At 34.0% G+C, this 72089-nt stretch overlaps 1 protein-coding gene across 1 annotated transcript; it reads right to left on the bottom strand.

The window, feature by feature from the left end:
- Window positions 1–29648: 29648 nt before the first annotated feature.
- On the bottom strand, window positions 29649–71635 carry LOC106707928 (hemicentin-2). Its single transcript, XM_014499376.2, has 17 exons — window positions 71451–71635; window positions 54905–55279; window positions 40092–40215; window positions 36932–37140; window positions 36617–36730; window positions 35985–36170; window positions 35374–35522; window positions 35036–35180; window positions 34779–34915; window positions 33771–33930; window positions 33262–33419; window positions 32928–33084; window positions 32494–32657; window positions 30546–30741; window positions 30175–30352; window positions 29915–30090; window positions 29649–29744 (listed from the first exon to the last, which is right to left on the bottom strand). Exons 2-17 carry the CDS (start codon window positions 54990–54992, stop codon window positions 29653–29655), a joined length of 2433 nt encoding a protein of 810 aa, XP_014354862.2. The 5' UTR covers window positions 54993–55279; window positions 71451–71635; the 3' UTR covers window positions 29649–29652.
- Window positions 71636–72089: the final 454 nt, after the last annotated feature.

The raw sequence follows: 72089 nt of genomic DNA, 5'->3' as shown, positions 1-72089 counted from the left end.
GTTAATTTTATACAGTACATTAAAATATATCTGTTACAATAAAGTACACTTTTAGATTACAATATTTAATCTTTGTCGTTGTTTACAAAAAGGCATAGAATATCAAATTAATATTTGCATAATTTTGTTTTCTGCACTACTAGCATTTACCCGTGGTTTCATCAGCGCGAAATAAAAAAATCTCTAGGAATAAAATTAGCCTATGTCACCAGTCAGTGGCTAAGGGGTTAAGAACTTGACTTGTAAACTGCAGGTCCTGGGTTCGAATCCCGCCATGTATCAATGTGTTTTTAAAGTATCGATTTACATATGTACATTTATCCCAAGTTCTTACGTTGAAGAAAAATATTGTCATGCGATATTGTGAAGTCAACTAACCCGCACTCTGCCAGCATGGTTGATTTGTCACCCCTGTTTTAGGTTAGGCTTCGAACCCCTCAGTGGGGACATATAGTGAGCTGATAATATCACCCGTGGAAAGGGTAGCTTCCCAACAGTGAAAGCTGCTTCTGAGCCTATTCAATGCAAAAAAACAATCAAATCTATCAAAATATAATATTAGTATAGATACGTATTACTAAAGGTTATTAAACTACGTTAAGTTAAGCAATTAGTAACTTATTTGCTATGCAGAGTAAAGTATTAGGTCCTTACATATGAAATTGGCGTTTTTCGTACTGGCCACTTTAATCACGAATTTCTCCTCTTTGGTAAGGAATTCCAAATTCAAATTTGTACAGCTATAGACTCATGTATTTGTGGTTCGATGACCGTCATTCATTTGTTTTTTTTCTTCTGTTTTTTTCTGTTTGCGTCACTCATTTTACAAAATGGAAAACTTAAAATATCGCATTATTTACGAGTACGAGTTCCGCCGTGGCACTAGTGCTGCGGAAACGACTCGAAGGGTGAATGATGTGTATGGCGGTCGTGTTGCAAAAGAAAACACAGTTCGTTTTTGGTTCCAACGTTTTCGTTCTGGAAATTTCGATCTGCAGAACGAGCCCCGTGGACGGCCTGAGACTCAAGTTGATAATGAAGAGTTGAAGGCTATTGTGGAAGCGGATCCATCGCAAACCACGTCCGAGTTAGCTGCAGGCTGCGATGTTAGTGATAAAACTGTTTTAATTCACTTGAAGCAAATTGGGAAGATTAAAAAGCTTGAAAGGTGGGTACCTCACGAATTGACTGAAGCAAACCGGCAAACGCGCGTCGACTGTTGCGTTACATTACTAAACCGGCACAATAATGAAGGTATTGTAAACCGAATTATTACCTGTGATGAAGAATGGGTTCTTTACGATAATCGGAAGCGCTCAGCGTAATGGTTGGATCCTGGCCAGCCAGCCAAATCCTGCCCCAAGCGAAAATTAACCCCAAAAAAGTTACTTGTAAGCGTTTGGTGGACTAGTGCCGGTATTGTTCATTACAGTTTTCTCAAATCTGGCCAGACTATTACGGCTGATGTCTATTGTCAGCAATTGCAAACCATGATGGAAAAGCTAGCGGCTAAACAACCTAGGCTGGTCAATCGCTCCACGCCACTGCTGCTTCACGACAACGCTAGACCACACACTGCGCAACAGACGGCTACTAAATTAGAAGAGCTTCAATTGGAAAGTCTAAGACATCCTCCGTACTCCCCGGACCTTGCTACAACAGATTACCATTTTTTTCGAAATTTGGATAACTTCTTGCAAGGGAAAAAATTCAACTCCGATGGGGCAGTCCAAATCGCCTTCAAAGATTTTATTGATTCCCGTCCGACTGGTTTTTTTTAGTAAAGGGATCAATGAACTACCTATGAGATGGCAAAAGTGCATAGAAAATAATGGTTCATACTTTGATTAATTAAATATATTATATTAAAAAATATTCGACTTTTTGTTCCTCCCATACAAAACGCCAATTTCATATGTAAGGACCTAATATAATTTTCGGTGCAGTGGCGTGAAGTCTTTGCAACATAGGACAGAGTAGTATTGCAAAAGTTGCGTGACAATTTCTTAAACAAACACTTCACGCAATTTGTAACTTAGTCACCTTAATGTAACTTAATTTAATCGCGTGTTTAATTCGCATGTAGTGTACACTTGACTAATAACTTAAGATTTCAAATGATTTACTTGAAGTGAACTTAATTAAGAAATTTTATTTTGAAATTAATCGTACGTAATGTTTGACTTCTTATAAAAATTAAATCCTTTAGATTTTAGTTCATTTGTTATAATTTTTATTACTATCACTGATGCTAGATCAAAAATCAATGCTTAGTGCTAGAAAACTTTTTTTTGATCTAGAAACCGTTACGGATGTCTTCAAAACACGTCACAAAAGATTCATAATTATCAAACCAATAATTTAAGAACAAATATAGACACAAACATTGACTTTTATAGCAGTAAATTATCATTTTTATTTAAAACGGTATATGAAACTTTCTTATTTACTTGAAAGCGAATACTACGAGCACTAAAGATGAAATTCTTATTACGTGCTCCATACTGTCTCCTAATTCCGTCATAAAAGTATGGCGCACTCGGCTTTATTGCAATTTAAAGTTAATAACTTTGAAGATAGTTTACGCAAGCCTTTTATAGTTCATAACCTTATATAAACTAAGTGCTTTATTGTTACAAACGCGTCTTGAAACTTAAAATATTGGTTAACTTTATAGTTTTCACATACGAAACTTTTACAGGCTATGCTTTGGATGAGGTATTTTATAAAAAGATTCATAATTTTATCTCATACTAGCGGTCGCCCGTTGCTTCGTCTCAGCAAAAAAATAAAAAAACGAATAGAAAGTAACTTATAATATGTCCACGTGCATCAACTATCCTGTCAAAATGTCTTAAATTTTGATTGATTCCTTCTTAGATATTTCGAAATATAAACAAGTTATATGTGTTTAATAAAACATTCATACTTAAGTTAAAGTATTAAACATGTAAAACAAGATAAGTTAGTTTCTCCGTACATTATGCGTACATTATTGACTCGAGTAACTTGCTAAGTTTCTTACACAGCGAATAACTTCAGCAAACCAGCTGCAAAGATAAAGCTCTCGCGATTAATTAATAAAAGTTAAGACGTAGATTCGCAATTAGGTATTAAATTAAGTCTACACAGGATTTATATTGAAATTGATCTTTGAAACTGCAATTAACAACCACTATGATTATAATTGGAGAAAATCGCGGTACAGTATAAAATTACACTAACCACAATCTCTACTTACCCTAGTAAGTTTTAAGCGTGAGTGTACTCATAACTTTGGGTTGCATTGACATTTTCATTGAAGCATACAGCGGACCTAGCACGAATATTTTTGATAATTACCATCGTATCGTCATCGACAAAATTGTTAAAATTTATGCAGCGCCCTCTATCGGGCGTAAAGTATACCAAAAATCACAAACTAATTTTGATAAAATTTACGATGACGACACGAAGGCGATTGTCACAATTATTCGTGTTCGGTCCAACTATTGCCTTTGTCTTTTTAAAGGGAATTTGAAGGATGACATGTCGATCCCACCGAATAACCCCGTAATAGGAAAAATCAAATTTTTCAGGAGAAGCAAAAATCCGCATTTCTTTAATAACTTCATCAATAATTATTGTACAAGAATATTTTAGATACCAAAACAAAGCTATTTTTTATAGCTTCATTGCATTTGATTTTCATTCATGTATTCCGGGCGTATTCTGTACTATGAAGGAAAAATGATAATACCGGAAATAAAAAAAAAATCAGTTTCAATAATGACTTTTCATCTCCGTAATTAACATTAAGAAAAATATAAAAAAAAATCACAACGTGTAATAGGACCTTCAGATGCCGAATTCGACGGAAAAGCATGAATCCGGTAACCCGGTATTACAGGATTATTCGATGTCATTAAAAGTGTGTCAGTACAAGCCACAGTTACGTACACTCGCTTAATACACGTCATTCGCATTAACGTAACGTCGATAACAAAATATCCAAGATCGATTCTGTATTGTCATGACAATTTGTCTGCTTAATCATTAACTGAATCAATCATTAGTCCCAACTATCATTAACACGTTCATCAATCATTAGTATTAAAATAATGACAATTTTCCAAGGGCGCGATTTGACGAAACGATGTATGATAATTTCTATATACTCGTATTTAATATATATTTAATTTTCCTACGTAGTAAATATAATTTTCCTTCGTTGAGCTGGCTTCTTTTTGTCACATTATTGTACTAAGTTTGTGCCTGTTGTGTGTTTTTAATAAATGACAACAAAACATAAGCGATAATGTAGTAATTTAATGAGTGCCGATTTTCTTTTTAAATCAGGCAGTTCCAGCCAGTTTTTATGCTTTAAATTTTATAATAACCTTTATTACTCGGGGATAATGTAGCGTTCTAACTGTGAAAGAAATTTGGTATTGGTCGAGTAGTTTTTTTTTTTTTTTAAAGACAAACATTTTCCTTTGTAATACTCGTAGTATAAATACCTCTATAGAGGTAATTAGCTGTTAGTAACATTCATCATCAATGAACTAACAATTTAATTTAGAAATCTCGGAAAGTTACGTTACCCATGAATTAAAATATGTAATTAGTGAAAGACGAATTCAGTTCATATGAGTTATATATTCTGATCACACTATTTATATAATGTTGTTACAAGAAGTTATTACTCTCAACTAAATCGAAAGTCGTGTAAAAAGTTTGAGAGTAACAGTTCAGTTCTGAACAGCTGTTGAAAGTTTTTTTTTTTATAAAAAGGCACAAACATCAATTTGTACGTAAAGAGAGAAGTTATGCGAATTGCAAAGTTCATAACAACGAGTCGAGTGTGCCCTCTACAGACCTAGTGTAACAACTTCTAGCTGTTTCTCTTACGTCTTAAAATTTCTGATATTATAAATGCGAATCTTGATGAAATTTGGAACATAAATAGATAATAACACTTTGAAATAACGCTTAAGCTTTTTACACAGTATTTTTAATTTCTCGCAGGCAAAATCGTGGACGACAGCTAGTTGGAAATAAGATGTTGAGAAAACGTCGGGCGTGCATGTGTAGATGAAGAAGAAGCGAGAGAGATGTGTCAGGAACGCGCCAAATGAATGTCTATAGTCTCTGCCTACCCCTCTGGCTTACGGGCGTGAGTTGTGTCGTTGTTGTTGCACATCACAGATATTTTATATTCAACATTAATTAAATATGTTGAAGTTAAATGGAAATTCTGTCTAAAACTAATATAATACAAATGACTTCAACATTTCAGGACATCAATTTCGTCGTTAATCGGTACTTCGGTTTGCATTTCGCAGAAACTAAATTTATTAACAACGTATGACCCACATAGCACGTGAACTGCAGAATTAGCTCGTCTAATATCTCCGACCTAGGTTCAAATAAACTTTTCTTGCGCGCACTTTTGTATATGATGTTTTCATTTATGGCAGACCTCGTTATAAGTTCGTAGTTTAAATTAAAAGTCTAGCAAGATTGGCTTCGCTCCAGCGGTCGGATAGCGTGGGTATTTTCACTACATTTTTAGTTCGTTCCCTTTTTAAGTTGCGGAGTTAATAACAGTATTATATCATGAGAGTAGAAATAAGTTACAAGGCCAGGCAAGAATGAAAAAGCGTGAACGTAAAAGTGAACGGATAACATTTTTATATTCATATCCGTCCATCGGTTTCAAGAAAAACAAACACACATCAAAAACAAACGACAATCACTGGAAAAAATTTATTATTTTTTTAAATATTTATGTATCGAAAACAACATTTTAAACCTTTATTGTTTAAAAAGGTGTGATTTTATTTCCTTAAATTTGTAACATCAAATCTTTTACTTGAATTCGCAAATTATTTTTGGTTTGTGTATAGACAATGATACTGAAGATACTTAAAAAACAGAGACATCAATGGTTTTATAAAGGTATTTTGGTAGTTTAAGGCCACGGTTAAAAAGATACAGTTATATTTAAAGTCTGTGCTTGAAAAATTTAAAGTAGTTCATTACTGTAAATAATATTTGTTATTTATCACTGTGGGTGCTAGTTAGTAATCAAAATTATAGTAGGACATTTTGTTTGTTTATATAGTGTGTAGAATGCTGCTACAGTTACAATGTGAGTTAAAGGCTTTGGAAACGTCGTAATTTATTTGCAAACGCAACTAACGATGACCATTGCAGTTTACTACTGGGTCATTAAGCTCCAATAACTATTGATGTATAGACAGTCTGCAATACAAATACTAGTAATTATGTAGGTATAAATACTAATCATCATCAGCTCACTATACGTCCCCACCGAGTCGTTCGGAGCCTACCCTAACTTAGGGGTGACTAGGACATAGTCAACCATGCTGGTCCGGTGCGGTTGACTTCACACATATCTTTGAATTTCTTCTCGGATATGTGCAGGTTGCATCACGATGTTTTCATTCGCCGTAAGAACATCGGATAAATACTAATATAAAATACAATTACAAGAAAATTCAAATTAAAAATAAGAAAATTCAAATCATTATAACTATGTTAAAAAATAAAACAACTGAATATTTAATTGAATGAAAAAATAATTTAATAAACAAAAAAGAAATACGCTTTGCTTAACAACAATGATATAGAGTGGGCGTGGTTTACAGAGTACATAAGTTCCGGCTTATATTGTTGCTACCACTTTACGAGTTCACATGTGATGTTGGTTAAACCTACCTAGTTTTATTAAACAAGACCTCACTTATAGTTCCTTTTCATTAATGCCTTTAATACTTGTAAGTAGGTACTGTAAAGTAATTTGAAAAAATCACGAAAAAATACATGAAAACAGTGGTAGACGTTAGCAACAACATCTGCACGAGTGGGCCGGTATGATCGGTGAAGCCCACGTGAGTGGGATAAGGCAAGGGAGATAATCCTATACAAATACAGATTTCTTATCAAGCATAATAATTATCTAAGTGTAATCCTTAATCATATTTGAAATATTCGATGGAAAATTGTTCGATGAAAATTTCAATAAACCAACAAAGGCTAAAATACCAAAACAACAAAGGCTAAAATAAATAAAACTTCGATAAGCCGTTAATCAAGTTTATGTATGCAATGACGGCTGTACTAAAAAATGCTATCTCAAATATTTAAAATCTGCATGTAGGAGAAAGCATTGTAGTAATAAAATCAATGTAACTTGTTAAGAAGTAAAGTAGAAATTGAAAACAGCAGCACAGGAGCCCAAAAATGCTTTTATTTATTTGTTTAATCCTTAAACTAAAACTATTTACATATTTTCAAACATAATTCCATCTTACTCTATTCACTCCTACATTACTTTTTCTAATACAAAAAGGCAAAGGTCTTGGTCGTGTGCCACCTCTTTGGCAGAATGTTTAATTTTACACTAAACAAAGATTGTTCTTTTATGTTACTTCTAATGAAAATAAAACATATACTAGAGATGATATGAGCTACAAAATAATAAAAAAAACTTTCTTCAAGTCTTTAGTATTGTTACCTGTCTTCATTACTTTTAATACGAACCAATACCTGGATCTCACCTATATCCAAGACTTCCTCACTAATACGGTATCTGGCATTTCTCCAAACAACTTAAGTGTTCCAATTCTCAAAGGATTGAGTTCGGTTACACCTTAAATGGAAATATTAGGTCCTTACATATGAAATTGGCGTTTTGTATGGGAGGAACAAAAAGTCGAATATTTTTTAATATAATATATTTAATTAATCAAAGTATGAACCATTATTTTCTATGCACTTTTGCCATCTCATAGGTAGTTCATTGATCCCTTTACTAAAAAAACCAGTCGGACGGGAATCAATAAAATCTTTGGAGGCGATTTGGACTACCCCATCGGAGTTGAATTTTTTCCCTTGCAAGAAGTTATCCAAATTTCGAAAAAAATGGTAATCTGTTGGAGCAAGGTCCGGGGAGTACGGAGGATGTCTTAGACTTTCCAATTGAAGCTCTTCTAATTTAGTAGCCGTCTGTTGCGCAGTGTGTGGTCTAGCGTTGTCGTGAAGCAGCAGTGGCGTGGAGCGATTGACTAGCCTAGGTTGTTTAGCCGCTAGCTTTTCCATCATGGTTTGTAATTGCTGACAATAGACATCAGCCGTAATAGTCTGGCCAGATTTGAGAAAACTGTAATGAACAATACCGGCACTAGTCCAACAAACGCTTACAAGTAACTTTTTTGGGGTTAATTTTCGCTTGGGGCAGGATTTGGCTGGCTTGCCAGGATCCAACCATTGCGCTGAGCGCTTCCGATTATCGTAAAGAACCCATTTTTCATCACAGGTAATGATTCGGTTTAAAATACCTTCATTATTGTGCCGGTTTAGTAATGTAACGCAACAGTCGACGCGCGTTTGCCGGTTTGCTTCAGTCAATTCGTGAGGTACCCACCTTTCAAGCTTTTTAATCTTCCCAATTTGCTTCAAGTGAATTAAAACAGTTTTATCACTAACATCGCAGCCTGCAGCTAACTCGGACGTGGTTTGCGATGGATCCGCTTCCACAATAGCCTTCAACTCTTCATTAGCAACTTGAGTCTCAGGCCGTCCACGGGGCTTGTGCTGCAGATCGAAATTTCCAGAACGAAAACGTTGGCACCAAAAACGAACTGTGTTTTCTTTTGCAACACGACCGCCATACACATCATTCACCCTTCGAGTCGTTTCCGCAGCACCAGTGCCACGGAGGAACTCGTACTCGTAAATAATGCGATATTTTAAGTTTTCCATTTTGTAAAATGAGTGACGCAAACAGAAAAAAACAGAAGAAAAAAAACAAATGAATGACGGTCATCGAACCACAAATACATGAGTCTATAGCTGTACAAATTTGAATTTGGAATTCCTTACCAAAGAGGAGAAATTCGTGATTAAAGTGCCCAGTACGAAAAACGCCAATTTCATATGTAAGGACCTAATATTATATATCCGAATGTTCTATTTTCAATGTTTTATATTTGGTACACCTTTAGATATCCATGTACCATCATACGCGAACACTCCCGATGCTAACTTGTATGACGAAACTATTTATAACATGTACTCTTTCTTTGATATTAATAACAATTTTAAGTAATAAATCAAAGTAGAAGTAGTCCTTTTTAAATTTAAACTAGAATTTAATCTAGCGAAATTGTAAATTGAATAGTTTATTAAAGTTCAATAAATCAATATTAAAATAGGAAGGAAAAGTCGGTTTCATTGCAAATTTATGAAAACACTTACGAAAATTAGCAACATTCTTCGTTAAAATTATACCATACTGAAAGTCTTTATTTTTAATTCCGAATTAACGAAACGTCGATTGCAATGTTCAGAACATTAAATACAACTTTAAAGGAAAGCCAAAAGGAAAAAGTTGTTTAAAAAAGCCGAACACATTTGTTATTCCGTAACAAAAAGGCTGGCGGTGTTCCAGTTCTGTAAACCGGTGGAATTCTAAGATTCTAACGTAAGTACTGCACTACATTGCAACATTCTATTTTACACTGCATTTGTTACCTGTAATCTTGTATTTATAAATACCTCAGCTTCGCAGTTTCATCTTCTGTACCTGTTATAAGAAATTTGATCATCATCATCATCATCATCATCATCAGCTCACTATACGTCCCCACCGAGGGGCTCAGAGCCTACCCCAAGTTAGGGGTGACTAGGCCATAGTCAACCACGCTGGCCAAGTGCGGGTTGGTTGACTTCACACATATCATTGAATTTCTTCTCAGATATGTGCAGGTAGCATCACGATGTTTTCCTTCACCGTAAGAACGTCGGATAAATGTATATATGTAAATCGAAAATCGAAAAACACATTGGTACATGGCGGGATTCGAACCCAGGACCTGCAGATTGCAAGTCAAGTGCTTAACCCCTAAGCCACCGACGCTCCTTTTTGATCACCTATTCCTAAATTACTTTGCACTTTTTCTTTAAGCAATCTTTCCTTTTCTGCCTTTCTCTTTTAAGATACAATTATTCATGAAATGTAAACACTTTTTCTTTTTTAATACGAAAAAGATAATGTACTTTATGTCTTAGTTGAATGTATATTTAAATGAAACAATTTTCGTCAGCTGAGCTCATTGGATACTGGCCAATAGCTGACATAGAAAGATTCTTTCTTCTAGAGTTTCTTCTCTACCAATATTAAAAAAAAACATTCAATTTCTTAAAATTATTTAGGTGTTTTCAGTTGATCGGATCAATAGGATTTTTTCCATTGGGTGGTTGAGCTGTAGGCATATCGGCCCAATGGTAAACTTCCTTTTATATTAATAAAAAAATGCATAAGTGTTATGGTTTATGTATGCAGGTAGAAGAGGCCAAGTTCAGAAAATTGATAAGTTAATCTTCTTACTAATTTTACGAAATATATACTAGCGTTAATTTTTGACTCATTTATGTAGTCACGATAAAACTTCAGTGGAGCGGCACTCATTAATTTGTTAATGTTACACTTGGGTGCTATAAGTAAATGTGTACGGTAAAATTTATGTGTTACAACTCCAAAAAATTGTACACGAAACTTTCATGCTGAGAAATAAATACTGGATTCGTTTTTTATGCTGTGCAACTTACTCGTATGCAGATATTAGGATAAATTATTATAAAAACGTTTATGTTTTGAGAGTATTAACAAATTGTTGAAATTTATTTGATTGAAATTACAACAAACATATAAATAAAAGATCCGAAGGTTTTAGTGCGAAGAATTATTTAAAACGTTGAGTTTTATTTAGGCAAACCTACTTACTCGATATCATGGCGGTGCATAGCTAGCTTGGAACAATAAATGAGTAGAGTAGATTAAATGAAATTTAAATTTATTATTACTTCAGTGTACGAATTGTTGAATACTGTTTAACGGGTTTGGTAATTTTTGTGGATCATTTTGAAGTCACTTCTATCTTTCTTAGAACTATATAATTACTCCCTTGTTAAAAAAAGGCCCTAAGCAAATAAGGCATATAATGGCTTTGTATTGGATAAATTAGCTATTATTCTTTTACAAAGGCTATTCGTTAGATTTCATTCATCTCGTTTACACATAAAATGCCCACAAAAATGTTGCCAATTAACACCGAAGATCTTATTAAAATAAAAAGGTAGAATACATCAAACTTTTACATGTTTTTTTTTATTTAATCGTGGGTATACTTACTTCTCACGGTTAATTTATTGAATGAATTATACGACCTAAAGTATTAAAAGAAACTTAGTAATGAAACTCTAAATAATTCAGAGCGAAATTAAACTCAAGATAGTACGTTACTCTTTATTTTAAAATATAATCATTTTTAAAAGAATAGTTTTTTATTTACCAGATTGAGTTAAACGATTGTAGCTATAATCGTAAAACATACATTGCTATTGGAAAACTCGACGACGTGAAATGGAATTTCATGTATATACGGGGTGTTCTATTCAGTGACAACCGTGGACCACAAAGATCTGTAGCAACTGTGATTGTCAACAAATCGACAGCTCTATTCATTAGTATTTAAGGATAATAGCATGTCTGCAGTTGCATTTATAAAAACAATGTACATCTCTCCGTTTAAATAAAGCAACCACACCTGTCATAAGGTGAACCAATGTACATATAAAGTCTGACAGTCTTCAAAAGATAATCGTCAAGGGTTTCTCTGACATAGACTACGATGTATGGTTTTATACTTAGTAATTAATATGTATACTCTGTAATTAATATGTATCCTTAGTAATTAATATGTATACTGAGTGATTAATATGGATACTCAGTAATTAATATGTATCCATAGTAATTAATGTGTATCCTTAGTAATTAATATGTATACTCAGTAATTAATATGTATCCTTAGTAATTAATATGTATCCTTAGTAATTGATATGTATACTCAGTAATTAATTTGTATCCTTGGTAATTAATATGTATACTTAACGCTTAATGTTTAATATAAATGGTTTTACAAGATATAATTTAGTAGCGGCAGGTATAAATTATTGAAATAATTAAAGCAAGGAAAGCGCAGTCATCTCTCAAAGGTCCCAAGGATGCTAAGTTAAGTTAATTACAAATTTGAATTAATTTCCCAACTAAACTGAACTCTCTTAAGGTCCCACAGTAAATCACAATGTAAATAGAAGCAATGTGTAATTTATTAAGATTAGTTTATAGTTCAGAACATTATTTTATAATTATAAGAAAGAATTCAGAAATGGAGCCCAACATCATTGGACAGATAAAAACACACAGACTCCGCTGGCTTGGTCAGTTAGAAAGAATAGATGATGTTGGGAGTGTTAAAAATGCATACTTGTAACGGCCGAGTCCTCGACGCCAAGTTGGCGTTTCAGGTATCGCTGGATAGTTGAGGTAGAAAAATATCTTAGGGGGATCCAAGTCCTGGACTGACTCGAAACGGCACATTCGTGGAAAGTAGAGATTTTTATTATCGGAGAACAAGGGCTTATTCGAGTCGCTACGTTACCATAGCTACTTTATAGTTAGTACTTTTATAGCATTACTAAATATCGCCAGCGACTTCGTCCGCGCGGAATAAAAAAAAGACTTAAGTAGTAACCTATGTGTTCTTCCAGATCTGTGGAGCCGTTCCGGAGATACCTTCAAATATCCATCCATCTAAACATTCGCATTTATAATATTAGTAAGAATATGTGAATTAAAAAAGTAAGTCAGATTTTAATTGAAGTAAGATTAAATGTATATATTATAAGTCCGTTATCAGAGTTTACATCTAAACAGAACAAAATCCTCCATAGTTCAATGATTAGAAACTTTACTTATTATATAAAAAAAAAAAACTTAATTCCCGAGTAAGGTACAATTATAGTATCTAACTTGGTCAATTTCTTCATACAATAATCTTAAGAATGTTATAAAGTTCCAACAAATAACAATAACATTTATATCGTTATAAGAACTTGTACTAAATGTTGATTACACAGTTATTTTACACGTTCCTTTTGATAGAGATCCTAGACCGCAGTCTAGACATTCTAATTGTAGAAAATTATATAATAATATTAAGCTTTAGAGTATCTACTAGATAAGACTGCTTAAATGAAGTTCATTAAAATTTACCTTAGTTTGTTTTCTTTATTAAATAACGCAAATAATTAACAAAAAATCAAATTTCATAGTCGAGTGTAGCAACTCAACTATGTCTGATGTTAACTGTGATATAAAAAGGTTTCTGTTATTTAAGACAAGAGATAACTGTAGATAAATAAATATAGATGAGACAAACTTGAATTTCAATTTAACGTAAGATGTAATCTATATATATAAAAGAAAGTAGTGTTAGTTACACTATTTATAACTCAAGAACGGCTGAATCGATTTGACTGAAAATTAGTGAGCAGGTAGCTTAGAACCAGGAATAGGACATAGGATAATTTTTATCCCGTTTTCTTTTTTTTTTTTTTATTCCGCGCGGACGGAGTCGCGGGTAAAAGCTAGTATGAGATAAAATATATAACTTATTAACAGTTCTAATTGGGCCAGCATGGTCAAGTATGAATGAATCACCTCTAATTTAGGTAAGAATTGATCCTCTTGTTAGGGACATGAGCCAACGACAAGCTTTCGACACTTATCTTAATTAACATATTACTAGGACTAATACTAGAACTACAAATGTATATAATCCTTTAATAGTTGTTTAATCAAAAAGTTCTCTTAATTTTCAACTAACTGCAACATTTATGCCTAAAATAAATAGTGTAAGTATTATATTTAGTGTTGGATATGAGGCAGGCAGTTTATCACCGGTTAATACGAAAAGGATGGGTTGGCGGCGCTCCAGCGAACTTTATCGTCATCAATCAGTCGACAAACAAGTGCCTGCTTACTCTATTCAGTTGTTGTGATGCAATGCTGCTTGTGTTGTCTACCGCATTTTAATGATAGTTTCATGATTTGCTAGCTGTCGCCCGCTATTAAATAAAAAAACTTATTTGGTATCCTATATATTCTTCCAGACTATGTTATACATCTATGCCAAATTTCAGTGAGATCCGTCAAAAGGATTTAAATGTACCTTTAAGAACAAAATTCTTTTCTATCATACACAGAAATTTGCATGTTCTTGAGAGAAAAGTTCTTTAAGTTTTCCTTTTGTGACCAAAGATTTTTCTTTTGCATATTACTTTTATGTTGAATAAAATAATCGAAATTGATTTTGGGATAAATTATTTTTCATTAAGAATTTGTCTTAAGAAATAAATGACAGTGTGTCAGCAAACAATGTTCTAGTACGTTATTATTTGCGGGCTTTGGCCGTACTCAAATCAATTAGGGCACGAGGCATGAGCGTTCAGTTTACACAACCGTCAATCAATCCTCTAATACTAACGCTCCACCACTTACTAAACGACCAATTAGTTAAACGATTTGATCACAAGTTAATGTTTTCATATTATTTTCTCTACATACATAGAAACATCCTAAGCATTATTGATGTATAAATCGATAAAAAATGCGGAATTATATTACGCATCACTCATGTAAAAACTAATCAATATATTGTTCTTAAATATAACATGGCAAAAGAGCAAGCTGTCACTTGAATTCGCTAAAATAACGAAGTTTCCGTTGTCCATAGAAAATCACAATTGCAGATACGTTACCTACCTTTAATCGATTTACTTTTGTTTACTACAAAAACCTCAGAAATAACATGTAAGTACTTGGTTCAATTTGACAATTTTAAAGTAGTACTTTTAATTTTCATCAGCCCACTGTACGTACCCACTGAGGGGCTCGGGGCCTACCCTAAGTTAGGGGTGACTAGGCCATAGTCAACCACGCTGGCCAAGTATGGGTTGGTTGACTTCACATATCATTGAATTTCTTCTCAGATATATGCAGGTTGCATCACGATGTTTTCCTTCACAGTAAGAATGTCGGATAAATGTACATATGTAAATCGAAAATCGAAAAACACACTGGTACATGGCGGGACTCGAACCCTGGACCTGCAGATTGCAAGTCAAGTGCTTAACCCCTGAGCCACCGACGCTACTGACGTACTTTTAATATGATTAACAAATAATAAAAGCACACACTTTACGAATGCAGGTAAATGAGTAGACAAGTATTCTTTGTTTGAGTATTAAACAATGCACAATGACCAAGCTTAATATGTAATTAAAGCCATAACTTGGTCATTTCATACACTCATTTTAACATTCACATATAGTTGCTCATAGCGACGATTAATTCTCTGGAATACAAATAGAGAGATGTTTGACTAACAAGCTAGGTAATGATTTGTCATAATATTTGCACAGAATTAAACTATTAATTAACGCACAATCGTAGTAAATTAGACAAATACTGAATTCAGCAATAATTTATACGTGAATCAAAATCGTGTTACTAAAATTAAGCAAAATTTTCCTTTGTATTTCATAAGATTAACTATTGTTAAAGTAATTTAGACTATTTAAGTCTAAATTACTTTTGCTGTACAATTCTTCATTCATTGATCATTCTTCAGTTCATTCGTTCTTTCGTTCGTCTTTCAAGTAAACTATTGTTTACTTCACTAGCTGTATGGTGATAATATTTTTTTGTTTGTCAAATAGGTACTTTGTTAAACGTAGAAAGGTATTGTTATTCTAGTGATGGACATATTTCAAAAAGTACTTATTAATCCTTTCTAATGAGATAAAAAGGTATTTAGAAAAATCTGGATTCAAATCCGACTGTGCGCCGTAAAAACGGCTCTTAATTAGGTTAAGATAAGCGAGCGATTCCAGGATTCCTAGACAAAGCTACGCTATCTCTTCCCTTTACAAAGAGCCGGATTGGCTCGATTCCAAGTGGCTATGGCAGTAGTAATTCGCAAGATCGAGTCCGGTCGCAGCTTAAATTCGTACAAGCCACTCTATCCTGTTAAAACTTTATTGTTTTTTATATTTCAATATAGTGTAAATGGTTTATTGCATAAACGTGTCCACTTCTTTAATTCGTAATCTTATTTCAGCTAAGAATTTATTTACATAAAATTGTCACCTATTTCAAAAAATAAATTTGATTATACATTTTCTGTATAACTACAAAGTTTTAGTTAGACACTGTTTAATTAAACACGTTTTTCTCTTTGACCCTAGCTAACTAATATTATGGACGTCAACGCGGTTATATGTTTCACGACAAACATGTATTTTCACTCTGCTTTCGATATAAATATTTTGTTATTTATTAATCAAGAGCACATTTCGCAAGCCTACACATAAAATGTTTCAATAATAATGATTCGTCAAAAATCCGCTCCGGACGCAGGCGCTAGTGTTTATTTATTACGTATTTGTGTAAGTTTAAGCTAACATATATTTGAAACACTGTCTCAGTTTTTTTTTTTATGGTAAGGCATTATGTCGTAATATTAACAGTACTTAAAATACAATAAATAATAGGTAGATATTCTTAAAAATATAACAAGGTTTCTTTCAGATTTAACCCAAAATTTTATATTGGTTTTCACTATAGAATAACCTGAATTTATTTTGTTATGACTTAATTATTTTGGTGCATGTATGCGTGATGTATGAATGTAGAAGAAGCAAGAGAGATGTGTTAGGATCACGTCAAATGTCTGTCTACCCCACTGGGTTACAGGCGTGAGTTATAATAAAAAATAGTTTGATTAGTAATAGTTAAAAATTAAACATTCATTTTTTGTTTTCGTAGTTTAGATTGTTGAAATAAAATTCATAGAACATTGTTGTTCAATAGCTGATGGACGAGTACAAAAAGCGTGTTTATCCGATAAACTAATCCATCAAAAAAATCGCTGTAACAGTGGATTATTTAACTATTACAGTTTATTTTAGTTTAAATTTTCAAATCTTTGTATCAAAATGTAGCCGCAGTAACTTAAGTTTTTTTTTATCAAGGTTAAGTTAATACAATACTTCATATTTATTTAATGGTTTCTTAATATTATCTTTTAAAAATTTCATCAAATATTGTGTGAGTTATTTATTTAAAGAAAAAAAAAAGATTTTCTCTATTCCTTTTCTTGTTTCACTTTAAGCAATAAATGTTTTGATATATATGGTACACAAGTAACCATCCAAAACGCGCTGCATTTACTACATCACATTAAATGGTGCCTCATGACGTATAATTATCATGACGGAATAGATTACAACCTTTTATTTTTATTAAAACAAAATATAAAAAAAATATCACAAGTATACACATAAGGTTTTATTGTAAAATTCTTCAACTTATAGAATAGTAAGTTCACTTAACAACTTACTTTTTTAACTTCAAATAAGTTGCCAGTATCGTTACGGAGGTTGCGATTGAAGCGACCTCGGCGTGAAACCAGTGCACTAAAGAAAGTTGCACACCGGATTAAAGTTTTTCTTTTAAGTTTGCGCTGCTGTAAAGTAATATATTACCAACGAAATACGTAATACTCAAGTATTTAAGTACCACAATACTGTGTCGGATTTTTCCTTAATACTGATACTTATGTTGTTCAATCATAAGAAATTCAAAAATATTGATAATCTCTTGTTATTTAATTGTAAGAAATTTGGAATATTTTTAACTAGAACTAGAATATTATTAATATCATAATATTTAAAGAAACATGTGACAGATTTTACATTTATTTAGTTTTAAGATTTGCTACTTTCTATTAAAATTCATAATGTAATAAAATTTATTTCCACCATCTGCTCTCACTCGTGTAATCTCGTCTCTAGTCCGCACACAAAGCGTTAGCTTCAATTTCAAAAATAATTTACGACGATATCGAAAACTATGGAGCGGACTAATTGCATTCGTGAGCTGAATATGTATGAGCTATATTGACTCCCGCTATCAGTCCCACGAATAAACTGGCCGTCCATTAAAGTTCAAACTTTTTGCACCTTCCTCTATTCCAATTTAGCTTTTAAAACTTGAGGAGGCGTTGACTTCATTGAATAGAGTTTGATTTTGAATTTCATGCGAATAATTTAAATAGCTACTGAGTTTATTTTATTTTTATATTTAAGTATTCTATGAATATCTCAGTCTCTATGTCTCTATGTCAGTTCAGTAGCCTTATTTATGAAGATCTTAGTAGAAGGCCCTACGGCTATGGTTTTTACCGCACTACTGGGTGCGTATTTTGTGCGAATTCGTAATCACTTTCGCGTTTTCGTTATAAGTCATCTTATTGCATTCATCCTATATATCTATCGAACCACCTAACAAAATGTAATTTAATTATTTTATTGACTAGCATTGTATTCGTAATTAAAGCAAATAATCTATTTATATAAAAGAAAGTCGTGTTAGTTACACTATTTATAACTCAAGAACGGCTGAATCGATTTGACTGAAAATTGGTGGGCAGGTAGCTTAGAACCAGGAAACGGACATAGGATAATTTTTACCCCGTTTTCTATTTTTTTTTATTCCGCGCGGACGGAGTCGCGGGTAAAAGCTAGTATTTTATAATGACTCCTTTATTTGGACAGTCACAAGTAGCGCCATCTGTTTTTCTCTAACATATACGTTTTCCGATAGCTAAATAGTCATGAAATCTAGGCCAAAGTTAAGTACTTTTCTAATGGTTTTCTGATCTCCCGACTTTCAGATTAAATCAAACTTGATTCCATTTTGTATCTAAAATGTAGGGGATCGTAAATTCAAATTTAAATATGGAACGTGTAAGGATTCGTTTATAATTACTCCGCTCTGCTGCTCTTTAAATCTAACAAAAAAAACTGTCGTTAGTAAAGCAGGGAGTCCATTTTGTTCAACAAAACATAAACAAAAAAGAATTTTATTAATCTTGAAATCAATTGAAGTGTAGCCAGATTTGTTGCCAGTTATAACAAAAAAACAAAAGATGCGAACAAAAAAAAACAATCAGATGTTAGAGGAAGTTTTCCTGCAAAAATTATATCAAAGGAAATTAATAAATAACCAATATAAAATTTACAGTTTAATTTTTAAAAATACTTATCTTCCTAAATAGTAATTTAGTAATAGTAAATTGGAATTGTTTGCAGACGAACGTATTTGTAGAGTCAGTAAGGTCAGTTTGTTAGCTCCGTGCGCTGGTGTGGTTAACCCAACACGACGCAGATGCGGTATTGATTGAAATCAAACTGAAGCGTGTCACTGACGGAACAATACAATACATTTCAATGTACTAATATTATCACTTACATAATGATATTAGTAATAGATAGTCACGTAGAGCTTATATGAGTTATATGGAATTAAGGATAATGAAAAATTACAGAAAAAAGAAATACAAAACGACAAGTAATAATTAAAAGCAAAATATACGTTCTTAAAAGAATGAAAAACTACAACTACGAGTCAAAACGATTCAATCAAGCCCAACTCGATGTGCCGTTTCATTGCGAAGTTCCTATTCCCGCCTTTCAGCTCCATCATAAAATTAGCACCATGTCATATTAATATTGCATTGTCGTCCGATTTAAACATGTATACAAAATTTTAACTCAATCAGTAACCGATAAGTGGAACAAATTTAATTCGCATTTGATGACAAACTTTGGGACAGGTAACACTTAATAAAAGCTTGTAAAATTGACAATACTATCAATGCTGGTTTAGAGATAATGTCCAAATACTACCTATCTTAATATAAGTAAATAAATTAGTAAAAATCGGTTGACAAATTGGTAGAACGAGTAATAAATCGGAGATATAACAAAGTAAACGGTATACGTAACAAATTGTTCGATAAATGACACGAATCTTTCATAACAGTTGCTAATTTATAAGGATCTAGTTTTAAATCTTTCCATCCTGTTATTGGGGAAATTGTTATTGCTGGCCGGCTGCCAGCGGACCTCTGCAGCCAAGAATTCCGGCAATTTATAAGACTTCCACCCCAGACAGCATTATTTAAGTTTTACTGTGTCATGAATATAAAACGAGTTAGGTGTAGTCCACTGTAGAATCGTTTTTATAATTCTGACACATCTTTGAATAAATTGAAAATGAGTTCATGCAACACTCTACGTAAGGTCATAATAATATAAGAAAAATATAGCACACTAGTTTTTCGATAATCTGACAGTCAATTTTTTTATATATAAGGTGGCAAACGAGAGAACGACCACACGAATTCGCCGATAAAGCGAAGCGACTGCTGCTTATGGATATCGGCAATTGCAGATGCATTGCCTAACTGTAATCGACGGAGATTGGGACACACAGAAATATGATATTTCCCCATCCAATGCGTCCTCCGCCAAATCCACTTCCCCTTCCCATCATTAAAAAAGTAAAAGAACGTGGACTAAAATTAGGCCTCCGGCATTTCGGAAACATGGAACTGCTTCCACTTCACGCCTGTGTGATCGTGATCGGTATTTCACCCGGTCGATCTTGCTCATTCGTGCACAAAAATCACACAAAAATATTTTTTGGGATTCACCACTGTTAAACTAGTGGAATAATGTTGTGCATAATCTATAAATGAAGATAAATAATTCACAATAACAATTTTAATCAGGTACGAGTTGAAATATCAAATCAACAAAAATTATATGAATAGATTAGGCCGGCATACAATCTGACAACGTCTGTTGTGATCTATATTAGAAACTATAGAGGTTAAATCAAAATACTGTTAAAGCACCTACAGCTTAAAGGTACTGGAACAAATCGCATATTTCCAATAACCTATAAATGTGCATCTTAAATAACAACAGAATTATCAAAGTTTCAGTTTATGTAGAACGTTATCACAATGAACAGCTTCTTAATACTAGTACGTAGATGTTGAAATATTGCTGGGATCCCGCTCACAGTTGGCCAATGTCCAGGAATGACAATTCGTTCAATACAAATACAGAAAGGTTCAAATAACGAACTTCAGTTACTTAGTTTAATTTAAACGATATTCAAAACAGAAAAAAACACATAGAAAAGCTCTTATTCACATGTTCTCGTTTCATATTTAGGTTTAATTTTTCGTTAACAAAACTGTACTTTTTTGCAATCTCTATGTGATTTTGCTGGCGTAAAACAGCGTTAAAACATAACCTCCATTTATAAATTGGTACATATGTAAACTACAAATCTTACTAATATTATTAATGCGAATGTTTAGATGGATGGACATTTGTTTGAAGGTATTGCCGGAACGGCTCAAAAGATTTTGATGAAATTTGGCGCATATCTAGAACATAGTGTAAGAACACATAGGCTGTAGTTATTAATTAAATGTCAAATAATTCACAGTTTACGTAGCATGGTTTAACAGATATTAAACAATCCTGGTCGGCTGAACTGATGAGATCGGGCTTGGTAACCGCATCACAATATGGCGCCCGTCGTCCCCGGCGCAATTTCCTTCTCAGCACATGTCGACGACTAGAGGAAACGTCTATTTTATACAGTCTGTGGCACACGATTCAAAATATACATTATTGATTTTTTTGACATCTTAGGTTTAGTATCTATTATTAATGTGAATGTTTAGATGGATGGATTGTTCTTAGAAGGTATCTCGAGATCGGCTCAACGGTTCCCGATGTAATTTGATATTGTCTGGAAGAACACATAGGCTACTAATTAAGTTATTTTTTTATCTGCGCGAACGGAGTCGCTGGTGATAGCTAGTTTAAATATATTTGCGAACGATATATTGAAGTGGATGTAAAAGATGATTGAAGATAGATATGCGATGGCAAAAACTATTTATATGACATGTTAATAATTGATAAGGCGTTATTCAATAAATTAGATTTAAAAGAAAGGACGACAACATCACTCACGCCCGTAACCCAGAGGGGTAGGCAGCGACCACGAAGCTTTATTTGGCGCGGTATTCAAATTAAACAAAAATGGGTTGCCATCCCTCTCATTGTTCAGGAAAAAAGTGTGATGACAATATGTTTTCAAACAGGTGTTGCGGCAGTGAAAACTTACAATTACAATCTGGATATACGACGCGTTGAAGGGTGACGCGTTACATAGGATTTCAATGCACTCGTCACCCCAATAGCAGTCGTAATTACGTTCGTTGTAAAGTTACGTCAGTCGAGTGCCGCGACCCCTTTCTAATTTCCTGTACAACTCAAATAACATGACGAACCTAATCCACAAACTCAGGGGTCGTATACAAATCAAAATTGTTGAGGACTGCTCAAAAGTACGCTGTGAAATGAAAATTTTAATTATAATGGCGATAGACATGTTATTTAAGTTTTGTATTTATTTACTATCAAATAATATAAAAATTAAACAACAATAAATATTAATTTGACGTTAAACTTATTTACAAGGAACTTTATCATAGTATCATGGTATTTATTTAAAACTAGCTGTCGAACGCGACTCCGTCCGCGCGGAATTAAAAAAAAAAACCTAATAAGTAGCCTATGTGTTCGTCTAGTCTATGACCTACATCTATGCCAAATTTGATGGATATCCGTTGAGCCATTCCGGAGATACCATCAAACAAATATCCATCCAAACATTAGCATTTTTAATATTAGTAAGATTAGTAAGAAGTGAGATAGAATTCTTGTCAATAAACAAGAACAGGGAAGAAAAAGCTTTGATTAAGTAACGCTACAATTGAATTCCAGTGTCAAATATTTTCCATTCTCTGTACTGAAGACGAATATAAATTGAGTTAATTTAGAGTGTTATTTTGAAGGTAAAAGCATACATGTCTATAATCCTGAAAGTATGACTACCTCTGCTCACTTTGTTCCCTTCTTTTTACTTACAATTACGACAAGCATAATAACTTTAACTTATAAAGTACTTAGAAAGCCACTCTGTCTAAATCATACCTAAATTTATCCCACAAACTTAGTACAAGTTGTTTTTTTTTTTTTAATTTTTACTTCAGTGATATCCCTGCATAAAACTATGCATTAAAAGCAATAACTTTCATGTACAAAAAATGAATTTCAGTGTTTTAAAAGATCGACATCAATTCTATAAAAATCATTTTTTTAAAAAAATATAAATTGGACATCCAATTAAAAAATGCCTAAGAGGTCCTTAAAACTCTTGGAAAATATGATCGCTTTCATAGAATCTTGGAGCACAAAAGCACACAAATGCGGCGAAATATTCAATTTAATGAAGTCTCAAACGCTTTTGTCCGACTCCTTATGTCCACGTGGGGCGTCCTTATGTCAACTAATTCAGTTGAAACGTTTCAAGGTCATTCATTTATGATATTTGCTGTTATTTAATTGGACATTAAATTTAATGTTTTATTTAAAACGTGTTTTTGATATATCAATGAATTATAATCGATAATGTTGAGATGGAATCTTAAAGCAAATTATAGTTCTCGCCAGTACAAACTATTTGGGTGACTCAATTCTATATTTCTGAACCTTTTTGAAATTCATCCATTTAATATACCTATTATAGGTAAATAAAAATATACTGAAACATGTTTAGCAATAAAAATCAAAATCTGAGCAATTAATAATATATGTACATATACTGCTAACGTTTAGAACAAAAATATATACAATTCTAAACCGCTGCAATAGAAGTAAAAAAATATAAATTCACGGAAACGGTTCACTCTGCCGTCGACATTTGCACAAATTGGATGTTGCGGTGACGTATAAAAATGGCCGCTGGATTGTGGCGTCTTTTCATATTTCAATGTCATCAGCCCCCAGATATGATAGAGTGTTGCGGACTAACTTCATTGCCTACCATTGTTCTGTGTAAAATTATTTTAACAGATGCCATACGAGAAATTTTTAGACTAAGAATCTTTAAGTTTAGGACAAAGACTGTGCTGGGGAAAGGAGTTCTGGAAAACTTATATGTGAGTCAGAATATAAACTGAAAATAAGGAACTTCGTTCCAATAAAACTTCACTACAATTATGTCTTGGTTGTCTCAAGCGCCAACGTCAAGTGTCAATCGGAACAGTTCGTCATTTGATAGGCGAGCGAAGCGGTTGTGTAGTAGGGTTGTATACGTGGTGTGGAACACGAACAGGTGAGCTGTAAAATTCTCCAGAGACTGAGACGTTACAACTGGGATGATACGAGTAATTTGGGTTGCTAGCCTTTTTAAGGCGTCAGAAGGAAGGCATTGATGATGATGGTTGGACAGAGAGAGGCTTGGCGCTTTGTTTATCAGATCAAAAGTGGTGCTAAAAACTTTTACTTCATCTCACTACACATTATTTCTTGAGGTATCAATACTTGTTGCAAAAGATCTCTAGGATACCTCTCCGACTGTGACTGTGAGTTTTCCATTTATGTGATCATATTGACTGGAACAATAAAACACTGTCTGGGATTTTCCTTTTAGATATTTACAAAAAAAGAATGGATTCGCTCTCAAAATTAATTGACGGTCGACATAACATTGTAGAGGGAGTTAATTGCTTCCCAGGGTTGAATATGTATAAGATGTATCGATTTCAGGCATTTACATAACGAATGTTTTAGTGTTTTGTATTTTACACTGATATTTAACAATTATTATGCAGGAATATATATTTAAAGTAAAATACAAATCGTAAAGTCGATTCAAAAGTAAAAAGAAAGCTCTCTATAAAAATGGAAATTCAGAAAAACATAAGCAATGTTTTGCTCAACTGAAATTTTCCTGTCTTTATTTTTTAAAGATAAACGACATTGGGATTCTGCAGTGATAAAATACACACACTTGAAAGTGCTTCTTCACTCAATTAATTTGTATTATATCAATATCACCAGTTCTCTATTGCATTGTCTGTCAGCCTCGTATAATGCCATTGTTACCAAGATAATTCTGAATAGCTCCTTCACTGCACAATATTGAAATGATCTACTCAATATCGATACTTGGGAATCAATTGGACAATACGCTGTTCACAATAATATAAATTACTAGCTGTCGCCCGCGACTCCGTCCGCGAGCAGTTAAAAAAAAATTAATAGAGGTATGAAAAATAGATGTTCGCCGATTCTCAGACCTACTCAATATGCTCACAAAATTTCATGAGAATCGGTCAAGCCGTTTCGGAGGAGTACGGGAACGAAAACTTTGACACGAGAATTTTATATATATAGATAATAGTTCAGAAAATAAAGCCAAAGACACGAAAACATGACATTTTTAAAGTTACTAATTGATCAAGGAATAAAAAATTTATCAGTTTATAGTATCACTAGCGATATTATAAACTAATCGCCTACCCTGTACTACCCCAACATGGAAACGATAAGGTTTAATTAAATTTACTGCATAAGTAACATTGTTTCATTTCAGATCGTAAGTCAATGTTGCATTAGTTCTTCATCATCTCTCATTTAGAATTTAATGCAGGCAGTGGTAAATGTTAGCGTAGAGACATACACATATTTTAGTTTCTTTATTACCACATCATCGTAATTTTTAATATCGTTATCTACCTGTCTTAGTCCATAAGGGAGGTTGACACTGTCTGTGCTATTTCGTGCATCTCTATCAGCTGTCATATCTGAATTCACTCTCTTCTTAAGTATATCTTCTTTCAAACAATCTATCCATACTTTCTACTGTCTACCTCTACCTTTGTAGTCATTTAATTTCAAGACATTGTTATTTATGTGAGCATCATCTCTCTACAAAATATGTCCATACCACGCTAACCTTTTGTTTCTCAATTTCTCCATAACTGGCGTTATTTTCAAACATCCTCTAATATACTCTTTTATACCTTCTTGTCACACATTACATCTGTCTTGACATAAACATATCAGCCACATGCTATTTCCTTTCATCCTTATATTTGGCCCAACATTCAGATTGGATAAAGTAATGTTTGTTTAAGCTGAAACCTTCGATAGCAATGTTTTTATTTACATAAAAAAAGAACTGTTTTACAAAACTGTTTTTTATTGATGAAGAAAAATTAATAAACGTTAGAAGAAAAAAGAAAGAAAGAGAAATGTACAAAAAAGGTTGCGCGGTGCGCACTGGCCATTCAACCCCGGGGCCGGTGTTGTCGCAACAATGTTTAATGTCTAATGAAATATATAGAGAAAACTAAAAATACGCTTCCAAATAACCATGAGATAATATTAAGACAGAATGATTCCAAAATAAAACAACAATTTAAAAATATAAAGGGCAATTTTATTAAATGGTTTATTACAGAGGTATACTAAAACGTATACATTTCAGATGACAAAAAAAACCTATTTAAATTACATATACTGATTTGATATGGCATTTATCTAATATCAATAAAAATAATTTTCGAATTTATTGAGTTAAAAATGTATAGAGTAAAATTTGTTTATGTAATCATATAATTTTTTTTATAGTGTTTAGATTGTTGTAAATGCCATTTCAAATTATTTGCTACATACCTAAAGCTTTCTTCGGTGAGATAAACACTATTTAGTGTGTCAACACTTACTAATTGTACTGGAATAAAAACATCGTAATATAAAAATAGTACCCGTATTATAAAAATATTACATGATTATATGTTAATATTATCTATGATCGTTAGAATGAAACTGAATACAATGTTTATAACATTGTACATTATGTATTTACATAGCAATATTACATAATACAATGATGTCTAATGTCGCACTCAAAAAGTATGAAGGGGCAGGAGGGCCTTCATCAGAAATCATCTTGTGCGAGTATAAAAGCGGGTATGTCGGCAGGTGGGCGTGAGCAGATCACAAGTCCTTGTTGCAATCGCAGCTGTTTAATAAGGGTTAGGTAACCAAAAATACACAGTGGTATGAACACTGTAGTGTCTAACCAATGCTACACCAACTTAATTAAGCGCTAGATTTAATCGTTAATTAGATGCTAAGCGATTCGTCGCAAGCGTGGTGCGCGGGCGCCGTCTCGAACAAGACTGTTCAATGGCCGCCCTCACAACCATCGACAGTGACGCTTCGCTTGGCTGAAAAAGTCAACCAGTCATTTGACTTTGGCGGATACGCCGACACGGCCGGACTGACATTCGACCGTCCTCGGGCGATTCTCTGAAACAATGAACTGCAGTTGTACCTATTCCGTTCGGCATCCTGACGGACTACTCATTACAATCCACATATGATACTTAAGACTTAAGGCGAGCGTCTCGTAACAATTAAGTCAGATGACACCGCCTTGTCACTAAACAACATGTAGGTTAACTGTTCACAATCGGTACTATTGGACAGGTCAATCCTTTGGTGGATGTGACCCGGACGACAATATTCGTCTTACCACAATCTGCAAGGCATCCAGAACAAGTCAGCCAACACAAAGGGCTCTGACTCGGACGACAATATTCGTCTTACCACAATCTGCAAGGCATCCAGAACAAGTCATCCAACATAAATGGCTCTGACTCGGACGACAATATTCGTCTTACCGCAATCTGCAAGGCATCCAGAACAAGTCGACCAACTTAAAGGGCTCTAACTCGGACGACAATAATCGTCTTACCACAATCTGCAAGGGATCCAGAACAAGTCATCCAACATAAATGGCTCTAACTCGGACGACAATAATCGTCTTACCACAACCAAAACATCTCTTATCTGAACTAGAACTTTGCGGTTCATTCTTAATTGTCATGAATGGTTTACGATTATCAGGTTTAACATTAAATTAGGTTTAGTATAGTTGGCTAAGAACGAAACTACACGACGGCGGCGCTGCGAAGAACGGTTACGAGCACGATCACGACCTCGCGTTCTATTACTACCTAGTCTCGGATAATGTTTTCGACTATGCACCGAAGATCGTTCACTATCACTATCACTAGACGTAGACGTATCCCTATTACGACCGGCACAACGCCTCCTCATGCGAGACTCGTTTGTTCGCAGAGGTGGAGTACCTTTCGATCTGTTACGCGATCTAAACCGGTTACGCATCCCGAGCAAATTTTAATTAAAAACGCAAGAGATTTGATTAACGGCCGTTTTTTCTTTTTCACCCTCTTATGAAGTAATTTGGAAAGCAGATAGTGGGCTGAAAGGCCTATCCCACTTCTGATGAAGGGGCAGGAGGGCCTTCATCAGAAATCATCTTGTGCGAGTATAAAAGCGGGTATGTCGGCAGGTGGGCGTGAGCAGATCACAAGTCCTTGTTGCAATCGCAGCTGTTTAATAAGGGTTAGGTAACCAAAAATACACAGTGGTATGAACACTGTAGTGTCTAACCAATGCTACACCAACTTAATTAAGCGCTAGATTTAATCGTTAATTAGATGCTAAGCGATTCGTCGCAAGCGTGGTGCGCGGGCGCCGTCTCGAACAAGACTGTTCAATGGCCGCCCTCACAACCATCGACAGTGACGCTTCGCTTGGCTGAAAAAGTCAACCAGTCATTTGACTTTGGCGGATACGCCGACAAGTATTATATATAGTTTATATTGATTCGAAACAAACACTATTATTAGGTAAAATTTTGTTATCTTCTCCGACTCTTAAATGCTGATTAATGTTATTTCTCATTACGTATGAATTTTATCTAAGTTTTGATCACAACAAAATTAATACTGTCTGCAAGCTATACATCTAAAACTTACTGTTTCTTCTCACTATAACTTAATAAATATTATTTATTTGGTAAACTTATAACAAATATTCAAATATTCACAATTAAAAAATAAATACATAAACGTTGATAATAAGATAGTATTCTATGCTTAAAATACAATTATTAGCTTTAATAGGTTGGTATATTGTTCATCAAAATATGCAACTAAGAAAAGAACGTTTTGAAATATAAATATAAAGATTATTGCTAAAGGTTAAATATACAGAAATAGGATTCATGTAACTACTTAAGATTCTACCCATTGTAGAATCCATGGTATCTTATTGAGACTCGAAATAAATTAAATCTGGCACTTTTTTGCATCGTAATATTGTAAACAAATATTTAAGTAACAAGAACTTGATTAAATAATTGTCCTTGGACGTTTATTATTAAAAAAAACATAGAGTAAAGGTAAAGGAAATGCAATGCTATATCCCTGTATGAGGCAAAGGGTATGATGTGTAGATGATTGTTGCGGCCTCGGGGTTTCATCGCGCGTCCTGGGACTTTTATATTTATTAACTTTTCATATTAAAAAAAAATGACATTCGCGTTCGCATTTTCATATTGTGCCTTTTTATATTAAATTTATTGTAAAATTCATAGGGAAAGTTGAATCATTCCGCATCATTCACAATGATAAAATGTAAAAGTCCAAGGAGGCCCGACGAAAAACCCCGAAGCCGGAACAATGATATTTTAATGTTAGAACCATACATACCGAATGGAACGACCTAATGTACTCTTAAAAGGGAGTTATAAAATCCTTCAAAACTTATATGATCAGAGTACAACAGTTTGAGCTCGATTCCCATTTGTTCTTTTCTCCAAACGAGCTACTGAATTTTTCATGAAGTTAAACCTACTTCTAGCGCAATGCAATGCATTTACAGTTTTTTTTTATAAGAGGAGGAGGCAAACGACTAGCGGGAACACTAAGGTTTTTATCGACGCCCATGGACATCTGCAATACCAGAGGAATCGCAAATGCGTTGCCTGCCTTTGAGATGGTGATACGCTCGCTTCTTGAAGGACCCTAAGTCGTAGCGGTTTGGAAATACCGCCGAGGACAGACCATTACACTTTGTTCATTGGTCTGTCTGTGTTTCCATGTCACCAACGTTACTGGTCAGGTCTGTTTCTTGATGCTCCATGTCACTACGGCACGAATCAGTATCGACTGCAAAAAAATTTGCTATTCAATGCACATAACGCTAAACGTTTTCTCAAATGTTAGCTTCATTTGGTCTTCTGGTATTGTAACTGTTTATTAGAGACACATTAGACTATTAAAAACCTTAGCATCAGACTGCTTAGATCCTTAATTTAGACTTGTTTAAAACTACTTACCATGTGCCCTAGTATCTAGAGCTAGCACGGCTAACGGTGTGTCATCCAGTACGCCGGACCACCGCGCCGCCAGTACCCGCGAGCCGCGATGTCCACGGACCACAACTGTCGGCATCACGCTTTGTGTCATAGACCCGCCGTACATCGACACGCCGACACTGCGCCGTAACACCGTGCTAGACCATTTACAACATATATAAAGTAAATAATTTTCTCGTCGTCTACTACAACTCATACGTTATAAATTAATCAAAGATTACCTTTCATCGTTCTCTCGTCGTGGCCTCGTTTTCTTCTTGCACATAACAACTAATGTGACACAGAGAGTAGTCAGTATCGTTAGTAGAACCAGTGCGAGCGCCGCTCCTATGAGCAGCGCCACGCTGTTGTCACTCGGCGTCTGCTGCGGCGGCCCCGGTGTCATTGTTTGTAGAGATCCTGTTGTTAAATTATTGTTTAGTACTTTTCGTTACTTAGGTTAAACAGTTCAATAGATAATTTTCTTTTTACTACTTCGATTTTTCTTATAATAAAAAACGTACTTATTTCAATCTGACTAAGGTTGGACAGCATATTATGTTCATGACGAGATGGAATGCTCTTAGAGCATAGAAATCTTTGAAGCACTTACCCGGTCTATCCAGATCATCAATGGTTCGTATAGGTACGCTGTGCAGTGCGGCCGGCCGCTGCGACCTGCCGCGGGGCGTCTCGGAGTACACCAAGAACGTGTACCGACCGGGACTTAGCGCGTCCAGAGGGAACTGCGGTATGACATCATTGCTCGCACGGTACACTGTCTCGCTAAGACCACGACCAGAAATTCCCTATAACGCAAAATTATTTGTGTAAACTGTTATAAATACTTACGACTCCCTAACTTGAAATATGTGAGAAAGACAAAATTTACAAGGTTACAATATTTATTTATTTACTTGATATACTCGTATTCCTTAAAACAAAGTCATGCAATGAGATGTTACAGTGAACCAAACATATTGTATCAGTAATCATGTGCAACATAGGATTTAACCAGGTCAAGAACAACAAAATGTATGAATGTATGTTAAAAAAGCGCTAGAACAGTGTCAGGATATTACATAAATGAGGTGTGCTATAGTATTGTTTCCTTTCCGGGTTAGAGGTACAACGCTTATCTCCAGTAAATCAGTTATTTCTTAATAGACTTATATTAGGTCCTTACATATGAAATTGGCGTTTTTCGTACTGGCCACTTTAATCACGAATTTCTCCTCTTTGGTAAGGAATTCCAAATTCAAATTTGTACAGCTATAGACTCATGTATTTGTGGTTCGATGACCGTCATTCATTTGTTTTTTTTCTTCTGTTTTTTTTCTGTTTGCGTCACTCATTTTACAAAATGGAAAACTTAAAATATCGCATTATTTACGAGTACGAGTTCCGCCGTGGCACTAGTGCTGCGGAAACGACTTGAAGGGTGAATGATGTGTATGGCGGTCGTGTTGCAAAAGAAAACACAGTTCGTTTTTGGTTCCAACGTTTTCGTTCTGGAAATTTCGATCTGCAGAACAAGCCCCGTGGACGGCCTGAGACTCAAGTTGATAATGAAGAGTTGAAGGCTATTGTGGAAGCGGATCCATCGCAAACCACGTCCGAGTTAGCTGCAGGCTGCGATGTTAGTGATAAAACTGTTTTAATTCACTTGAAGCAAATTGGGAAGATTAAAAAGCTTGAAAGGTGGGTACCTCACGAATTGACTGAAGCAAACCGGAAAACGCGCGTCGACTGTTGCGTTACATTACTAAACCGGCACAATAATGAAGGTATTTAAAACCGAATCATTACCTGTGATGAAAAATGGGTTCTTTACGATAATCGGAAGCGCTCAGCGCAATGGTTGGATCCTGGCCAGCCAGCCAAATCCTGCCCCAAGCGAAAATTAACCCCAAAAAAGTTACTTGTAAGCGTTTGGTGGACTAGTGCCGGTATTGTTCATTACAGTTTTCTCAAATCTGGCCATACTATTACGGCTGATGTCTATTGTCAGCAATTGCAAACCAAGATGGAAAAGCTAGCGGCTAAACAACCTAGGCTGGTCAATCGCTCCACGCCACTGCTGCTTCACGACAACGCTAGACCACACACTGCGCAACAGACGGCTACTAAATTAGACGAGCTTCAATTGGAAAGTCTAAGACATCCTCCGTACTCCCCGGACCTTGCTCCAACAGATTACCATTTTTTTCGAAATTTGGATAACTTCTTGCAAGGGAAAAAATTCAACTCCGATGGGGCAGTCCAAATCACCTTCAAAGATTTTATTGATTCCCGTCCGACTGGTTTTTTTAGTAAAGGGATCAATGAACTACCTATGAGATGGCAAAAGTGCATAGAAAATAATGTTTCATACTTTGATTAATTAAATATATTATATTAAAAAATATTCGACTTTTTGTTCCTCCCATACAAAACGCCAATTTCATATGTAAGGACCTAATATAAAGGATTTATATTTACAAGGATCAACAAAAATGCTAGCGACAACAGAAAAAGGAACATTCAGGCCACAAAGCACGGCAACAGTGAACCGCGCTCACCTGGTCGCTCATGGAGTCGCCGTCGAGTTCCCGGGGGTCCGGGTCGCGGAGCCGTACCTCCAGCGCCTCCAGGATGAACCGCTGCGGCAGGCCGCCGTCGTGCCCCGCCTCGCAGCGTAGGATCTCGTCCTCGATCTCGCAATTCGAAGGTGGTTCCGGGTACGCTAATGAAGTTTGATGACGTTAAGAGAATAAAATATTTTGTTTGTTACTGTGTTTCAATAAAGAAACGTATTAATGAAATGTACTCATAATATATTCTAAGAGACCAGTTTAAAGAAGATTTACTATAAATCCTGGCAATATCAATACATATGCTCCCAGTGGAGAGAAACCGTTGGTTGAGAATAAAGTATCCACCACAGAGATGACATACTCTAATGGATTGAAGAAAAGAAATTCAAAAGAGGATTACATTACACCTACAAACGTACCAGCAGGCATAATTCTAAAGAGACAGGGATCCCGCTGGTTGCCGATGTCGTTGCTGGCCCAGCATGCCAACCAGCCGAGGTCATCGGAGCTACTGTCTGGCAGACCATGTATCACTGTGCTACTTGAGCCTGACACTGTTATGTTGGCAGCTGGTATCTGTCAGTGAAATCACAAGTTTTCAAATATGTGACCAATTTCTAAAGAAGTAAAACGAAATAATTTATTTGTTCTGATAATCGGAATTCAATTTTATTTAAATACGGAACAGTAAAATTATGAAATATCCTATTTAGTATTAAAAGAAAAAACAAAAGTCAACAGATCATTACACACCGGCAGAACATCCTTGGTACCATTGTACGTCCAGTAAAACCTCAAAGGACCAGCATCACGAGAAGAAGGTGCGGTGACGGAACAGCGCGCGCGCACCTCGCCTCCGGGAGCGCCAGCCAGCTGCTGCACGATGCTCCCCGCCGAACATTCTGGTCTCGCTGGCAATATACGTAAAGAGATAAATATAAGAGAACAGATGACATAGGTGCAGGAATGATACCTGAAGGGTCATGATTATGTATTTCATATTGTGTCGTATCTTTCTAAGCTAATAAAGGTCCTTCCTCTGTCCAACATCATGGGTGGTAATTAGTAACGAACACAATCATCTGAATATTGCATATAATTGGGAATTCCATGAAACGTTCATAAGAAAGAATACTAGTTTAAAGACCAAAAAATTTAATTCTCTAATTTCATAACAAAATAGCTTCTAAAAATGAAACATCTGAAAACATTTCTTTGATAGGTAAATCTATTTCCGCTGGAAATGTAAACGGCATACTTACAGAGCACATTTAAAGTAAGCGGTTCACTCAATCCACTGCCTTCGGAGTTGCGAGCTCGGCAGCGATATCTCTCAGAGTGGTGTCGCCGCAGACCGCGCAGTATCAGTCTGTTACCTTCCACTGAGATGCCGCCAATCGGATCGTCGTGGATTAAGTGGTCCTAGCGATTAAATAGGAAAAATAAAATAAACAAAACAAAAAACTCCAACACAACTCACACCCGTAAAACAGAGGGCTGGGCAAATAAAACGGATTTCATTAGGCACAGACTTGGAATAATTCAAAGTAAATATTAGATGGGGGGAAGTATGTGAAAGAGGTACAGATTCTGATGAACACATAATTTGATTGGATTACATAGTTTTGTGTGTATTCTTTTTAATTAAGTATCTCTCAGAAACTTGTTTTTTTTATTTGATGAGGAGAATATTTTCCAAATTCATCAGAAACGGTATATCGCCGTGGGGTTGACAGTCATATCAAAGATTATTTTCACTATATGACGTCACACAAAGCATCATGCGGAAACATGATGTGGGAACATTTTTTGTGGAGTCAAAAATACGAGCGGGTTCACGGGAGCGTGCTAATGATGGTAAATATTGGTTCCTTGTGTATCCACGGTCATCTGTCGACAAATTATGTTAAAAGAGCTATCTTGTTTAGACAACATATTATTTTTATAATTTCTTTGGGTGTTTGAAAAAAATACGAAAATAAATATTGCTTATGCCGAAAATTTTATCAGATACAGTACAATTACTGCGCTAAAGAAAACAGCAGCCTTAATATTTTATGCCAATTAAGAATTTAAAGCCAGTAAACGCCTTCGCCAAGCCGATTAGATCTCCCAGGAGCCAGTTAGAGTGTAAGCTTGTGCAATTAGCGCCACAATTTTAAGCAAGTATTTTTCGCTATTTTGTCTAATTTTCTTACTTTGTTTTAATTAAAAAAAAAAACTGTGGATTACAACTGATCTGACGCAATTAATAACAGTATTATTTATACCTGTAGACCTTTGTAAAAGGTGAAATTAGTCGCAGGCGGGGATGCGTCGGAGGAACACATTAGGACAGCATCGCCGTCTTCCCGCAATAAATGCGATTCTTTCGGCGATGCTACTGATATTTGTGCGACAGGAGGATCTGAATTTAAAAGAGTAATATTTTAATGTTGTTGAAAATAATGAGATAGTTTGCGATGAATTCAAATTTATAATTTTCAGTTTATTTTGCAAGTTATACATTATACGTTATACGACTTACAAAATACATCTAACGTGACAGAGTCTTCTAACGTGTAAGCAGGAAACCAGGGGTTCGACACTCGGCAGACTAGTTGCCTCCCGCTGTCCTCTCTCCTCACTCGCCAAGTCAGCACACTTCGCGTTACTTCTCCTTCTACATCCATCTGTTGAGGAATATTGGATGCCTGATGTTTTATTTCGAAGGTAAGAAAAAGGTACGCCAAAACACCATAACTAGGTTTGACAATTCGAATAAAAATTTGATGATAGCAATTTAGAAGACTATGGTTATTCTAATGTAGAATAAGTTGTCTAATATAAGGAAAATAAAACTGTGCAGTGGATTGAGTCAGTTACCTCAGTCATAGCAGAGTCGATGCGCTGCGAGTTTATAAACCAGTCGATGTTAGGTGCGGGCTTGGAGCCGCGCGTAGTGCACACGAAAGACCGCTCGTGTCCGGCGCGCGTAGTGCCCGACCCCGTCACACGGACGAATTGAGGCTTTACTGTATTCAAATGATAAATTGTAAAAGTGAATTGTATTTTAAAGACCATTAAATTGTTTTTATAAAAACATAGAAATAGAGACTAGATAATAAATATATGTAACAAAAATAATTTGCATTTTCTTTCAATTACTAACTATACGATGTTTAAAGTATATATTCGTTTTATTTTATTTTCTTTTTAAATGAATCATACAGATTTCACGGTAAAATTTAATACTTCAATTAAGCACTACTTACAACGAAAAACGCTTTTCGTTTCATTTTAATTTATTATCACGAAGCGACATAAAAATATCACGATTAAAATTGATAGATTAAATTATTATTTATTGCCTGAATTTAATAAACGTATCATATGGAAGCTCATCAACTAGAACATTTTTTTCTTTAATTAAAGAAATGGTCTACTTTAAAGTATTCTTCGACATTGGTATTTTTCAGAGTAAAATATCAGCTTACAAAAGAGTTTAATGGTAACATCTCTGTACTGAGCCTTCAAAAGCGGAGGCTCCACCCGACACTGTAGCGTCGTGCCGGAAAATTCCCGAGACAACCTTTGCAGGTGCAACTGACACACGGAGCCTCCTTTTGTAATGGCCAAGCGTTCCTGTCCTCGGTACCAAGAGACATCCGGTGACGGCTTGCCTGTCAATATAAAGTGCTTAAGCTATTGATGACATCATTCCGTAAAAAAAAAAATAGATGAGATGAAATGTGACTAGAATGAATTAATTTAGAACGATAGATTGTAGTCAGGACTAATTCCTTCATTCTAGCACTTTTCATTCTCATTTAAATCCGTATGTTAGTCCATACAGATGTAAATTATATATTATAAATTATTTCTAGGGAATTTCTAATTAAATTTTGTCCAAAAAATTAATGTAAGGGGTGTATAATCCTTATCACTTGGGGCTATAGAAAATAGATAGTAGCCGATTCTTAGATCTACTGAATATGTATATAAAATTTCGTAAAACTTGGTTAAGCCGTTTCGGTCGAGTATGGTAACATATTGTGACATGAGAATTTTAAATAACATTTTATAAGATAATAATAACAATATTATGTTTGCTTCAAGGTAAAGTTACCTCCAGCTGCCTGACAAGAGAGAAGCAGATTGGATCCCTCTCGAAAAGGCCCAGCAATCGAGCCTGTGATTTCCTGACCATCAGAGTCGTATATTCGAGGTGACTCCGGTGGCACTGTAACATTGAAAAATTATTAACTGGCTGCTACAAGCTCTGACGCGACTGCCGAGCGTTGATCATACAATTCCGGCTTATGTCTTATTGAAGCTTAAGAAATTTCTGACACGTTTACAATTAAACTAGCACTCAGAGAAGTCGTATTGAAGCCTGGGCTTAGTGATCTACATAAAGAATAAAAAAAAAACTAATACATACCTACAACAGTCAGATTGACCCTGTAATTTCTAGTCGGTGAGTCGACATAATCGACCCTACAGCGATATATGCCCTCGTCGTAGCGAGCCACCTTGTCGACCGCAAGGTGAGCTGACGACGGATCCGATTCGTTGAGGACGAAGTGACTTCGAGCACCGAACTCTCCGGCTACTGCCCAGTGAACTGGCGGACCGTTTCTGAAGTCTACCCTGGAATTTAAGAAACGATTACCTACAAAGAAATAAACAAACCTATTAAAATGGCATGGAGTAAAAATATCTGTATTATTTGTAATTAAATTAAGCTGATAAAATCCGAGTAGTTTCCTTGTCTTTATTTATTTAATTTTTTCAAGTAGTCTTCTTTGTAGTAACATAACACGATCACAAGTAGTTAAAATATGCCATTTAATCTCTTTATCAGTATAAATAAATTCCTTTTAAATTATGATACCGCTTGTAACGATTCATTTTAAGACTCCACGACAATATTTCTTGCTAATGATTTCACGTATTCATGTATAAGATTAAGATATTCAACACCGAAATGTCATGGATTCGTTATTAATAGCAAGTAGCGCTGCAGCGGACGGCCGTCATGATGGATGGATTCGTGAAGCTCGCGCTCTCAATTATTGTTAATTGAGACGCTACTTGTAATATATATAGTATCTCTTTCAACAAAAAAATGTTCATCACACAATAAGACACCAGTATCAAGAAACTTTCTTTCACAAATATGCATAAACAGAGTACCTATTAAAGATTAAATCCATGAAAAATCAAGTTTTTAAGCAATAAACAATTTTTATCTTTTTTCTGGCGTAGATCCATCAAACTTAGTTTTGTAACTGAATACGGGCTTTGCAACATTCTCGTAATATATAAATCAAAATGCATCTGTCTTATAAATACCATTAAATTCTCATATAATATGTTCATTTTTCTAATAGACATTTTAATATCATTTAGCTTTTACGATCGTTTTCTGTTCCTTAAATCAACATAACGTTTGTAAACATTTGCAAATTCTTGATCCCGAGCAAAGTCACGACTTGAGTATTGTAAATACATTAACTTCATGAAAGCCGTTTGTTGTTCTCTCAATCCGTTTCCCTAATATTTTTACCTTAAAGCAAGCACACTGCGGATGTTATCGACCCGATGAGAACACTCCGAGGCAGATCTAAACAAATATTTCTCTTTTGATTCAACGCTCAGAGGCTGGAGTGCTTCCAAAACGGAAGATCGGCGGAATCTTTTACGGAATTTCTTCCTTCCTTTTACGTAAAGAGTTGTTTTAAATTGTGTAAGTCAATTTAACGGAAGTTGCTACGTACAGACTACAATTCTTGCGAATATTGAGAAGAATATATTTAACAAAAGGAACTTGATTAATGTTTCTTATTTTAACGTATTCCTTTTCCTTTAGAGTTTGTATCCTATTACTTATATTGATTAACATATTATTTTTTTCTTAAAGTTTATAACTTTTTTTCCCAATTTACTTTAGTCTGATTACACTTATTTCAGTCTGGATGATAGTGTGTCTAGTGCTGTAATACTTTTTTAAATTTATATAAATACCTAGTTATTCTAATATAGTCTGGTGTTGGTTGTCTGTTCATTTGAATATTATTAGAGCATGTTAATATAAGCTTGCGATATATTCACATTAGGTATCCACTGTATTGTGATCGTGGGGTCTTTATCAGTGCTACAGTATCAGTTAATAAGGCTATTGTTTCGTGTGTGAATGGCTTAATCATTTCATGATTACGTATCCGCTACGTGGGCGTTATTGATCTTGTTTGTCAAATTAGATTGGATTTACAACAATCTGATAATTATTTGATATTTCTAATTATATTTTTAATATTAAAACTTCTAATTAGATAACTGAATCGAGATATGTTAGTTATCAAACCTGTACATGACTGGCCAGAGCCAGTCAAAGAGGTTTTATATATATACTCTTTTTTATTCATTAATATTGTAAAATGTCATCGAGTTTCAATTGTTATTTTTCTCTTCTTCCTAGTACTGACTTTGTGTGTTACTGTTACGGAATTATACATGTTTTTCGTACATTCTTTTATTATTTAACACCACAATACAGTTCACTAATTAACAAAACCGTTTCAATCCAATTAATTTAGGAAAATACACATGAAATTCCGTTATATTTGCTAATAGTTTATTTACATTCATTTCGTTGGAGTGTTTGAAAATTAGTTTTTTTTTTTTAAATTGAGTTATAGGCTTTTATAAATTTATAAGTTCGTTAGTGCACTAAAAGCTTTTATATTTTTATAAATAAATATTTAACTTTGCTCTCCTGCACTTTGAGATATAAAATAATATAAGATTCAATCTTTACTTTATACTAAAAAGTTTCAATAAAGACAAGAAACTAAGATGTTTTTCCAATTCCTAAAATAATAAAAAACATAAAAATAACGAACTGGCATATAAAGAATTTCTTAATTAATTTAAAAACAAATTTATTTTTAATTGGCATATCCTAAATAACTTATACAGTACGAATGGATTGGATGTTAAAAATTGCTTCAATATTGTTTTTGTTTAGCGCTGTAAATGCTTTCGCTTCGCACAACATGTACCTCTACAAAGGAGGAAAAATGATAGCCATCAAGCGGATTAATCGCTTAAATTAATATAATCGCTTCATCAATATATAAATTGTTTTTCAATCAGATTACAGAAATATTATTGTTGAAATTTATGCTGTTTTATTAATAGCACCGCACATACGAATGATAATTATTTCAAAAATGTTTAAATACGATAAATATGTTAATTCAAGTATGTAACCTGGCTGCCATGAGCTAGTAACAATATAATAATAAAAAAAATATATCAAGTTGTCATTTATTATAGCCAGCTGTTAGCGTTTAACTAAAACGCATTCGCGGACATGGGTGAACATGTGAGTTAAGACGGCTAGTTAGGTGCTATGATTGACCTTTAAGTTCGTAGAGACGTAGACTTGCTCGATTAGTTGACATTAGTTCCTTTGATAGCACCATCCAAAAAAGCGTCCGTAGATCTTGAGCCATTTCGAGTAGCTACCGTCTACCTACGTGGACGACATTTTAGCAGTTATTCTTAGCAAGTAGAATGAGATAATAAAGACTCACGTGTATATAGGCATCCTGTCTCCATCTTTGAACCAAAGCGTCATGGCGACGTCCCGCGCGGGGGCGGCGAGGTCGCACGGCAGCCGCGTGGTGCCCCCTGGCGGAGACCACACTTGGATTACATCTGCGAACAGTTGACAGCATTACATCATATATTTTATGATGATCATATTAAATTGCTTTTTTAAAATACTGATTTTCATCCAGTAGTTATCAACATTTTCTATATTATTTATGGCACTAGACCTGTCGTATTTTTTGGATCCGAGTGTTGAGCTACCAGTTTCGAATGAAAGGACTTTGCACGTGGCTGAGAAGCGTATTTTAGGATGAATGTATGGTCTGACTTAAAGTGATGAAGCATATTATCTAAGACTACTACTACTCTGCACTTTTCTTACTGATGTGGTTGAATTTTCCTTTTACTAAGTATTGTCGAAGGAACATCAGCCCTGATATAACATTTCTTACTTATTTACCAAAGTAAAATTACAAAATACAAGTTCTTAGGATACATACAATATTGAATAAAAAATGTATAAAAAAGCTCTTAATATACGTGGGAATAAACAAATGAAATTGTATAACAAGATTAAATGAACACATTAGTCTAAATTTATAAGCCTGGGTCATATGACTGCACAACAATCCCTCTAAGCAAACACATCGAGCAATTTAATTCGCGTATCTAATTGTCGGGCGTAAACAAAACCCACTAGACTGGATACATTATGGAGATGACCAATTAAAAGTTAATCAAAAACGATGCGTGTTCATTAGCCATGGTATGTGGCAGTCATCGTCCGTCATCTGTCAAAAATGTTGAAATATTAAACAGTAGTAGGGCTCGCCTTGTTATGGAGCGAGAGATAAAACGTCAAAAATGATAACTTCATATTTAAATAAGTTTTTAATCAAAAATTATCGTATTTATAAGTTCTTGTTAATAATCGAAGTATTATTAGTACAATAAAATCGAAACTACTTGAATCCTGACAAAGGTTTTAATCAAATAACAGCAGCAACTGAAAGTGAGCTTTTGTTAATCAAAAAATGAAACCAATATATGTGCATTCATTTTTCTTTTTCCTATAGCTCTCCAATTGGCTTGATCCAGTAATTTCTTACATGTCTATTCGTGGTTTACAGTATATAAAACCAAATATTAAAAATTTATCCAGGCGTTTACAATATCTATAAAATGCGAATCACCAAAGCATTTCTATTCGTATCGAATGCAACATTCATTTCCCTGAACTTAAGTAGAACGTTTCAATGAAATGACGCTAGAATATTTGCATCGATTTGTTTTGTTTGTGGCAGCGTTTTGTTTACGCTTGACGCTTCGTGCTCAGCCCCTATAGAAAACTTTGAAAAGGCTTTCACAATACACGGTTATTTGTTGTTCCAATAAAAAAAAGCTGAAACTGGGTTCGTAGAAAGAAAGTATTACCTATTTTTAAATGGTAACTGAAACCCACTGCTAAGATCACATTTTACTCGTAAAATATTTTAATTTTACTATTGAATTAAAACGCACTTTTGTATAATTTATTTTCACTAGAGTTGAAATCAACACTTTAACGGAAAATGTTTAAAACACCTGTAACTTATTATTTTAATGGACATAACCTCCTTCATTTTGAAGTCGGCTAAAAAGTACATATTATTAATATTATAAATGCGCATGTTCAGATGGATGGATGGATTTTTTTTTAATTTATCTTCGGGAAGGCTCCATAGATCACGATGAAATTTGGCAAACATGTAGTGTAGAACATTCGAATAAACTGGGAGAACACAAAGGCTACTTATTAAGTTTTTTATTAATTCCACGCGGACAGAGTCATGGGCAAAAGCTGTTTGAAAAAACTAAGACATGAAGGATCATTCTGTCGCAAGTCAACTATTAAATACCTTTGATTGTAGAAAACTGCAATATAAATCTTGACTCATACCACAAGTAAACTCAACAACATAAATGTTCTCAGAATAGTGACTCCAAAATTGAGCAATCAGTAACAATTAGTAACGTCACCCAAATTCAAAAGTATCCGAATTACAAGGAACAATGACGAATCAAAAAAAAAACTATCTCAAACAAAATGCGCTCAAAAGTAACTTAAAAAAAAACAATTTCAAACAAAATGCACTCAAAAGTAACGTAAAAAAACAATTTCAAACAAAATGCACTCAAAAGTAACGTAAAAAAACAATTTCATACAAAATTCACTCAAAAGTAACATAAAAAAACAATTTCAAACAAAATGCATTCAAAAGTACCATAAAAAACAATCTCATACAAAATACACTAAAAAGAGACAAAATAATGTCATGAAAACTTCTTTCTTTCTTTCTTCTCTCTTTCAAAAACCCTCTAAACTCTAAAGAAAGTTCTCTTCTTTCTTGTAACATGTCTATATTGTATAATTATTGTTATTTCGCAGTCGGTGTCGGCCGAAGTAAATAGATGAAATTTTATATTTGAGATGTATTAGACATACTTACGTTTATGTCCCTACTTAGGCCGAAACCGACTCCAAAATAACAATAATTATACAATATAGACATGTTACAAGAAAGAAGAGAACTTTCTTTAGAGTTTAGAGGGTTTTTGAAAGAGAGAAGAAAGAAAGAAAGAAGTTTTCATGACATTATTTTGTCTCTTTTTAGTGTATTTTGTATGAGATTGTTTTTTATGGTACTTTTGAATGCATTTTGTTTGAAATTGTTTTTTTATGTTACTTTTGAGTGAATTTTGTATGAAATTGTTTTTTTACGTTACTTTTGAGTGCATTTTGTTTGAAATTGTTTTTTTACGTTACTTTTGAGTGCATTTTGTTTGAAATTGTTTTTTTTTAAGTTACTTTTGAGCGCATTTTGTTTGAGATAGTTTTTTTTGTTTTGAAGTCGGCTATTTTTTTTTCTTAAAATGTTTGTTTTATTTCTCAATTTTTAGTGAATTTGAAGTTTAATTACAAATTTCCTTAATACGTATAAGGACATAAATAAGACAAATAAAGAAAAGGACTTTCCTATTTAATATGTGTGTACTTCAATTCAAAAACTAATTTAGAATACACCAGATAACCACTTATCCTTTAAACAATGAAATAATTATCAAAATCGGTATACAAATTGAAAATTAACGAACTAATACATCGTAGCGTGCCTTTGTACTCTTTCAGAGTGCCGGCGGGCGCGGGTGCTAGCGCGGGCGCGTGTAAATCAAAATGTATGCAGACGCCATTTGCGTTCACAGTGCTCCCGCGAGCTGCGCGTCTTCATGAGGCGGGCGCGGGCGCGGGTTGCGCGGGAGTTTCTAATGGCTCAGTCCGCCCGTATCGTTCACAGTGATATAGCGTCTGTTAGGCGACTACGCGTGTGATTCTAAACCATTTTGATTCACCCGCCGAAGCGTCGTCAATCGTCATGGATATCAATACTGAAGAATTTATATCTGCAGTACAACATCGCACTGCTATTTGGCAAAGCAAACATCTGCAACATTTAATAGTAATAAATCAGCGTAAAATACATAAAATTCTCCAAAATTTTCTCTTCCTTTATTTAAATCGTGTGTGCCAAACTTCATATATTGAAATTTCCATTTCAAGTATGAATTTTCCATTAATAAAAGCAAATCTTCATCCATGTCTTCTAAATACGTAGCAAAGTTTGAGAACGACCTATCACATGTGCAATGACACTCCTAGCTCGATCGCCACTGTGAATACGCAGACGCCAAGACCCGAGCGCCCGCGCCCCCCGCCGCACCCGCTAGTGCAGTCTGAAGAGTATCTTTAATTTTGTCCAGCCGCGCGCTGCAGTAGCATTTTTCGAATGCGCGTAGTTTTTAATAATTTAATATCTTCCAAACTATTGATCAGAATTACATAGTTTAAAGGCTAATGTAATCTGCATTTAATACTCTAGCCATCAAACATATTTATTTGGATAAGGATTCATATCGAATATAATATAATAGCGCCGTAAGCTTACGACGCTGTTTTTCGTGTGCAATTTAATCGAAGTTTGTTCATAATAACATGGTTTTTGTGAGACATCCATAGATGATAGATATATGCCACCTGAGACTTTTATTTAGCAAATTTAAGGATCTATAATTACTCGATACATCATTTTAATGTAGGTCATATAGTTTGACCTACGTAAGCCCAGAAAGCAAATTTGTGCTATTCATTGTAACGCGATGTAGCATTTTTCGTTTCCGCGTAATTTTATTCTTACGATATCTCCTAAACTATTAGACAGAATGATATAGTTTCAATTGCAAATATAATCTACATTAAATTCTCTTGATAATGAACATATTTATTTACATAAGGGTTAATACTGAACTTGAATAATAGCGTCGGAAATAGGGCATGAATTTAATTAATGTTTCTAAAGAAAAAAATGGTTATTGTGAGAAAACTATAAAAGATAGATATATGCTATCGCGGACTTTTATGTAGCACATTTAAAGAGCTACAATTCGCCATACATCATTTTTATGTAGGTCCTATAGTTTAGCCTACGTAAGCGCTGAAAGCAAAAATGTCCCTAATTTCCGCAACAAATTTTGAAGCTATATTCAAAATCTACTAGTCTTCTAGTTATTTAAAAAAAAAAACAAAAAAATGGGACCCACCTGCAAGCACTTCCTTTCGATTAAAATAATTTTTATCAAAATCGGACCACCAGGGGCCGAGTTTCGCGGTAACACACATAAAAAAAAAAAAAAAAAAAAAAAATACAGTCGAATTGATAACCTCCTTCTTTTTGAAGTCGGCTAAAAAGCAGTCACACGTTTATTTTTGTACGGAACGCAGACCACGTTAACTTGATAACAATCAAACCTATTTAATGGTTCACATATCGAGTTTAAACGATTCAAATATGAATAAAATTTGTGAATCATAAAATGATTCATCATCATCATCATCATCAGCTCACTATACGTCCCCACCGAGGGGCTCGGAGCCTACCCCAATTTAGGGGTGACTAGGCCATAGTCAACCACGCTGGCCAAGTGCGGGTTGGTTGACTTCACACATATCATTGAATTTCTTCTCAGATATGTGCAGGTTGCATCACAATGTTTTCCTTCACCGTAAGAACGTCGGATAAATGTACATATGTAAATCGAAAATCGAAAAACACATTGGTACATGGCGGGATTCGAACCCAAGACCTGCAGATTGCAAGTCAAGTGCTTAACCCCTGAGCCACCGACGCTCCATAAAATGATTAGTACAATATTAATAATTACACATAAACAAAGAATAACTTAGATAAGTCCTTTCTGGTCATTTTATTTCATACTAGCTGTCGACCACGACTCCGCTTGCGCGAAGTTAAAAATAAAACTTAAATAGTAGCATATGTGTTCTTTCACACTATGTTCTACATCCAAACATTCGCATTTTTAGTAAGAAGTAAGATAGCAGAATCCTCTCTTCTTGAAACTTAAATCTAAGGTTTTTGTAGAAGCATTAACTTTTATAACAATGTAATTACCAATTTGAGTTGACACATAATATTGACACATGCTGTAATCACGTCATATTAATAACAAGTACGTATGTGTCAAGTTACGCTGGTATAACTATCGTGTATATGATAGCATAAAGGAATGTATATTATTATTGCATTTAAAAGCACTTCTCTAGATTCAGTAACAATTTAAATGTGCTTAATAACAAATATTTGTTTAGATCAAAGCGCCGGCGCCTAGCTCGGCATCCAGATGTTAGGTTATGGCTTCCGAGAATTCCCGGCATCATAACATTATGCTTTTGGACTAGCAGGTTAACAGTGCTCACTTACTGGAATATATGTTTACAAAGAGAAGCATTTCCTACCGTGAAACGTTAGCAAATAAACTATTTGGAATATGGAAATTAATTAATACTTATGAAGCAAGTGTAATTAAAATGAAGGTTTTAGAAGGAATTTAACATGAATTCGAGAAAAATTCGTAGCCAACTTTTGTAGTAAATAAGATCGAAACACATAAAAAACATAATTAGATTATACTTGGTTTTAAGAAGTTTTGCTAGTCATGATTTCGAAGAAATATCTGTATTTAAAAAAATGCCGAAGAAAGTATATTTAATTTTCTTCATGAAACATAATATAATTTCAACAAAGACTATGCACATACGAAAACTAAATTTTAATAAAATACTGCACAGATATAGAAATTCAAGTAAGAAGCGACTGTCGTAGGTAACGACTACATCCCCTTCTCGCACGGGCTCACTAATTCATGCATGCACGAATATGCGGGCTGCATATAATATTCGTGCATGCATGACATATGCACACATTTACTTTGCATTTAAGTGCGAGGATTGTCTCTGTTACTTGGAAATGAATAGAGTTTCGTTGAATTTCGCATACACAATGGCAAACGAAACACTCAAACTTAATATATGTTTTGTTAAAGTAGTTACCGCGGCTCGAAGTGGCGCCCGCGATAGAAGCTTCTGGAAATATGAAGATAAAGTAATTGAAACAAAGTTGTTAATTTCATTCGATCTTGATCCTCTAATACAGAGTATTGAATGACTAGAGAGTATTTTTCAAATGAAAACTCTCTCTTAAAAGTTACTCTATACAATCAAAGTCAACGTAGCTTTTGAAGAGATTCTTTTATGATTGCTAATCCCTTAGCCTTTCCACGAGACTAACAAAATCACACATTTTGGAACTACAAGCAATACGAGACTGATACACATGTATAATTAAATTTAGAAATTGCCTCTTTCATTGTTCAGAATAAAAGTAATTAAAGGTAGATTTTCATTACATTAAAAAAACGTATTACAGTGTTCAATACAAAAATTGCGTAATCTACTTTATTAAGAAGAAAATAATTTCATTCAATAATATGTTAACGCATTTGGAATTCCTTTAATTTAAATGATGCCAAAAATGACAAACTAAAATCAACATAAGTACATGAAACAGTTTCCGTGTTTAGTTGCAAACATTTATTTAAAGTAACTGTGCGGGGAAAATTTACATTACAATTTAGATAAGAACATTTAGAGGTAATACAAAATACAGACAAACATTGCTCTGTAGAGAATCTTGTACATCAATCGCGAACCTTCTCACCTAAACGGTCTAGATTTTAGATTGTCGACAAACGACACATCGGGCTCGCAATTTAGAAGTAACACGCGATGAAACTTTGACCGTAGAGAAATGGACTAAGCAAAGAGCTTGCGTTGTACCAAGTAAATTCTGGGGTGAGGTAAAGATGACAATCACACAAGTGAGTGTCATGCTGACACGTAAAATTAAAACTTCTTTCTGTCTCAAAATCAAAACACTCAGGCAAGTTAAGAAATTGTTGTTCGTTTTATTTGACAGAAGAGAATGCTCGCGTTTGATATATCCTGTCTGTTAAAAGTCAAAGCGACGAAATAACGTTTCTCTTATTTGCCCTCGGTTGAAAAAAGCCAAGCTAATATCGGGGAGCGGTCGTTATTGTAGGGTGGTCGCGGTACGCCGCATACATAAAACATGGACGCTCTTTGCCGCATCGCGCTCACTATGATCTAATAACGCGCTGCGTAGTTTGAGCCGCGTTGCCACGGTTCGTGACGTTACGGCGCGGATGGGCCCAGTCCCTAGTTGAAACAAAATACTTTACAGGCGATGTGCTTCCTTGAATTGTAACATGAGTCAAGTTATTCTTGTTGATTGTATGTTACAATTTCTAATGATACAAAATGCGTATATTCTTTCCCCATGTCATATGACTGACGTCTTCTTAGCGCAGCAACCTAGGAGACCTCTTTCATTTTTTTTATATCAAACGGTGGCAAACGAGCAAACGGCCACCGAAATTCGCCGAAATAACGAGGTGACCGTTGCCTACCTTTAATCAACTGAGAAGGGACGCACAGAAAGAGAATATTTCCCCTTCCTTTTGCGTCCCCTCTTCCTATATTCCATCTATACCCGATACTAGTCTTTTACTTTTCACAATGGCTCATTAACTGTTTTAAACTAAACATTTTGTTAACGGGAACCTTTGTTGATATAACAATGGAAACCTGCTAACTAACCGAATTCCCAGAGCTCTTGTGTTTTGATACAACGTTGTCTTGAGCCTCGTTCTTTTGAAGGAAGCTTTGTAATACTTCCTCTATTGGATAGATTACACCTGTTTTTATTGACCAACGTTCATCGTCCATACAAAATTATTTAGGAAACATTGCTGTTGTTTGTATTCATTGGTTTGGAGATATATTTTTTTGATCTTCTATAGTTAGTTCGTTGAATATAAAGCACTTTTTATGTTGTAAAATTAAAGATTGTCCGAAATAATGAACATAAATTGAAGTCTTGTTTCTTTTGTCTTTCACGATAACTACATTCTGCCTTATTTAAAGTTTGCTGATTTTGTTTACAAATATTTTCATTGTTCGGAAAACTTCATTTACATTGAAACGTAGCAGATTTTGATAGATCTATTTTGATTTATGCCTGCTATAGATCCTTTGTAGTTAGCAAGGTTTCTAAACCAGCGCTTAGGGCGACGTCTAATTTGATCACGGTGATCCCTGGCGTGACGCCAACGAATGCCGATCCCTAAATATCTGATGTCACATAGTAGTCCTGCATTTGGGACAGTTTTGATGGGGGAGAAGTGTAAATATAGAAAGCTTGTCCGAGATGCAGAAATATTGACTGTTTTTTAAACAAATGTAACATAGAAAGTCGGAACAGGTTACGTATAGTAAGATAGGAATTATATTGATAAGAAAGTGTTCAATTCTTATGAGAGAAGTATAAAAACAATCAAAGCATATTACAGTAACATTTCAACAAGTTACAGCAATAAGGCTTGGAAAAAAGACATTCTCAAAGCATCATAATATTCTTAGCCGACTTCAAAAAGAAGGAGGTTATCAATTCGACTGTATTTTTTTATGTGTGTTACCGCAAAACTCCGCCCCTGGTGGTCCGATTTTGATAAAAATTATTTTAATCGAAAGAAAGCGCTTGCAGATGGGTCCTAATTTTTTTTAAATAACTAGAAGACTAGTAGATTTAGAATTTAGCTTCAAAATGTGTGCGAAAATTAGGGACCTTTTTGCTTTCAGCGCTTATGCATAATTCTGATGTCTTTTCTTCAATTTGCATTTCTAGGTGTTTTTATTAATAAAACTATGTTCGTAAATTCACCAAGTATCCATCATTCGTGAAGTTTATTGCAAAGATATAAGACCGACCGGATTCCAAGACGAGATATATTTGATCAATATTAAAATAGCCATCGTAAAAATATGATTTATTCCCACAATAAAGAACTAACGGAACTAATGAAACATTTTTACATTCAGCAGTCGGAAAGCGCGGGGAAGCTGTGTAATAGTTTAATATCTACCGCATATTTTTATCCACTGTGTAATAGAAACTCGGCGTAAAATGTTACTTGACCTATATTCCCGATTTTTTATTTTCAAAGTTTGGTTAAATATCGAAATTGTAGAAAAATAGCAATAAATTTTTATCCTGTTCCTTACTATTAAAATTCTGTTGTTTAAATTATTTCGTAATTTTAAATCTAGTCTGTATTACCGTCTATAAAATGTCAAACTTTAAACTTTAGCAAAATTGGTATGGAGGTATATAAATTTTATACGAATACTAGCTTTTACCCGCGACTCCGTCCGCGCGGAATAAAAAATAGAAAACGGGGTAAAAATTATCCTATGTTCTTTTCCTGGTTCTAAGCTACCTGCCCACCAATTTTCAGTCAAATCGATTCAGCCGTTTTTGAGTTATAAATAGTGTAACTAACACGACTTTCTTTTATATATATAGATTTTTACGACTTTTGTTATATTTAACCTCAGCTTAATGGTTCTAAAAGTTCACAATAATGAATATATGAATATAGCCGTGCAGTATAATGAATGTTGATGATTAGGCTATAGAATTCTTCCTAGTCTCGTAGTTTGAAACCAAATTCTCAATACAAAAAAAATGTATATTATAAATGATTATGTTTTTAACAATAAGAAACACTTCGTAGAAATCTTGTTCTTGTTGATATCATTAAAAGTAACTTATAATTCAATAAGACCCTTCATATACGAGTAGTTCAATGCAAATTGATAAAACGAGAATATTATCCTCGGCGATGGTATTAAAAATTCATTCGCCTGTTACGAACACTCAGAATGAATCTTATTAAATTTTTGCGTAAAACTGACATGAACTTTCACTTTAACGTGTTCTTTCGAACTTCTGAAAACTAATTGTAATTAAATAACTATAATTAAAATATGAATAAATCTTAGTTAAATGAACGCTGACTTAACCAATTGTAAATGCTACATAATATTAAATACTGACCAACTTTTGTCCACGACTTCATACACGATTTATGAAAAAAAAAACTTAGTAAGTAGCCTATGCGTTCTTCCAGATAATTTTTTCATCTATGTAAAGTTTTATCAAGATATGTTGAAGCATACAAACAAACATCCATCCAAACATCCAAACGTAAGATAAGATGAGTATACCCTAATCATTTTTCTTCTTGAGCCTAACTTGAATTTTATGTTACGATCCCTTTTCATCTTCTTCTTCTGTTACAGTTTATAAAATAATAGCCGACATAATTTTTCTCAAATCGAATTGTATTGTAGTATTGTATTATTATATTATATTAGTATTAGTATTATTGTATTATATTATATTAGTATTGTATTGTAGTGGTTCGAATTGTATTTTATGAAATCGAATTATATTTATGACAAGTATATTTCACCAACCACCACTAACTGTTGGTTTCTGAGTCTAAAATCTTTATCGTAAAAACATCTAGTCATCCATAAGTCATAACAAAGCAAAGGTAATAATATATTTTAAACATAGATTTTAGTCTTAGAAACCCACAGCAAGACTTCTTAATTATACCACCCTTAAAATTCCTAGTCGCAAGTAGTCCTTAAAATCTGTGGTTGAGGTAAACCTTTTGGGTGCAATGACTAATACTTATTTGGATATTTTTAAACGTCCCAATAAAAACCTGAAATTCCAGAAAAATGTAAAAAATATCACCGAACGTATGGTAGCACAGATCCCTAATAAAATTAGCAAAAAGCAATCCACATTTGAAATCTACGGACGTCGAAAAAGGAAAACGTTTTGGTAAACATCTGGCGCTGGGCCAAACTCGGGCACACGGGAACGAGTGACGACTGACGTGTTAAGTTTGTATGTCATATTCCGTATTATTAAATAGATGAAATAGTTCAAAAGAAGTGGGCGTTACGCGCCACTGACAAAAATAAACCTTTGAACGAACACAGCTGCGTTTACTTAAAGAAATTGAACTATACGCTAATACGCTAAACACGAGAATACATATAGAAGGAAATATAACCAGAATGTGGAACTTTATCAGTTTAGTTTTATTTGAAACAATTTGACATATCAGTACGGGCACAATTTAATATACTAGGTACTGCATTAACTGTTCCATTGTAGGATTCGACTTTACATATCCCGAGATCTTAGTACTTCGTTGCTTCTAAACTATAACTTTCTTATTTAATGTTCCTTTCTATACTCGGAAATTCTTCTGATTTTTTAATGTCTACGAATTTCATCTTTCATCTTTATTTTTTATTTTTTGTATATCATAAGGTGGCAAACGAGCAAACGGCCACCTGGATTCGCCGCAATAGCGAGGCGACCGTTGCCCATAATCATCCGCAAATGCAGATACGTTGCCCACCTTTAATCAACGGAGAAGGGGACGCACAGAAAGAGGATATTTCTCCTTCCTATGCGTCCCCTCTTCCGCCAAATCCACTTCCACTTCCCATCCTTCCTATTTTCCTTATTTTAAAAGACGTTAGCTGATTTACTTTATTTCTTATTCTTGTTCCTTGTAGTACAAACTGTAGTATATTTACAAGTACACATGTCAACGTTGCCATTTGCTAGTGATAATCTGCTTGTACGCCATTTGCAAATAGAGCGCGATGACAAATTAGGTATCGGCAACCAGTCTGCCATTTCGCTCAGCCGGGCTAACGACCTTTGTAGGCGATCCATAATAATATATTACACCTGTTTGTATGTGTGTACTATTTTGATGAGTATATTTAAACATCAGAACTAGAATTAGATGGATAGTAAAATTTAGTGCCTGTTCTGTTTTGTAAACAATAAAAATACCGTCGCTCTGGTGATCTTTTTTTTTAGAATAGGTTGATAGAGTTCGTAATCATATTCCTCTACTATTAGTATTTCTATTCAGGAAACGATGAGAAGGTAAAGAATGGATTTTGTTAAGTATGGGGCTGTAGAGAGAGGGAAAATATAATTGATCAGTACATCTATATATATAAAAGAAAGTCGTGCTAGTTACACTATTTATAACTCAAGAACGGCTGAATCGATTTGACTGAAAATTGGTGGGCAGGTAGCTTAGAACCAGGAAACGGATATAGGATAATTTTTACCCCGTTTTCTATTTTTTATTCCGCGCGGACGGAGTCGCGGGTAAAAGCTAGTTTTGAATAATTAAAAAACCAAGGGGTGTAAATTAAAAACTTTATAACATCAAAGCATAATCTCTTCAATATTCAAGTCGAATCGAAACAATTAGAAACACCCTTTTTAAACATGTTTATATTATTAATGATCAAATTGGGATAACATGCGGTCAGTCGGCCATTCGGCTTTTCGATACACGTAACGTTTTATAGACGTATCGGAGTTTGTATTGGTCAAAATTGGTATCGCCGTCGAAAAAGTTACAGAATGGAAGGGCCGCGTCGGATCTAAAAGCAATTTCGTGCGAAACGAAGGTCGTATCGTACTGTATTGAAACAATAAAAATCAACAATGCTATAGAAAATCTTCATTTCGAAATGCAAAACGGAAACGAAACAAAATTTCCTTAATTGACATTTCTTTTTTAATTTTATTTAATACCAATTTTCCATTTGTTTATAAAAGGACTTGTTTAATGGCAATATTTGCCGAATCCTAGATTAAAATTATTTCTTTTAGTAACAATTAAATTATTTGTAATATGCTCTAATAATCCAAGACTTATCGTATGAAATATGCTAAGTGCTGGAAATGGCGGTGACCATAAAGTATTTTAATGTTCAGGATAAACGGGACACCCGATTTTATACGAGGGAATACTGCATCGGTTAATCCCGATAAATAAAATATGCACGACTTGCTCAGTAACTCTGCTAATTTAGTTGTTACTTAGTTTCAGATCTTAATTAAGTCATACACGATGTATCCTTTTAAAAATTAAACACCAAATCTATATTTGTGTGTTCTCTTTTACGTTTTTAATCCACTAGTTACTTACCACTAAAAAAACAGGTTTAATGAAACTATTTGCTTGCTTTATGATTTCTTCTTTGTTTATTGCGTTTTATGTGTGTAAAGAAATTGTATTTCTTTAAGGAAAATATTAATTTATTAATAACATTTATTTTTTCTGTAAAGAAGTTATATCTCGCCCGCATTTCTTCATTTTATTATCTGGCATCATTGACGTTGACAGTTTTATATGTGTTTGTAAATATTTTCAAGTCACAGATTAAAACCATTTGAAAAAGCCTTATTTTACAGCTAGACTTATTATGTCATTGAAAGTAGGTTCTATCTTTAATATTGTTCATCTGCGATGACTAAAAATATTTATCTTAACTGATCTGTTGATCAAACTAACGATCCGTCATGTAGGAGTATGACAGACTCATGTGTCGGGGAACGTCCAACTTTCATCCATTCAATTTGGCCGGAAGCCAGGGGAGAAAAAATTCGAGTAAAGGCAAACGCAGTTCAGTTAAATTTGTTAAAGTTTACTGGTGATATACAAGGGACAATATTTAAAAAAAATTGTGAAAATCTAACTTGATCTGTTTTCGTTAGCTTTTAATGATACTTGGTAAATTATGCAATAATTGTAAATGGTTAGTTAGCAATACAGGTCTTTGATTATAATACTTAATATTGTAATCTTAATATATATAAATCTCGTGTCACAATGTTTGTCCTCAATGGACTCCTAAACCACTTAACCGATTATAATAAAATTCGCACACCATGTGCAGTTCGATCCAACTTGAGAGATAGGATAGTTTAAATCTCAAATTATAGTCGCAATTTTAATTTATTGCTAGTTATTTGTCTGTTATTATTTGACAGTCACAATTATCTGTTAACTCCAAATGATTCTAACAGATGTCGATACCTTTCGACTGGGTTGAGTAAGTAATCAATAGATGGCGATGCTATGGTAAATCTACGAACGTGTCATATAAGCTTATTAATTGCGCGCGGACGGAGTCGCGGGCGACAGCTAGTAACGTATAAATAAATTTGTACCTATAAAAAGTCAAAGCATACCACAGCGGATGTGTCAGTTTATTCAAGGAGTAATTTAAAATGTTTGTCTGAAGCGTTTCCGTGCTTTTTAATATATTATCTAGGACTATCCTATGCATACACTAACTATTGATTTCTACTGATAAAACACAAATGTTTTTTACAGAACGGAGATATAAACTGGCAGATTTTATAACACCAACATTTGCAAATATCAAAAGATATGCATAAAAGTGTTTAGTCAAATAATTTAATTCATTTCCCATCTACAATTATAGTATGGCAAACATTCGCCATAAGAGCAATACGACAAATGTTTGACTTGGTTGCATTGTCACATTTAATTAAATGAGTAGGAAATTAACTCGACTGTTAAAAGTAAAGTACTTACTAAAGCAAATACTTACTGGCCTCGATGATCTCTAAGCTGGTTCCGATCAACGTTTGTATAACAATCAACTTCATCAAAACACATAAATTCATATCTCGCGTCATCTCCAGCACGTCCACGCGACGTCCGCGCCACTGTCACAACCCCATCGATCTCGTTCCTTTCAAATTCATTCCATATGGCACACATTGATGTCGACTTCTATTAGACAGATGATTTATTCTCTTTTACTTTATCTTTACGTATTTTCGGTATTTCCTAATATGCTTTACGTAAACACATTTCTATTTTTATACGATTCAAAGTGTCATAACGTTTGGAATTGGTCCAAGTTAGTTTTTTCTGTCGCAGTGAAAATTTTGCGGGCAGCAGGCCGTGGCGAACTGGATATCTGGAAAGAGGTAATAATATTAACATAGGATTAACTGGATTATTGGCATGGCGTAATGTCGAGGTTGGTATTTAAAGATTTTGTTTATAACGTAAACGCTAATTTTACTAGGTAGTATTATAAACTACCCGTCACCCGCGACTCCGTCCGCGCGGAATTTAAAAAAAACTAATAAGTAGCATATGTGTTCTTCCAGACTATGTTCTACATCTGTGCCAAATTTCATCAAGATCCGTTTGATTCCCAAGATTCCCTTTAACAGACATCCAATCATCCATCCATCCATCCATCTAAACTTTCGATGGATAGATGTTTGTTTGAAGGTATCTGCGGAACGGTTCTACAGATCTTGATTAAATTCGGCACAGATGTAGATCATAGTCTGGAAAAACACATGGGTTATTTACTTTGTTTCTTTTTAAATTCCTCGGGGACAGAATCGCGGGTTAATGCTAGTATTATATAACCATGCAGTGAAACTAGAGGAACTTCAGATGCGTTGTGGGCCATTAACAGAGGTGTATGCTCTTTTCTTGAAGACTCCTATTTCGTACCAGTTAATCAGTTAATCTATTTCGTACCAGAACAATCTGTTATCATAGGAAAAATAAATAACAAATAACATGAATTAAAATTTAATCCACATACCAAAAAGTTTATCTCCCTTAAATAAATTAGACCTCAAACAACACACGACTAATTTTCACCTTTCTCTGTAGACGCCGGTCAATGCGGGCGGTGAGTTTGGGTCTTTCGGTCGCTTCCTTTCCGTTCTAATAATAATCGAGTAGTCCCGCGGATGTGTAACTTCCTCTGCCTTGAAAATTTTAATCAACTGATTCAATTAACCTTAGTTCGTTTAATGAAGGAATAAAATTAAATGAGTTTTGTCAACAACTGTTTGATGGTATTAACTGGGCAAAGGGCCCACTAATTAGGGTGTTCAGTTTATGAATAATTCCTATTTTTAATCATGTTTAAATGTGTAAAATGATAAAGGAGGTCCGTCTAGGGTTACGTTATAATAATAAATTCAACGTCGACACTTAAGCTTACTTCTAATTTAATAAAGTGGTAATTAACTGTTAATAGTACATAGTTAAGCATCTCGTTAATGTACAGATAAGGAAAAAAATAAAGGATTAAGTTCTCTATTGATTATTGCATTTAAGCTTTAAAAATTTAAATATGATTTAAACAAAAGTTAGCTAATAAACAAGGTGGCAAACGAGCAAGCGGACACATGAATTCGCCGAAATGGCGAAGCGACCGCTGCCCATAGACATTCTAATTGCAGATGCGTTGTCTACCCTCAATCGACGAAAGAGGAGACGCACAAAAAGAGAATATAAAACCTTCTTATGCATCTCCTCCTCCATCAAATCCACCTTCCCTTCCCATCCTTCCCTTATAAGAAAATTGTAGGAAGGGAAAGAAGAATAAAATTAGGCGTCCGGCACCACACTCATTAAACGAAACGCGTATTAAATTTAATATAACTTTGTATTAATTTTAATTTCACAAAATAATAATATAAAAACCAAAACACAACAAAATGTTTTCCTTAGTTATAATGAAATAGCAGTGAAACCTTGTTGCATAATTCAGGCTTTTCAAATTCTAATTCAGGCGCTAGTTTCCAGCACAGCGTTTGAGTGCAACAATTGTTTGCAGCATTGCCATCCAGCCGGGGTAACAAAGGACGACATAATTACGACAGCCGACGTGTCGGTACCCGCCAGAGCCGCTCAAATTATACACTGCTGCTATATTCCGGTGAATGTTCCTACTTTACCTAGCTCTCCTTAACGCAGCGAATGTTGCTCTGATGATCTTGTTCCTATTTATTCAAAGATATTTTGATATAATTGTTTCCTTTGTAGGCTAATTACTTGTTCTGCTTTATATTAAATGATAAAAATATAAATAACATTATGAGCTTGCTTAATGTCTTTGGCTGGCCAGCGGTCCCTCAAAACTTGGTGAAGTTCTTGCTTCTTTTAAAAGTTTTGTATAAAACCACACTTTTTCATTTAGGGTTGCTTCCGATAGTTAAAAAGAAACATGCCAAATAAGCCGTTTGCTTCTTCTATAAAAGTATCAAAAGCTATGGACGGTATTTAATATAATTTGATATAGATAAATTAAAGCGTGTCTTCTTGCATGTGTCTAAATTTATCAAGTCGCAGTCAGTCGATACATAACACAGAATTGTTACAGACGAGCACAGCTGTTAGGTATATTCTAAAAGTCCCGTCTATTTCCTACAACTAGTTCAGACCTGAATATTTTTGTTGCACATCCGCTCTGTAGTTTGCTAGGAGTGCAGCTTGTTGTGTCTAATTAACTCTAGAGAACGTTACCTGGATAATTAAGGCTCTAGTTTTAATGTTATCTTTTATTCTCATACACTATTTACACTTACGAAATGCTTTTATTATTAAAAGTAAATATTTGAAACAAATGAGTACATTTTAACTGGAAGCTGTTTATGAATTTTACTTCTCAAATATTTTTAAGTACGATCACCTACTGCTTTTTATAAACCTTCGTAAGAAAATGTTACTTCCTAAGAAATGGCTACTATGCTATGGCTTCCTTTATAAGATGTATCACTCATAAGATTATTAATACACGTGCCATCCTTGAACCTTCGTATAGCAATTAATTTCAAAGAAATATTATACTTGTCAATAGACATCAGATTTAAATATACCAAAGAGCATCTTAGATTCCTTTAAGCAGTATTGTATATTTCAGTACAACAAGCTTGTATTCCTCACCCCGTCTTATCTGTGTCATCACCAACAAAAGGTTCACGTCATGCGATAATTTGTCGCTGATCTTGTGTCGTTCGAGATAACCATCATGGGGGTGTATTGTGAGCTCCTGGTTTATGGTAACGGATACCATCGGGAACGTAATTAGCGGGCCGGATATAACTGAGTTTTAATTTAACTTTTAAATAGGGGTCACGAGATACCATGTTTCTGTTACTTTGGGGTTTGTTGATTTATTGTTTTGAAACTTTAATACAGTTGTTTAACTAAATTATAAAAATTTATGCCTTTAATTAAAATTATTTTCTTTATTTGATACTCTAAGTCAACTAAGATGTAACAAGACTGTAAGATATACATATCATTTAATAAAAAAAATCGTATCTTAAATACCGAATAATTGATATGAGCTTTGTTAATACTAGCTGTCGCACAGGACTCTATCTATTTTTCATACCCCGGTATGAAAAATAGATAGTAGCCGATTCTCAGACCTACTGAATATGCACATAAAATTTTATAGAAATCGGTCAAGCCGTTTTGGAGGAGTATGATAACTAACATTGTGACACGAAAATTTTATATATAAGATAATATGATAAAATATTTAACTAAGAATTTCCTTTCAAATGTACTAAAGCAGATTAATTAATAATATAGCTCCTGGTAAATCCAAACTGTGCAAATTGGTGCAAATATCCGGTCATCATTCTCTTGCTAAAACAAATCTGCAAAAGCGCACATTGTATATTTATCTGTCAGTTACAATTAATTCATACATACTACAAAGGAGTTTATAATTTGATGAAAGTCGTTGATTTTCTCTGTTGTGACACGCGCTGACATTCCATTTGGCTCGGTCATCATTTCAGATTGTAATTGCTTTGGCGCCAACAACGCTCCCCGTATTTAAATCGTTCGGTTCCGAGAAATGTGATAGATCGTGAAAAGGAAATAGTCTATGAAAATAAAAGAGATGCCGCCCTCTATGGTCACAGTTTTAAAATAACCACGCGACGTTAAATGAGCTTTATGGGTGGCTCATTATACGTGCGGTAGGTCGTAAAGCGGGACAAAAGGAGATCATTACATCGATGCGATCTTATGGGACTTTCTGGAAGTATTTAAAGACACGTGTGACTTTTATTAGGTTCATATGCTCGTTGCTGTTAGAGATATTGCTTTTAATTACGGTCATTTAAATCGTTCTTTGCACATGGGCTGTTTTTATTGGGATATATTATACGTTAAATCCCATAGGATTAATTCCACCACTTCCTAAGTAATTAAATACACAGTACAAGCGTGAAGTGAAAGCAATTCCGCGTTTCGTCAGATGAGTGTTCGTGTCGGAGGCCTAATTTTAGCTTATTTTCCCTTACCACCCTTTTCTCATAAGGAAATGATGGAAAGGAGAAGTAGATTTGTTGAAGGTAGGGATGCATAGGAAGGGGAATGTCCTCTTTTTGTGCGTCCTCTCTTTCGTTGATGAAAGGTAGAAAACACATCTGCAAGTGTAGATGTCCATTGTCAGGAGTTGCATTACTACTTTGGCGAATACAGATGCTCATTTACCAACTTATAATGTTTGCCTGTCTGTCTGTACGTCTGTCCGGAAGGCCGCGTTTGTTCTGGATAATCTCTAGAAAGGCTGGACCGATTTTGAGGTGGATATTACAGGAAGGTAGCTGATGCACGCAGGAATATTATAGGCTGTTTTAGATTCTGCTCTGACGAAGTCGCGGGTGACTGCTAGTCTATTTAATTTAATTTGTACCTTTCTATTATTTATACTTTAGTAAGAATCTATTTTACGATTTACGATTTTAATTTATCTCACGCATTACTTCAACATATAATAAATCATGTTCCAACATTCTTCAGAGACATTGTATATTACTTAGCTTAAAATAAATCTCACCCTCTTCCATCTTCACTTCATTAACCTAACCAATGATTGTAACTATAATTAACCGTATAATTCTAACAATGCATACAGCGTAGGCCATGAAAACGTTCACCAACCGAGCCGAATCTCTAAACTACACTACCTACATCAAAGGGGCTCACTTCAAACGATAATTTGACAACACTCCTTCTTCAGTCTTCCTTTAGTTTACTACTTAGAGTTGAATTTCCTTTGAAGGTATGCGCAACGTCAGCTGGATTTATTTTGTCTCATTTTTAGTTGATGACAAACTTGCATTCACTTGTAAATCTCATCTCTAATGAGATGTTTGTACATCTTTCTCGTAATGAAAGTAAATCTATGATGAAACAATTTCACCTTTGTTTCATAAGAATTTTCTAAAGACTTTTGTATTATCAACATTGTCTACGTTTTTTTTTTTTTTTTGCAATTGTACTTTGATATAAAAAAGAAGTATAAAGCTAACTTATATGAAATACAAATTGAATAAAGAACCCTTTATGAATTCATTTTAAAGGGCCTTGAAATATTCTAGTAAATTAAAGGTCGCATGTTAATAACAAAAAGGTCTAAAAATGCTATTAAAGCAGACTTCAAAATCCTTTATAAATAAAATGAGGTGAAAAATACACTAGCTGTTTCAATAACCGTTGTATGACACAAATTGTTAAAATGTTTAGGAATGTTCACGCCTTTATTACCATCCATAACGCGGCTGATGTTAACAAAATATTATCGTTACGTTGCTTTTATGATCGTAACACATTTTCATAAACAACTTATAATGCAAGTTTTAATTTTATTTCAAGTAAATTTCATATTACTAACAATTACAAAAACATCCGAAACTAAAAAAAATACAAAAGAAGCTATGTAGTCTGTTACATACAAACGTAGAAGACGAAAATCTCATAATTAAATTATTCAAACTTTCGTAAGACATTATCATTAACTTATATAGGAACGGCTAAAACACTCACATATATATATATCCGGTGTCGGCACCGACTAGTTTCGAGCCCTTCGGGGGCCCTTCATCAGGGTGAGTGGGACTGGTATTATTTCGCGGACGCGGCCCGTCGCTCAATTGAGCGTGAGCGTGGTATATATACCTGAGTGTTTTAGCCGTTTCTATATAAGTTAATCTCATAATTGATATTTTCCTAATTTTCAAACATTAAAAGGCAAAAATTAATCTAGTAAAAAAACATAAGGAACTTAATAATAAGTATCTCGCCCGGTGAAATACCACGACCACAAAGAAGACAGGCGTGAAGTAAAAGCAATTTCGCGTACAATTTGATGAGTGTACGTGCCGGAGGCCTAATTTTAGTCTCCTCTCTCTTCCCACCTTTTTCTTATTAGAAAAGGATGAGAAGGGGATGTGGGTTTGACGGAGTAGGATAATCTGCAATTGCAGATGTCTATGGGCACCGATCGCGTACACCACAGCGTTCTCATATATATATATCAATCAAATGTTGATGTTGGTTAATTAGAGTGTTAAAACATCAAATAATACCTGGATACTACAAACATAGCTTTGTATTCACTAAAACACAAATTTTTCCATAATCACAAAAGACATTTTGCTCGAGTAAAACAAAATCTAAATTATGCAAGACGTATTGAAGTTATAAGTCGTCGAATGTTCTTCCAAAGTCATTGTATTTTCTTGTGTACGTTCACAAAAGTTAAGTTATATACAATTATGTTAGAATGTATGTCGATACAAAAGAATTCTTTTCTAATGGTAATATTCATTTTCGACAATTGTCAACCTAAGTCGGTCAAGCCTGTACGATCATTATGTGCATACGTAATATTGCCACTGAGCGTAATAGATATTTTACATTTTAAATTTACTATTGTAAAATTAACTGAGATTTTTCTTTTAATCATCTCTTAATATTACACATTTTTTGTTCTATACTACTACCACTTTTCTTTAAACACTTTGATCTTAGTCATTTTTAGTGCTATTGTTAGTAGCAAACAAATTTCAATTCACATGCGAATTTGTCAAACTAGACTTGTTACTGGTAACAAGGTTCCTGAAGCCTCGTTTATTGATATACAGGGTTAATGGTAATGAGGCATATTCATTTATTATAAATCTTACTAATATTTTAAATACAAATGATTGGATGGATGGATGGATGTTTGTTTGAAGGTATCTACGGAACAGCTCAACAACGGATCTTGATAAAATTTGGCACAAATGTAGAACATAGGCTGGAAAAACACATAGGCTACTAACTACGTGTTCTTCTAATTCTGCGAGACAGAGTCGCGCGCGACAGCTAGTAAGGTTATAAACGTTAAAATCATATAGATGAATTGAGAACCACTTTCTGTTCAAAAGGTTCAAAAATTTGATCATATTGACAGAATTAATCCGATATAATTGATATTTGAGACGTGCTAGAATCAACAGCTAGAATTAAGTGGTGCTATCATAGCTACATAGGACAGAGCTAAGCTAACCATTAGCCATAATTGGTGCAATAAGATCTTCACGAGGTCAGATACGAGCTCGTTACGCCAACACTCGCAGATCAATTGCTTAATACACGACGCTTAAATCTTCTCAAACAACTACTCATTTTTATTTATAAACATCTCACTTTTGAATGATGATAAATTGCGCACCGACAATAGAAGTAAAAAATGGAATCAACTAATCAAACGATATTGAAGTAAAAGCTGTAACTTACATTTATTTATCAGCTTGCCAAAGTTCTGGTACACTGTATCTATACTGTACTAGGTGGCAAAGGTGAATAATTTAATAGTGAAACTTGTACCATTCAAAAGTCCACAACTTTCTTACCAGAAAACTCTCATCACCACCATCATTGCTTGGGTATTCACTTATCTTTGTTCTCTATAAGCCGTGTTATCAACTATTCAACTACCCAAAATTCTAAATTATTACAATTTCATGATTCGTATAAATCGTATACAAATGTAGTAATTATTCCGAGTTACTTTTCTAATTGTCATTGTATAATCAACAGTTCATTTGTGGAGCGACGCGTTTCAACCGCATATTAGACCGGTTTTAGTGGGTGCGTATTTAGATTGCGAATTTCACGAATTTTAGCGTTAACAGCTTTGTTCGAATTGAATTCGACACTCGAGTTAATTATCTCTGGGCATTTGACTGCTCTGCTTTTACGTACGTACGTGCATTTTAGAATTAAATGAAACATTATTTATTAAAGTTAATTTTTATAAATAACTTATTATCCAGGTTTTAAGCATATTGAGTAGGTCTGAGAATCGGCCAACATCTATTTTTCATACTCCTATTAAGTTTTTTTTAACTGCGCGCAGACGGAGTCGCGGGCGACAGCTAGTCTTATATATAAAATTTCCATGTCACAATGTTAGTTACCGTACTCCTCCGAAACGGCTCTACCGATTTTTACCAAATGTTATATGCGTATTTAGTAGGTCTGAGAATCGGCTACTATCTATTTTTCATACCCTTATTAAGTTTTTTTTAATTGCGCGCGGACGGAGTCGCGGGCGACAGCTATAATTTTATAAATTTTGGCAAACAAAATCAACATTTAATAACTTGGTTATCATTATAGGTTAATTTTAGTACCAATTTAACAACAAATATGTTCACCATATGACCAGTTAGCACTTAGTTATTCTGAATCATTCGTTCAAAAATTATGTTTAACATCCGTTGTCAAGATTTAACAATTTTTTTTTTAATTGGTGTCAACTAATACAAATAATTATTATTAATTCGTTTCTTCCTGTTTATAATACTAAACTTACATTACCGAACTTGTTAAGTGCTCTCTTTCAGTGTAGATTAGTATAAGAAATCTACGCTAAGGGTCAAATTTAATAACCAATTAAAGAGTTCCGCACTTTAATTACAAAATACTTTTATTTATACATCTAAATGGAAAATGCAATTTATACCAGAATTTTGTTAGTCTCAATTAATAACAATAAAGGCGGTCAAACAACAACGGAAACGCGGGTCTGGTTAAACGAATGATAAATGTTCGAATGTCCAATATATTTGTAATGGACCGTCCATTCATGACAAATGTACGCCGAACGTACGACTAGATGGAACCTTTATGGTGTTCGACTCACACAGGATAATATTCTATTGACAGACGAAAAACAATTTGTACCGTATACAAATATCCGTTAGAGATATTCAGCTTTATAAATAGATTATTTGTTTTGCCATATTCCATTTATAGTGAGGAATAAAAGCATTAGTCATATTTACTTAGTATTTATTATAAACTATTTTTCGCCCGCTATTCCGTCCGCGCGGAATAAAAAAATGCACACAAGATAAAAAAGTCCTATTCCTATGTCCGTCTCCTAGTTCTAAGGTCTTGACCGATCTTGAGTTATAAATAGTGTAACTAACACGACTTTCTTTTATATATATAAGACTAGCTTTTACCCGCGACTCCGTCCGCGCGGAATAAAAAATAGAAAACGGGGTAAAAATTATCCTATGTCCGTTTCCTGGTTCGAAGTTACGTGCCCACCAATTTTCAGTCAAATCGATTCAGCCGTTCTTGAGTTATAAATGGTGTAACTAACACGACTTTCTTTTATATATATAGATAAGATAGATTAGCTTACGCCCGCGACTCGATTCGTGCGGGATTAAAAAAACTTATTTAGTAGCTTAAGTGTTCTTCCAGACTATGCTCTACATCTATGCCAAATTTCGTCGAGATCCGTTGAGCCGTTCTGGAGATACCTTTAAATAAACATCTATCCATCTAAACATTCGCATTTATAATATGAGTAGGATGGACATAATTTCAAGGTCAAAACGATGTTTATTGATGGTTGATTATTGACAACTTTGTAAGTGTAAGCTTTAATTTCAAAATTTATTTCCACTTTATAGCATTGTCATCAAGTGTAATAGTGTTAACATGAAAATTGCAATTTTTAAATTATTTTCATCTAAATTCATCGATAACGTCAACATGGGAATATTTTTATACTTTATTTTTTTTTAAATCAATAATTTACGTTCGTCTCTAGCATAATATTTTTGTGGTCCACATCACATCTTGAAAATATATAAAACAAGCTTTTACCCGCGACTCCGTCCGCGCGAAATAAAAAATAGAAAAAGGGGTAAAAATTATCCTATATCCGTTTCCTGGTTCTAAGCTACCTGCCTACCAATTTTCAGTCAAATCGATTCAGCCGTTCTTGAGTTATAAATAGTGTAACTAACACGACTTTCTTTTATATATATAGATACTAGCTTTTACCCGCGACTCCGTCCGCGCGGAATAAAAAAATAGAAAAAGGGGTAAAAATTATCCTATGTCCGTTTCCTGGTTCTAAGCTACCTGCCTACCAATTTTCAGTCAAATCGATTCAGCCGTTCTTGAGTTATAAATAGTGTAACTAACACGACTTTCTTTTATATATATAGATACTAGCTTTTACCCGCGACTCCGTCCGCGCGGAATAAAAAAATAGAAAAAGGGGTAAAAATTATCCTATATCCGTTTCCTGGTTCTAAGCTACCTGCCTACCAATTTTCAGTCAAATCGATTCAGCCGTTCTTGAGTTATAAATAGTGTAACTAACACGACTTTCTTTTATATATATAGATACTAGCTTTTACCCGCGACTCCGTCCGCGCGGAATAAAAAAATAGAAAAAGGGGTAAAAATTATCCTATGTCCGTTTCCTGGTTCTAAGCTACCTACCCACCAATTTTCAGTCAAATCGATTCAGCCGTTCTTGAGTTATAAATAGTGTAACTAACACGACTTTCTTTTATATATATAGATACTAGCTTTTACCCGCGACTCCGTCCGCGCGGAATAAAAAAATAGAAAAAGGGGTAAAAATTATCCTATGTCCGTTTCCTGGTTCTAAGCTACCTACCCACCAATTTTCAGTCAAATCGATTCAGCCGTTCTTGAGTTATAAATAGTGTAACTAACACGACTTTCTTTTATATATATAGATACTAGCTTTTACCCGCGACTCCGTCCGCGCGGAATAAAAAAATAGAAAAAGGGGTAAAAATTATCCTATGTCCGTTTCCTGGTTCTAAGCTACCTACCCACCAATTTTCAGTCAAATCGATTCAGCCGTTCTTGAGTTATAAATAGTGTAACTAACACGACTTTCTTTTATATATATAGATACTAGCTTTTACCCGCGACTCCGTCCGCGCGGAATAAAAAAATAGAAAAAGGGGTAAAAATTATCCTATGTCCGTTTCCTGGTTCTAAGCTACCTACCCACCAATTTTCAGTCAAATCGATTCAGCCGTTCTTGAGTTATAAATAGTGTAACTAACACGACTTTCTTTTATATATATAGATACTAGCTTTTACCCGCGACTCCGTCCGCGCGGAATAAAAAAATAGAAAAAGGGGTAAAAATTATCCTATGTCCGTTTCCTGGTTCTAAGCTACCTACCCACCAATTTTCAGTCAAATCGATTCAGCCGTTCTTGAGTTATAAATAGTGTAACTAACACGACTTTCTTTTATATATATAGATATTAACAATTAATATTTACGAATTAACATTCAAAATATATCTTAACACAAGTCGTAATTCAAAACATTTTTCGAGGAATGTCACCGGATACTACAATATTTGTTTTCTCTTTGAGTCTACATCAAACGCAAATTTTAATTTCGGACATTCCATTAGCAAAGGAATCGTCAGAAAGATACAAAATATTAAGGTTCGTTCATACAATAAAGAAAATATTAACACAAATAAAAAAAGTAAAAAACAATTTCAAACAAAATGCACTCAAAAGTAACGTAAAAAAACAATTTCAAACAAAATGCACTCAAAAGTAACGTAAAAAAACAATTTCAAACAAAATTCACTCAAAAGTAACATAAAAAAACAATTTCAAACAAAATGCATTCAAAAGTACCATAAAAACAATCTCAAACAAAATACACTAAAAAGAAACAAAATAATGTCATGAAAACTTCTTTCTTTCTTTCTTCTCTCTTTCAAAAACCCTCTAAACTCTAAAGAAAGTTCTCTTCTTTCTTGTAACATGTCTATATTGTATAATTATTGTTATTTCGCAGTCGGTGTCGGCCGAAGTAAATAGGTGACATTTTATATTTGAGATGTATTAGACATACTTACGTTTATGTCCCTACTTAGGCCGAAACCGACTCCAAAATAACAATAATTATACAATATAGACATGTTACAAGAAAGAAGAGAACTTTCTTTAGAGTTTAGAGGGTTTTTGAAAGAGAGAAGAAAGAAAGAAAGAAGTTTTCATGACATTATTTTGTTTCTTTTTAGTGTATTTTGTTTGAGATTGTTTTTATGGTACTTTTGAATGCATTTTGTTTGAAATTGTTTTTTTATGTTACTTTTGAGTGAATTTTGTTTGAAATTGTTTTTTTACGTTACTTTTGAGTGCATTTTGTTTGAAATTGTTTTTTTACGTTACTTTTGAGTGCATTTTGTTTGAAATTGTTTTTTTTAAGTTACTTTTGAGCGCATTTTGTTTGAGATAGTTTTTTTTGTTTTGAAGTCGGCTATTTTTTTTTCTTAAAATGTTTGTTTTATTTCTCTATTTTTAGTGAATTTGAAGTTTAATTACAAATTTCCTTAATACGTATAAGGACATAAATAAGACAAATAAAGAAAAGGACTTTCCTATTTAATATGTGTGTACTTCAATTCAAAAACTAATTTAGAATACACCAGATAACCACTTATCCTTTAAACAATGAAATAATTATCAAAATCGGTATACAAATTGAAAATTAACGAAATAATACATCGTAGCGTGCCTTTAATTTTGTCCAGCCGCGCGCCGCAGTAGCATTTTTCGAATGCGCGTAGTTTTTAATAATTTAATATCTTCCAAACTATTGATCAGAATTACATAGTTTAAAGGCTAATGTAATCTGCATTTAATACTCTAGCCATCAAACATATTTATTTGGATAAGGATTCATATCGAATATAATATAATAGCGCCGTAAGCTTACGACGCTGTTTTTCGTGTGCATTTTAATCGAAGTTTGTTCATAATAACATGGTTTTTGTGAGACATCCATAGATGATAGATATATGCCACCTGAGACTTTTATTTAGCAAATTTAAGGATCTATAATTACTCCATACATCATTTTAATGTAGGTCATATAGTTTGACCTACGTAAGCCCAGAAAGCAAATTTGTGCTATTCATTGTAACGCGATGTAGCATTTTTCGTTTCCGCGTAATTTTATTCTTACGATATCTCCTAAACTATTTGACAGAATGATATAGTTTCAATTGCAAATATAATCTACATTAAATTCTCTTGATAATGAACATATTTATTTACATAAGGGTTAATACTGAACTTGAATAATAGCGTCGGAAATAGGGCATGAATTTAATTAATGTTTCTAAAGAAAAAAATGGTTATTGTGAGAAAACTATAAAAGATAGATATATGCTATCGCGGACTTTTATTTAGCACATTTAAAGAGCTACAATTCGCCATACATCATTTTTATGTAGGTCCTATAGTTTAGCCTACGTAAGCGCTGAAAGCAAAAATGTCCCTAATTTCCGCAACAAATTTTGAAGCTATATTCAAAATCTACTAGTCTTCTAGTTATTTAAAAAAAAAAACAAAAAAATGGGACCCACCTGCAAGCACTTCCTTTCGATTAAAACAATTTTTATCAAAATCGGACCGCCAGGGGCGGAGTATCGCGGTAACACACATAAAAAAAAAAAAAAAAAAAAAAAATTCAGTCGAATTGATAACCTCCTTCTTTTTGAAGTCGGCTAAAAATCAACTTAATTAAGGAAGAAAAATAAAGCAAAAGACTACAGTAGTTGTATCCTAGATTGAAGATTAGAAGCTAAGTAACAGTATAGTAAATAGTTGAAAGAAACATTTAAGAATTGACTATTGTAGGTACATTACGTGATTCAAGTATCTGCATTTCATTTGTTTGAACGCCAAAGTATCATCAGACAAATAGCTATGCTTGATTAATTATGCAGTTTTCCACTGCCGGAATACATATAGACAAATTATTCTACATCCCTCTTAATTTCTTTTGAAAACTTTTGTACTATTGACAGTGGGAACTTACGCTTTAAATAAAGAAGTATGAAGAAAAAAAGAAAAAAAAAAGAATTGTTTGAGCGATTTGATTTTAATAATGGTTACTTTTTGTTGATCGCAGAAAAGAGGCGTTGTGATTTTAATGAAAACACTAAAACGGATAAAGCAATGAAGGGAAATGTAAATGGGATGGCAGCTTAGGGAAATTTGTGTCTATTAACTTTTTGTTCCCTTTGTTTATACGAATTTGTAGGAAATACTTAAAGGCCTGGTGCTATCACCATATAGAATTGTTTTAATTACTTTAAAAGACTTACTGCTGCACTTGGAACTATCACTATGGAAGTCCTTTCTATCCTGTCCTTTGTTTTATTTAGTATGAAAAAATTGCACTAATGGGCTGCTTAAGGAACTAATAAGTGGCTCAGGGTACAGAAGTTAATATTTTTACTAATATCAAAATGTATTGTTTCGGGACTTTAAAAAACACGCTTCCTAAATGTGTTAAAATTAAAAAAGTCATCATCTGTCTGTCTTTATTATATTCTATGCGGGTTCGACATAACAGGTTTTCGGCTTTCAAATCTATCATTCGTTATTTCAATGTTGTAACGAGAAAAATTACGTTGATTAAAAATATGTAGCGTTAAATCCGAGCTACAATGTATTGCTAGCATGCAATAGACCGCCAATAGAATCCGGGTCGCACGACGCGGCGCGCGGGGAACAAACCTGATCAATTTGGTACATCCTCCCGCTAAACTGTATCCATCTGCCAACTCACAATATTCGCACATATTATTAAACAAATCATACCGAGATTAGCTTTATTTATCTTCAAGTATTTCTATGAATAACGAGAATAGTAAGGCAAAACATCTTAAGAAAATAAACGTTATTCATCTTCATCCATCTATCAGCTTTAGTAGCCTAAGGATGGACGAGATTTAGTTCAGGTATGTTTATTTATAATGTTTGTGGACGGAGAACGTATATTTTTGTTTTTTAAAATTTTGACTAAACTGGCGATGAAAATTAATACTCTTAGCCTACCCTTATTTGTATGATAGATGAAAAGGAAACATTTTGCAAAGAAAATGATGGGCACATGATATAGATGGGATGGGTAACACCTATAACAAAGTTTCTACTTCATACTTATTTTATGTAATCAAGTAAGGCCAGTAAGATGAAAAGAAGTACTATGTACACCTTTTTAAGAGCCAAATTAAATCGCAAAACTATAAAGTAATTAAATAAAGCACGCCATTTGCCAATCAATCGATAAATAACCAAACTAGCTTTTACAATCAGTACAAAAAATACGTTGAAATGACAACAGCGCGGAGTGGTTTGCGGTGACCTAATAAATCAGGGGCCGGCATACAGCGACAGTTCAAAATGCCCCCACGTTTACTATTATATCAGCCTGCACTTTTATTCAGCGAGTTATTACTAACTATAACACACATGATATATTGCTCATATTAACCCTCACTAAATTACGATCAAATACTATTAAAATTAGTAACGTAGAAATTAATTAAGATATTAAAAAAAACTTATCTCTCTCTTATCATTATCATTGCCTCTCTCTAAAGTATTAAAACTGAAAGAAGTAATGGAAGAAACTTAGGGATTACTATCATAACTTTTATGTTTACTAACCCGATTAGTTTGATGCAAAAGCGTAGATCTTAAAAGCGTAGATATCGGAATGAATAAGGTCTACGGAATTTGTGGAATATAATATTTTTTATAACATCGATCTATCAATTACTAAAGTCGTGTATTTTTTATAAACATAGCGTTGATTGTGATGATAATTTAATGCGATAACACTGATGTTTTATATTCATAAAATGCTACTGCAAAATATGAAAAATGAAGCCAAACATGCAATAGTTTCAAAAATGTTCTAATTGTCTGTTACTTGGACACATTTAATAACAGAACGGCTGCAAAAAAATGTAATTCCTAAACTTTACTTCTGACTACATTCCAATTAGATTAACTATCGCCCGCGACTCCGTCCGCGCGGAATTAAGAAATAAACTTAATTAGTAACCGATGTGTTCTTCTAAATCTATGCCAAATTTCAGCTAAATCCGTTGAGCTGTTCTGGAGACACCTTCAAACAAACATCTATCCAACCATCCTTCTAAATATTAGAATATATAATATTAATTATATTATAAGTACATTTTGCATCTAGATATTATTTTTGTTAATGTTAAGGTTTTAATTTCTCACTAAAATACTGATATAAATATTATTTAAAATAAAAAATATAACTAAAAATCTAATAATTTATAACTTAAATGTCACCAAATAAAGCAAATTAATTAAAACAATATTTACCTAATTCGATATAAACCATAAAATCACAAACACTTCACATACAATCACTTAAAATCACATCGAACTAATTTCAAAGTATCGGGAAACAAGTCGATATTAAGAAACAAAACGATATCGAGAAACAAAACAATATCGAGAAACACACACATATTCCAAATGCCAGCGGCGCGGGCGCATGCGCCGAGCTACGCGTCTTTACTGCGGATTTCTCTTATTTACGAATGTACCTAAAACTATAAATAAATTGTTCTTGCTCCCGTATTTCTGTGCTACTGTACGACTCTCAATATACGTCGCATCCTTTTTTTATGAATAAACATTTCTGATTTGTCTTCACGAAAAACTTCTTTTTTTTTTCTATTCCCATATTTGATAGTGGTAACCTAAGTTATATATAACATGTATAACTTCATATTCAAGTTAAATTGATATTTTCTTACGTCTTGCTTCATTACTGTAATGTATATAGCTCGCTGAGCCCATGAATATGGAAATGTAATAATGGAGGCAATATCTTAGTCAATTATTCCATAATGGTATGAATTTATATGAAATATTCCAGCAAAGATTTCCATTAAAACAGATTATTAAATAAACATATAATTGAGATACTAATGAAAACATATTAAACTATTAAAT

The sequence above is a fragment of the Papilio machaon genome, chromosome 17 (assembly GCF_912999745.1).
Source record: "Papilio machaon chromosome 17, ilPapMach1.1, whole genome shotgun sequence".
NCBI lineage: Eukaryota > Metazoa > Arthropoda > Insecta > Lepidoptera > Papilionidae > Papilio > Papilio machaon.
Note: the sequence above shows the minus strand (reverse complement) of the source record. Positions and strands in the feature narration are given on the sequence as shown.

Coding starts and splice junctions, on each gene's coding strand:
- LOC106707928 (XM_014499376.2), bottom strand. CDS start 54,992: ATGACGCGAGATATGAATTTATGTGTTTTGATGAAGTTGATTGTTATA. Junction 36,171..36,616: donor CTCTTGTCAGGCAGCTGGAG/GTAACTTTACCT, acceptor TTATATTGACAG/GCAAGCCGTCACCGGATGTC. Junction 32,658..32,927: donor CTTTAGAATTATGCCTGCTG/GTACGTTTGTAG, acceptor AAACTTCATTAG/CGTACCCGGAACCACCTTCG.